The sequence below is a fragment of the Phocoena sinus genome, chromosome 13, assembly GCF_008692025.1.
Source record: "Phocoena sinus isolate mPhoSin1 chromosome 13, mPhoSin1.pri, whole genome shotgun sequence".
NCBI classification, from domain to species: domain Eukaryota; kingdom Metazoa; phylum Chordata; class Mammalia; order Artiodactyla; family Phocoenidae; genus Phocoena; species Phocoena sinus.
The window spans coordinates 79,001,987-79,062,934 of NC_045775.1; the positions used below are offsets into that span (position 1 = coordinate 79,001,987).

The 60,948-nt window shown below is 36.5% G+C and overlaps 1 protein-coding gene across 3 annotated transcripts; it reads right to left on the reverse strand.

The window, feature by feature from the left end:
• Positions 1–6,225: 6,225 nt before the first annotated feature.
• Positions 6,226–60,204, reverse strand: ZC3H6 (zinc finger CCCH-type containing 6). Of its 3 annotated transcripts, none has more exons than XM_032653327.1 (12): positions 59,776–60,204; positions 41,117–41,297; positions 32,596–32,718; positions 26,461–26,713; positions 23,855–23,988; positions 18,803–18,919; positions 18,067–18,178; positions 15,737–15,846; positions 14,480–14,733; positions 12,121–12,632; positions 11,565–11,798; positions 6,226–8,716 (listed from the first exon to the last, which is right to left on the reverse strand). In XM_032653327.1, exons 1-12 carry the CDS (start codon positions 59,805–59,807, stop codon positions 7,245–7,247), a joined length of 3,534 nt encoding a protein of 1,177 aa, XP_032509218.1. In that variant the 5' UTR covers positions 59,808–60,204; the 3' UTR covers positions 6,226–7,244. The 3 variants fall into 3 exon arrangements, with proteins under 3 accessions (XP_032509218.1, XP_032509217.1, XP_032509219.1); XM_032653326.1 differs by having other exon boundaries at positions 11,556–11,798; positions 59,776–60,190; XM_032653328.1 differs by lacking the exon at positions 59,776–60,204 and adding an exon at positions 39,987–40,087 and having other exon boundaries at positions 11,556–11,798; positions 41,117–41,177.
• Between the last annotated feature and the right edge of the window lie 744 nt (positions 60,205–60,948).

Consider the following 60,948-nt stretch of genomic DNA (forward strand, 5'->3'; position numbering starts at 1 on the left):
TGATTTAAAAAGCAGTCTATCTTACCTATCTCTGTAACTCAAAACATAATAGCAAATGCTAAGTGCTCAAACAATCTTTCTTAAATAAGTGATGAGTCCCCATTTTGTCCTTGAGGAAAGTGATACTCACTGAAGTCCTAACTCGCCCCACGTTGCACTGCTCAGGAGAGACTGCACCAGGACCAGATCACGCTAGCTCTCAAGGAAGAAGTTTCTGATAATCTGAGTTGCTCCGTAATTAAATCCAGTAGTCTACTAGGTTCCCTTATTTGAGACAGGGTGCCCTTGGCCATTGAACATACTAGAACAGAAGTCAGAAAACACCTTTTAATGATACTTCCTGACCTTTGAGGGAAGCGTGACTAGCCACTTCTTTGTTGCTCCTGATCTTGGAGGGAAGAATGACCAGTTGCTCTCTGAGAGCCTTTCCTGCAATGAGATCCTATTTTGACCCTGAAGAGCTCTTGTTCTACACCAAGCATTACATTTGCTAGCAACCTCTCAGATTCAGATCTTTTAACAGAAAATTGATTTAAGCTAATGTAAGAGATACTCCCTTACGCAGGATAGGGCCTTAAATGCAGTTCATCTCTGTGGTTAAGTGAAGCACACTCTCTGTGCACTAAGGATAACCTGAAGGACAGTTTACTGCTGTCCCCTTCTTTCAGGAAGACCTGGAGGTGTTCCATTTACAAACTCTCATACGAGTACGTGGCTCCCCAGTGCTCTATCTTTAACTACTGAAGATTTATTAAAGCAAAGCAATGCACTGCCAGACAGATATTATTAGAAACATTTTTATTTAAAGTCAGACAATAGAAAGATGTCACAGAAGAAAACTACAGAAACTTGCAACAACAGAATGCAACTTGGAAAAGTTTTTAGTAAATGAGAAGGGGAAAAAAAAGATATTCCTGATGTTACCAAGGGATCTGTTAGTCCTCATGTAGAATAATTTATCAGTTCAGCAAAGTACACCCTTTGCTGGTATCTTTTGAACAGACAGTAGGTTAATAATTTAGTTAATCTACTAAATTGGCATCTATTAAAACCCTCCAAAGTGAAACAGTCAAGGCAGCATTTCCCCACCATTTGAGATACAATGTGGGGAACTGAAATAATTAAGAGTAGGAAGTTAAAAAAAAAACCCACTACTTCATACTGCATAGGTTTAATCTGGATTTCAGCCTACCTTACAGATGGTGCTTGTAAATCTGATAGAAAGTGGGCGACCAGGAATCTGGACACAACACCACCTCCTACCAAACACACAAACACATGACATCCTAGGACACAAGTGCCATCAATGCCCTTACCATGTGCAAGCATAGCAGCCCTAGACTAAAAACAAAATGGCCTAGAACCCTGGATTTATACTGAGCCCTTTCTGAATCCTTGGTGGAGGAGCACTGGGTTTACGGTAAGAAACATAAATTTTTTAAAAACTTTGGCAAGTAAGTCTAGAAATGACTATTTCTTGATTGTCACTTTTAAAGGAAATTTCATTCTCCTTCAGGAAAAGATATTCTCCTATCTTATGTGACTTCTCTCTCAAACATTTGGAGGGCAAATTCCTATAAAATAGAGGTGGACTAAAACCTCTTACCTGCAATACTAGTTAATTATTTTTCACTTTCTCTATTTAAAAAGCATATAAAATGTAGAGTCTATCACGGACAACAAACCCCAAGATCTTGCTTGTAATGGAAGTTTGGGAACAACATGACTAATTTTCAAAAATTGGGTCTGTGTGTATTTAATTCCTTTACAATAACCTATATATCACATCAGTGACAAAATAATATTATCTAACACAAATTTCGCCATTCCTCTCAACCTTAATGCCCTCACAGAGGCATTAAAATCAGTAGAGCAGTGAGACAAGGAGCGTGGAGCCGGATAATTCACAGGGGTGATTTTTTTCTAAAATGCCATAACAAGCTATATATTAACTTTTTTTCTCATAAATTCTAAGTTTAAAAAACAAGAGATCCAATGATAAACCAAGCTACAAGATATTGTTCCAAGAACTCATAGTTGTTGGAGAAAACGGATTTCCTTTATGCTCACAACCGTAGCACATGACTGTTCTGTTCTAAAGGGTAATGAAGGGTGTTTAAGGACAAGACACAAGACCCAGATTCAGAGTCCAATTCATGACTTGAAAGGGTAAGTTAATGGTCTTAGGATAAAATACGATTGGAAATTCACTAGGTTAGGCATATCTTCATAATTTTGGTTGAATTTTGAGGAGAATAGGAAGGGGGAAATTAGAGAAATATATTTTAACATAAAAACATAAGACTCTAGCATGGAGTTCTTTCAGATTACAGAAAGAACCCTTCATAGATCTATGGGGATAAATTACTGATATATTCAAACTTCCACAACGAAGTAGTAAAATTATCTTGTAAGTCTGGAGGACTCATAGAATTACGAACTATTGTAGAAACATATAACTCCTAAGTAAAGCTGCCATAACCCTACTTTCACATTGTTTGGGTGGGAGGTGGGGAGGGGAGACAAAAAAAGAGAAGGTTGGTGCCCTGTGTCTACTGAAGGAGGTATAATTTATGATTGTACTCTTTCTAATACGATCATGGAATGGCTCTGCCGCATCTACTCTAACAGATGACAGCACCTGTAAAATCTAAACTTGGATGGACGTTGGGAACAAAGCACCCACGGTGTGCGTAGAACTAGGCTTGCTGCAATGGGAAAACAGAGAAGCAAGGAGACACATATGGGTTCTGCCTCCAAAAGCATAAAATACAGTTTAAAATGTGCTTTTTATTTCTTATTTTAAAATGAGAAATTCTAAACGTTATGTTGACAGTAACTTAAAGTCCTTTCTTAGGTATGTGTCCTTTCCAAGAAAGGCAGGTTAATTTGGATTTTGTTACAACTGGCAGACACTGCTAATAAATAACATACTCGAAAACATAACGCCAGCAGTAACAGCGATTGGTAGCTACTGGCGCCGGTTCTGCAAATCACATAAGCTACTTCGGGAAGAGACATTCCATAAACACCAAGTCCTGACACATAAGTGAGAAAAACAGCTTTAAACACTCAGACCCTGTTTGGTTACATTTTGTCAAAGCTTAAATTTCCTAAACTCAGCCTTATTTAAACTAATTAAGTTTACTAATGACCAGTAAATTTTGAACATAACATTATCAAGTGCTACCAAACCATTTCTGAAAAGATAATTACGACTCTTCATTCTAGAGATTCACAGAAAGCCCAATATTGAAGGTTGCAGGCACTCTATCAGTGGTCTGCTTGACTGCAGACCACCTCGCCGAGGTACAGCCTTGAGCACAGACAACCCCTCTGAGGTGTAGCCCTCAGCCCAGAAGGGTGAGCTCAGGGAGAACATCTCCACCGTAAGACTCTGTCCTGTGCAAATGGAAATACACCGACAAGCCCTCACATCTAGATCCCTAGGAACTTCCGAACGTCAAGATGCCATTAACCAAAGGAAAATGTACCTTTATCAATATCAAGCAAATGGTCACTAAGAAAGACCTCAATGTCACATGCTTGCAGAAATATATATTAAGAGGTGGGAGTAAATATCCCTAGTGTTTCTAAAAGCCAACAGTCCTTATATTGACTGAGTTGTCCACTTCGCCCACGACACATGTGCTATGATTCAAGCAAATACGTCATACGACACTGACTATCAGAGGATTTTCACCCTCCATCAATATCCAACTTGCATAAAATGGGCAGAGCGGTCAGATCTTGAATAGACACTACAAGTCCACAGAGCTCTAAAATAGGAAAGTCCTGTGTTTTACTGATACACAAAATGTTTAAGGAAATTGCCAACTTGATGGGTTAATATTCTCTGAAACAACTTCTCAGGCAATTCTACTGTGTCTCAAATGTGTATCATCTGAAACTTCATAGAACTGGTGCACCACACAAACCATATCATGTTATTTCGGAATCTGTACAACTTAATGCAAACCCAGTGGGAACGTAATGATTATGTTTGTGAAAGTCATAAAGCAACTTTATATTTACAAATACTTAAAAATGATAATTACTTCGCTCCTTACATCAAATCTGTAAACAGTCAAAATTATACCCATTTCACAGAAAACGAACTAGACATTAAGATAAAACACCTACAAATCAATTCAGAACAAGAATATGAATTCATTGTCATAAACCTCTAGCCCTCACAAGTTCTCCTTTCCTCCCTCTCTCTCTCCTAATTAATTCAGCAAGTAGCTTATACGAACACTCATACAGGATTTTTTTTTACTAATCAACTATTCTTCTACTCTTAAAGTAAGTACGACTAGCAAGGAAAATTACTAAACTCCTACGGCAAGTTAAAAGACAAACAAACCTAAGCAAACATCATTTCATAATTAGGCTACTTTGGTTGCAGCCTAATTCTGGGGTTTAGTGCATACGGCTGGGTAACACAGAGGGTCTGTACGGCAACAGACCTAACTGCTGAGGCAGAGCTTGAAATCACTCCAACATTTGGTTCATTTTCAAGATTCAGAATGAGGTCCTAACTAGGGAAGCTCCAGAGATAGGAGCTGGGAGCAAACTAAACAAGACATGGGAAAGTAGCTGCTCAATCTAAATTATGATCATCTGGATATCCCAATTCAACACCCTGATATATCCCACTCTATTCAACATCAAAGGGAACAGGTATAAAACTCTCACAAACCAGTATGAATAGTTAAGTTACATCTCAACCAATGAGTCTAGCAGACTCTTTAAAGACACAGTTATTTCTGTTATCTGTAAATGTTTGGCTTCCAAGAATAGGGACATAATGTACTTTTCAGTGTAACAGTGTAAATCAAATTAGATGGATTCTAAAAACACCAATTCACCTTACAAGGAGCTTATTAATTAGAGAGAACGGCTACTTATTAAATTTTGGTAAGAAAATGGGAAAAGAAAAAGAAAGAAAAAGAAAAAAAAGAAAAAGGATATTAAGATAATCCAGGTTGATAGGATATAATAGAATATTCCCTAAAGTTATCTCAATTAAAAAGCATTACAAATAAAAAATCATTATTTTAAACATAAATAAAACATTTTCACAAAAAATATATTGTTAAATTTGAAGGTAAGTTCAAACTTTCTTGTAAAATAGCCTCTAGGCCACTAGCCGATGTAACGGGCTCAAGAATACTAAGTAAATGAACTTACTTAGTAAGTAAGTATTAATGGTTTTTAAACCTTACTTTTAAATTAATCTTTTAATATCTCTTTTAGTAAAAAGGATCTTCTGTTAAGAATCTGGAAAAAAATTTGGATTCCATTTTGATCTTTAACATCCAAATTATCTTTTTTTGTGTGATATTTTAAATGTAAACAGCATCACTTACAATAATTATAAAATCATGAATTAAAGATTTGCTAAAATTTTCAATTTAATTACTAAAATTCAGCAATTTTACTGATTTTATCCTGATAAAGGAATATTATTCTTAGGAATATAAATGTGTCTATATTTTTTTTTCTGTCAGTTTTATCCATTTTATTGACTTTTCAATTAACAATAAAGTTCGTTTGGATAGTAAGTCAGAAAATTCTTTCTATCATGGCTTTAAACTGCATTTTTTAACCCCAAAACATTATCCAGAACCACTTTAGGCTACAATGTAACCAAAGTATAAATAGTAGGAACTCACATTCCCTTGAACAACTGTCCTTCCACTTAGAACACAATGAACTTCTTAGGTAGGCAGGCAGGATTCTTGTTCACTTAACTGCAACCCCATTTAAGCACGGAATCAGGGCAAAAAAAGTAAAAAGTGAAGAAGGGAATAGAAAGGATATACATTAGTATTAAACCATATGCTATCTGAGTGTTAGGTTCCCACATAAATATTTTAAAAATCACTTCTCAAGGACTGATTTCCTCTACTTCCATGATCTTTTATAATGAAATACTCCTTTTCAAGTTACCTTTTAGAGTTGTTACTAGCAAATACTGTCACATACCTCTAGTTCAAGATATTAATATATACACTTAGCCTGAAAACTAAGTGTACTACTTAGTTTTAGTTATAAATAATATATGTATAAAACAGGTAGGGTTGCCATTATTTATATACTGCAATAAATATACAAGAATGAGTACAAATTATTTTTCATAAAAATACAACCTCTAATCAATTCAGGAGGTTTCCGAACTATGACGACATTGAATACATTAAAACACCAGGCAGTCTCCTCTGTTACAGAATGCCAGTCAGGTGAGATCTGAAAGAGGTTCTTTATTGGTAGCCATATACAGTTGACTATACCATCTCTGTGTTTTCTCGCTATTTAAGAAAAAATATAGAACCTGGACATTTAAAACATTATCAATGAAATAATCACCACAGACTCACTGGATCTTTTAAAAGTTTGTTAAAAATTGCCAAAGTCATGATGAATACAATTATTGCAGCTACATCATTTGAAAAAGTAATATAAATTATGCTGCTAAAGACAAAAAACATCGAAACGCATAAACATCATAATGTAACACAGCAGTAACTCATAACTATTAATATGAAAAATTAAAAAGTTATGTTAGAGAACTCGGGAATTTTTCATTTTAGCAAAACATTCTATTTATATATCTCCAACTTCTATGATACAGTATACCATAAAATACTTTTAAAAGGTACAACATTCAAATGCTTCATTTACACAAATAATATTGCCAGTACTAATAAAAGTGGTGCCCTTAAACATGAACTGCTCTGCTAATTATGATTTTAAAAATGTTTTACATCATTTTACATTTTAGCTAGCAGTCAGCGTTACATATTAATCGGTTCTGTGTTGACAAAGAGGATCCTAGTCAAAATACTGTTTCTGAAAAGTAATGTACATTATATTGCTTGAAACTAATAACCATATAAAAGTGGTAATCGTTTATCTAAACACTGATTATGAAAGACAACTGGCATATATTCAGGCAGAGTGTTGAATTCATGATGGTTTATTTACAATAAAAGTACTTTTACTGAAGCTAACGTGATATATAGGTTTCTATGTCAATTACTACAGTCTCTTAAAATTATAAAAATATTATATAAAATACCACAGGCTTTAGAGGATATAACTTCATGTGGTTCTGATACTAGCAGCTGAAAAGTGTTTATAATTTAAAAATAAATAAACTATAGAGGTAAACCAGTTACAAAACAGCAGGGGACTGCAATAGTCACAAGAGTGACAAGAACTGCTTAATTACACAATAGCTAACAAAACGGTGAAGCAGTTGGATCAAAAGTTTTAAAAACCTCTTTCAGAGATTTGTCATCTGTTGCTCTACGAGGGTCATCATCTGGGGTGGGGCTCACCTGACCCGGCTGCTTTGACTGTCTTGGATCGCTGTACTGGGGTCTAATTAAGCCTGTTAATGCCTGAATCGGAAGACTGTGCACTGCTGGGACCTGAACGGTACCGGAACTCCCAAGAATATCTGCCTCTGGGTCAGCTGGCCCATCAACAGGGACGTCCACGTTTGGAGCGATTTTCTGTGGTAGGACTGCTTCTCCAGTAGGAGGCTCGTTTTTATCACTACTTTTTAAACCACCACTTTTTTTCTGGCTCTCTGCATTTTCTGTTGCTGGCTCTGATGTAGATGATGAACTATGCTCCCTAGGGTCATACAAACTAATAGCACTAAGGACTGAACCTGGAGTTCCCAGGGGAAGGCCAGCTGAAGATGAGAGTTTAGGGGCATATGGAGGCAAAGCCCCAGGACCAGAATTGCTAGATACTGCCCCTAAGGGCTGTGATGAACCAGAGTTTGATCTGGCTACATGAGGGGCACCCTTTGATGTATGTGAATCCTTCATACCTGCTTGATGAGACTCTGTACTATGCAGTCTGTGAAGTCTAGGATCAAAATTTTTTTGCAGCCTAGGGTCTCCTAATTTACTTCCTGAACTATGTACATCTCCAAATTGTTCTAGGTAGCCTTCTCTGTTTGCTGTGTTAATTTTGGCCTTGGCTGCTAGTTTTGCATCAGTGGGCACTGTGCTTTGACGAAGATCACTTTTTGTATTCCACAACCTACTGAGCCTCTGATCAGCTATAAGAGGGGGCAGAGGTAAATTGATTGAAGATACTGGGTCAGGTTTAGGTAAAGGGACTGGAAGTAAGTCTTCTGGAGCCCACACGATGTGTTTTGCAAAGTTGGGTTTGGTTAGGGTAATATCCATTTTAATGTGACTAAACTGTCTCAGTTGTGACCTTGGATCCTGCAGCATTATACCAGGGGAAGAATCCAAAGGTATTAAGAAAGCTTTTTCTCTCAGTTCTCTTTCAGTATCTTCATCGTCATCGTCTCCTCTTTTGTGTTTGACATTAGGGCCAGCATTTCCATGATGTAAATCAAACTTTGCTCCACCAACAGAAGAACCTACGTGACCACTTCCATTCCCTCTTAATTTCCTGGGATCCCATGCAAGTCTAAGATCCAGTGGGGTAGACTCAGAAGATTTTCTAACGTCTTGCCTTGAGATAGTCCTAAGTCTAGGGTCAACCACTTGGCTTCCTTTATTTTTCTCTTTAGCAAGTCTTGGATCAGTAGGAGTGCTGAGTTCTGTGGAAGGTTGTTGTTGACTCCTTAAAGTTTCTGTTTGTTTCTGCAATGTTTTCAGTATTGACTTGACACTGCTTCCTTCTTCCTCTTCACTACTGGAATACCAGTTAACAGTATCATCTAAATGCAGACAAAAACTATGGTAAAGAATGAAGCATTCATATTTGGCCTTAATTAAGATGAAAAAAACACATATACTATTTCTGAATAAGTGTAGTCTAACTTCAAGAAAACGCATCATAGAAATGATAGAGTTTCAACACTGGAACAAGATAAGATGTGGTTTAACAATGAACAATTCAGTCACTATACTTTATAAAGAAAGAAGTATGATATTAGAACATGTGTAATGTCCTTCTAGTCAGAGAACAGTCTGAACCTTTCATTCCAACTGGTCAAAGGGAGCTCAGAAATGTGTGGTAAGGCAGAGCTGGGAGAGAAGGGAAAACACTCTTGAAAAGGAATACCAAAATGTTTTGGCTGTCTTTAATTCATAGCTCTGGATTTAACTTCCTAGCTTAATCCCTTAAACTTCATAGCTCTGGATTTATCAGGATAACAAGGGAGAGCTATAAAAAAAAAATACCTGGAAAGAAAACAAAACACTAACAATGATGGTTAAGGAAGCAAAGGGAACCGAGCAAGTGTGAGCTCAGGTGGGGACTTTTCCCTCATACTATAGTTTTAGATGTTTGACCTGTGTGAATATATTAATTATTCAAACATTAAATTAAAAACAACAAAGAAAACTAACAGCCTAAAATTTATATACTTTAACTTTACGAGAACATTTTGGGCCTTACTCTTAAAGCCTATGTAACCCTAGTGTATTGGGCACAATGTTAAGACACTTAACCATCAGAGGTCTTCTCTCTAGTAGAGAAGGGAATAAAAACTGATGCTTCAGGAGGGCAGTCTCCTTCCTCTCCATTAAAACACCATATACATATATGTGTATATGTATATATATACCTATATATATATACACATACACTAACATATGTACACACACATACTCATACATATCCTAGAATATCTTGGATCAATAGAACAGCATATATAGTCTCACTTTTACCTCATCTCACTGCTCACTAATGTGTTTCCACAACATCGAACGTTAGTGTTACACACTTAGTTTGAACAGAAGAGTGCTGACAAAACAAGCACTTGGGAAAGCAATTATACTCCAATAAAGATGTTAAAAAAAAAAATACATAGAACAGATCCTTCCCTCACAGCCCTCAGAAGGAATCCACCCTGCCGACACCTAGATCTCAGACTCCTGGCCCCCACAACTGTGAGACAATAAATATCTGTTGTTTAAGCCAAAACCAAAACCAAAACAACAACAACAAATAAAACAAGCACTCGTATTTAGGGTGGGGATATGGCTTAAAATAGTATATCAATATTATAGCACAATGGCAAAAAGTTTTACTCATATCTCAGTGTCTGAAAAAGCTACTTCTAGACACCGGATCTCTTTTTTTTTTTTTTCCTTTGACTTCCAGGAAGTCTAGAGCTAGACTTGTGATTCACTTTCAGCTGTTGTAGTTATTTTAAATATTTCTGTATAGGAGCTTCACTCCTCATAGAATTTGGTACTTGATCCAGATAGGTAAGACAATCCAAATCTGATCCAAATAGGTAAGATGCTATTTTATTTTCACTTTCATATCAATGTATTTTATAAGCAGTCTTAAATTCTTTTTGGAATAAGAATGAATATAGAGCAGAAAGAAAGTAGAACAGTAGAGAAAGGTCAATGGAAAGCAGATATTAGACAGAAAATGATAGTTAAGAGGTTTCTATGAGCATTTTATCAAAGGACAAATAAAATTTATAAAGGCGATAAAATTTCTAAATGAACAAAAACACAAAAAACCTAGCTGTTTCAGTTTTCTGTACTCTGAGAAAACAAGCCTCATAAAACATTACCAATTTTATAGTATTATAGTATAAAATTTTATATCATGTAGAAAAGTTTAAATTTTCTTATTTATGAAAACATAAAGCTTTGTTACTTTAAAGAAAGATTACCATTAAAATGGCTGCATATTAAAATTAGCACCTAAAAGAGTACACATAAATTTTACAGGAATTAACTTATTAGAAATTCCTCATTTCCCTGTCATGCTAAATAAATGAAGAGTTAATAACACCTTTTTTGAAAACATAACAATGTTTATATAATAGCTTGTAGCTACCTAGTGTTATCTAGTTTTACATAGTTATTCATAAATTTCATGGGGTTTTGTTTTTTGGCTGCACCTCGAGGTATGCAAAACTTCCCAGACCAGGGATCAAACCCATCTCCCCTGCAGTGGAAGTGCAGTCTCTTAACCACTGGACTGCCAGGGAAGCCCTAAATTTCATGTTTAAGAGTGGCCAAACACATCAATTTTGTAATTCATAAGAAGAACTGGGTGATTTAAAGTTCTCTGCCCTTAACTGAGTTAACTAATTGCTGTACACTTATCGATATCAAAAATACTAAGGGAAACTTAGTGTCCCCACGTAGTCTTTTACATTAAAAATAATATTCCTTAATAACATAGCAGAACCTGAAGTATACAGCCTCTGCCCATGAAAATCTAATAATCAAATAACTTTGAGCTTGAGTTACAGGTTAAAATTCCTGAACTGGAAAGTATCTGGTTCCTGTTCTATTTCTTTTCTTTAAAAAAGAAAAAAGAAAAAAGGCATAATAGCAAGTCTGCTTGCCCAGGCCTCACACTCCAGCTTCAGTCTCTTTATTGCTTCAAATCAAACCCTTTGCAATTAACTACTAATGCATCAATGGCACTGGAAACTACAATCAATCCCAAGAAGATAGGAGCTATGAGATAAATTGGAAATAGAATAGATAGTTCACAGGAACTCCTTTTTCAAATTTTAACTTATTCAAGACCATTTCAGGAACTGAGTGATCCAAATAGGTAAGATGCTATCATACCACCTGACACACCTTCTTCCTTGCTTGGTGCCCTCTGAGGTTGGGTGCTGCCTGGTTCTTCATCTTCTTGGTATTTCTGAGTAAGTCTAACAAAAAGAGCTCTCTGCACTGCAGGGAGGAGACCTGGTGCAGGCAGGGGGCCATGGCCTGTCACATTACTGCTGCTGTCAGACCCACTCCCGCGGGTAGGTGAGTCTTGAACGACAGGAGGCTGATGCTGGGCAAATTCACCATGCCACGTCCCATCTACATACATAACACGGAAAGAGACACTGATTTAGCATAAAACTCCACTAGACAAGTACCACTGTTGAGTTGTAAGAAATTGAGTTACAATAATATCACATTTGATTATCAAATTATTATGTGATTGTAAGCACTTTTCAAGGTTATCTAAAGGTCTACTGTTACAAATGTTTGGTTAAATTTAAATCATATTTTAATGTTTCAATTTCATCACATTTTACGTTGCTTTATTTAAAACATGCATTCTTTCCATGCTGTTAAAGAAAAATAGGACTCCAGATATTTTAAATTAGAAATGAGTTATTTCAAAAGGTAAGCTTACCACCAGAGTTATTGGGTGGCTGAAAATTATGTACAGCATGCTGTGAATAGTAATTATCATAAAACTCAGCTGGGTTTTGTAAGGACTCATAATTGGTATTGAGCTGCATTTCACCAGGACTTTGCAGGTGTGATGAACCTGGAGAACAGTGATTCTCTCTAGGTACTTTCATCATGTGTTCTGGAAAGCCAGGGCAATGGTAAGCGCCACTCATATTTGGTGGTGTCAAAGGTGTATCCGGTTGAACAAGTACTCCCGCTTGACTGTGAGGGCCTACAATCCCAGGTGGACCAGGCGGCAAAGGTGGGCTCTGCGGCATTGGTAGACCAGGAGGTCCTGCGCACGGATGATGTCCAGGGGAGCCTGGGTGCATCACAGGACTATTGTGTCCCTGAGACATATTAGGTCCGGGACCTGGACTTGACCCAGAACTATACATATGTTGAGTATGTGGGCTGCTTTCCTGAAATTGTGGTCCTGGTGGTGAGGCACTGTTATAAAATGCTGGTGGCCTGTAGACAAAAGAATAATATTTCTTAGTTCAAAGAACAGAGGCAAACAAGAATGTTACATTTCTAAATAGATATTGGTTGCATGTTTTACAGTATCAGAAGAGAAAACTATATTTTTAAGAAGCAATTTATTCCATAGTATCTATAAGTAGAAACACCAACATAGGTGTCTTGCCTTCATTTTAGCACACAAGTTTTCTAAATTGCTGCTATCATCTGTTCTAAAACTTAATAGTGATGTCTTGAAAAATATAGAAAAATACAAAGATAAATATGAGTCATCTCTAATCCTATCACCCAGAGATAAAATTTTTGATTGGCTCTCTTCTAATCCTTTTTCTAGGCGCACACAGACCTTTTTTATAACAAAATTAGAATTATGGTGCATAAACGTACTGCTTGTATTATAATTTCTAATTGGTTATTGCTTGACATGAGAAGGTTTTAGTCTTTGAATGTTGCTCTTCTTTCTGGGCATCTTACTAATTTAATTACAGTTGGGCCTCCATATATATCGGCAGGTTCTGCATCCACAGATTCAACCAACCGCAGATCGAAAATATTCAGAAGAAAAAAACTGCAAAAAGTTCTGAAAGCAAAACTTGATTGGCTGTACTCCAGCAACTATTTACATAGTATCTACATTGTAGTTACAACTATTTATATAACATTTGCATTGTATTAGGTATTACAGATAATCCAGAGATTATTTAAAGTATACGGGGGCATGTATGAAGGTTATACACAAATACTTCACCATTTTAATATAAAGGACTTGAGCATCTGTGGATTTTGGTATCCATGGAGTTCCTGGAACCAATCCTCCTCAGACACCCAGGAACAACTGTACAACTTCTAATAGTTTTGTCAGTGATTCCTTTGGGTTCACTAAGGGAAAATGCCCAAATAATGAGTCTGCCCCACCATTTCTAATCATATCTATTATATCTTTCTCTTTTTGCATTGACTAGGATCTAATCTATAATATTTAGCCAAGCAGCGGACAGACTTGTCTTCTTCTTGACTTTAATAGAAATACTTTTTTTTTTTTTTTTTGCGGTAAGCAGGCCTCTCACTGTTGTGGCCTCTCCTGTTGCGGAGCACAGGCTCCGGATGCGCAGGCTCAGTGGCCATGGCTCACAGGCCCAGCCGCTCCGCGGCATGTGGGATCTTCCCGGACCGGGGCACGAACCCGTGTCCCCTGCATCGGCAGGTGGACTCTCAACCACTGCGCCACCAGGGGAGCCCAACAGAAATAGTTTTAATGGCTCATATTAACTGTGATATTTGCTACAGATTTCTTATTCCTCAATTGCTGAGATCTCACTGCTTCCCCGAGTCTTCAGGATTAAAAGAATAATCAACAATGGGACTTAGAGCCCAGGTGCACAGACCCTGGTGGATGAGAAGCAGGACCAGAAAATGCAAACTTGGATGCAGCCTTATCCAGAGGTTTTCCTCTAATAGCCCAAGGAACGACTTCTCTAAAAGAATGAATATGCTGGAGACATATTACCCACTATTTGAAGATGTTATCAGTGACAGTGCTGCCTCATAACAAGGTGGTAGGAATGCCAGTTCCATCCACCTGGCAGTGCCCTTCAGGATTAGTGTGTGGAGAGGTTTCTGAAGCTGTGTTAAGGATTCTGTACAGAAAAGCACTGATGGCATGGCAGGCAGCAGAGGGTGGGGCAAAAAGGAAGTGGGAAGCAGCAGTTGGGGTGCATGCCAGACATCTGCTACCTCTACCTAAGTTTAATTATATGATTGACATGGAATACAAGTTAGTTTCTTAATAAGAATTTTTAGGGGGAAAATGCAGCCATTTTTTGAAAAATTTAACTTACTTCTTCCCAATTTTATGTGCTAAATCCACAGTAGGTTTTACAACTATTTCAAAGAGAGATGGAATTTTCTTGAAATCATCAGAGAGATCTGTCTGAAAATCATCTTCGGGATCAGAAAAGGGAAAATGCTCTGGTGGGGTTGGCAGAAGCCCAACTCCTGGAGGCGGTTTGGGAAGAGGAGTTATGCCACGCTTTCTAAGTTCTTCTAACTCTCTTTCATCTTCATTTGTAGCTTCTTCTTCAGTATTCAACACCTAAAAATAATTGGCAAGGATTACTATTTCAAAACAAGCTTTCTTCCTCACACTTAAAACTGTGAAGACTTGAGTAAACTAGTTTTGTTAATAGAAAAATACAATATTAAAGTTGAAATAGATCAGAGATAGCTAACTACTTTTTTATAAAGAATATGAGGTTCAAAGAGGTAAAGGATATTTCTTAAAGTAAATTAGCTTTTTTAGAGGTCAAATTTTGTGGTTACCAAGGTAGTGGGAGGAAGAACTGCATGAAGGTGCTAAAAAGGTACAAACTTCGAGCTATAAGATAAATAAGTACTAGGGATGTAAAGTACAACATGGTAAATGTAATTAACAGTGCTGTATATTATATATAAAAGCTGTTAAGAGAGTAAATCCCAAGAGTTTTCATCACAAGGAAAAAAATCTTTTCTACTTCTTTAATTTTGTATCTATGTGAGATGATAGATGTTCACTAAACTTACTGTGATCATCATTTCAAGATGTATGTAAGTCAAATCATTATGTTGTATACCTTGAATTTATACAGTGCTGTATGCCAATTATATCTCAGTAAAATTGGAAAATAAATAAACTGCATTTGAACAGAAGCTCAACTAAGAGAAATAAAATTTATGAGGGACTGGTTGAAAAAATTAGGTTTTTAAATGCCAGAACAATGATAAGAACAAAAGATTCTGTTTTTTTAAGGTTAAGGCAATTGTATTACTTACTATCATTAATAAGTAAAGGATACTATAACAGGTGTCACTATTGAGCATTTACTATTTACTAGGAGTGGTATGAAGTGTTTCATATACATCACATAATTTAATCTTTTAAGAACAAAAGATTCTTAATTCTTAGTCCAATATTCCTGCTTTTCTAACACATTACATTAATAGAATAAAACATAAACTAACAAGTCCTTGATCTCTCAGCAGAGTTTTATAAACTATGACTTATAAAACATGATTCAAGTCAAATGAATCCATAATCAAGATGCAAAAATATTACTCACTTTGTCCAAAAGTTTCTTTGTTTCTTTAGTCAGATCATCATGTGAAAATTTACAGTTGTCTCCTTGGTAACATTTTGCTCCACTATGATAGAACTTGCATGGAAATTCATGTAAATAAAAATATTAAGGAATAGACCACGTAAAATCAAACTCTCATATTTTTATACCCAAAAACATAACTGCTGAATCAATGACTTTATTACTATATATTGTACTAAATTTTCTATAATCACACAATTTATTTAATTTTTAATTTTAAGATTAAATATTTTAAATACATGGTAAAACATTCAAAAAATTTTAAGTCTCCTCTACTCTATTAAAACTGGAAAATGTTTTTTAAAAGCTTAACTTTTTTGTTTTAAAAAAACTTGACTGTACAAACTATATTACCTGTTATTTTTTCTGTCAGTGATAGATGTTTATATCTTCTATCATAACAGAGTTAGTAATGTGGGTAATTAACACAGACTTCTTTAGAAAGAGCTTTGGGTCAAGATTTTACAAATCATCTCCCAAATTACCATAATATAAATTATGCCAAAAATTCTGTGCAAAACCTAGATGCCTTCACCACTGATCAAAAGAGTCATGTTAAAGTTTCAATAGTTTGTTGAGAGTACCATGATACTGAAATGTTAAGTATAAATGTTAAGCTTGGATAATTAGCTAATTCCATTAATATTCTTTTTTCTCAATAACCATTTTTTTAATTGAAGTATAGTTAATTTACAATGTTGTGTAAGCTTCAGGTATACAGCAAAGTGATTCAGTTACACATATATGTATCTTCTTTTTCAAGAAAACAATTTTTTAAAGTAAAAATATTTATGATGGCTATAGCAAATATTATAGTGTAATTTAATTATGTAAACTCTGTTACTTTACTCAATAAAATAAAATATAGAACAAATAAATTTTGTAGCAAGAGCTCATATCTATGAAAAAAATAAAGGGGTCTGATATGTCAAATATCCCCAAAATGAAAACTACAGGCTAAAATCTTACTTAAAATTCTAGAGACAAACTTCTAAAGAAAATATTAAATCTAGAAGTATAGTGAAAAATATACCATTTTCAGGTAGTGTATGTTCTGGAAATTTCTGGATAGTTTTAGGAAATTTATTATTGTAATCATCACATTGATAAGGTCAAGAGAGAAAAATCATGTGATCATCTTAGCAGATACAAAAGGCAACTGATAAAATTCAAGATCTTTTTTTGATATTAAAACCTGTTAGTAAAATAAGGATACACATACTTAACTTGAGTTTTAAAAAAAATCAATCTTAAAACTATAGCCAAAGCAAAAGGGCATTATCTTTGAAACATGTATTATGCTGCCACAATCACTATTATTTAACATTTTTCTGGAAGTATAGACAATACAGTTGAAATTGTCATGCCACAGATGGCATGACTATGGAGAAAAACATAAGAATAGATGGAAAGCTTTAAGAAACAGTTCAGTAAGGTATCTGGTTTCTAAAGAAGTACGTCAAATCTGAAAAAAAATTTTCCTTGATTGAATAAGACAAATTTATCATAACATTTTGATAAAGAAAAAAGCAGTATTTGCCCTAGTAAATATCAAATATAATATTACAGAGGGGAATGGTCAAAGAGCACACAATGTGTAACAGTAGTATAGAAGCAGAATTATGCACAGAGGAAAATTTAGAATATGGTTAAGGTGATCTTTTAAATCTGTGAAGAGGGGACAATGAGCTAACCATTTGGAAAAAAATAAGGTCCTTACTGAAGGACAGTATACATATATATATATATATATATATATATATATATTTTTTTTTTTTTTTTAAGGACCATATATAGTGAAATGCCATAGGGGTAGAGGTAGGAATACAACTGAAATGTATAGATTTCCAAAGGGAGAAGTAGGGAAGAATATATAGTGCTTATCATTAGGTGGTAAGATTTGATAAGACTTTGATTTAATAATTTCCAACAATGACAATTTATTACTTATGAACCTAAGTAAATAATCATTTAGTCACAGAATAAATATGTTGCGAACTACTCCTTCAGGAAGCACAGTCTCTTGAAATACTTATAAGCTGAGTATACTAAATATGAAGTATATTTATTTCATAGATTTTTTTCCAAAGGGAAGTTATTTCGTTTCCCTAAAGAAAAAAATTCAGTTTGCCCTTTTGAAGTGCAAAGGCTGATTAGACCTGGTTTATATAACGTGCTATTTTAAATTTAAAACCAAACTAGGCTTTCTGGGTTGTACTTATGATTTTTAAAGTCTCAGTGATGCTTGAAAACTACAGTATTTTGGTTAACATGTTTTTAATAAAGGATATTATGCATATAAATGCAGTTCTCTCCTTTGGTACAATATCCTTGTAAATAAAATTTGCAGATCTCTTTTCTCTTCTCCAACTCTGCATCATGATCAAATTTACATTGATCTCCCTGTTCACAAAAAAAGAAAAGAAGAAAGAGGAAAAAGAAGTAACCACTGAATTGAATTTTCTCCATGGTGTTTCACGGTAGAACTATGGTCATATCTCCAGTCTTTAAATAATGAGCTAATAATAATTCAAACAGTCCTTAGAATTCTTGCCCAAGGCAGTGGATGTGGCTCTTTGCAGAGAGCCAGCACAGTCAGCATGACCTCAGAGGATACTGCCTGGCTCCACCAGCACTCACCATTTCTAGCTGAGCTACTCTGGGGACTTATTTAACCTCCTGGCTTGGCCATGTTAAAAATGAGGATAATAACAGTGACTACAATTCACTGTGTCACTGTAAAGATTAAAACATTTAATATTAGTAATCTACTTTGAACAGTACTTGCCATACAGACAGCATCATGTGTTTGTTAAATAAAATCTCATTTCAACAAGTTATATTACTGCCCCAGAATATAATTAAATGAGTTCTGATATACAGTATTCAATGCAAGATACCTTTTGAAGAACCAGTTTTATTACAACTATATGAGAAATGAAAAAACTAACCACCCCCTAAAATGACTTTACATTTTAAAGATTATTTCGGAAGTTAAAATGATTTATGATACCCCTATAAATTTACCTTAATACATCTCCCTTCCAGAAAGTATTTACAGATCTGTTTTCCTTTATGTTCCACTGTGTGCTGATTAATAAATTCCTGAGTCATAACCTTCCACTTCTTCCCTGGTTTACTATACTGCAAGAAAAAAAATTATTTAAATAACACATATGAAGTAGTAAAAAGGTATTAAAATTTATAGTCAAATGAATCTAGAAAGCAGCATACATTGATTATTAAAAGTAGTGAAGACTGGACATTCTGATGCTATTCATTTACTTGGAGAGAGATATGCTTCTAGAAGAGTGCTTATTGCTATACTAGTAGTTGCAAAGAACCCTATTTCTAATTTAATGAGGACATACAACTACGTTTTTCAAAATAAAATTATGAAAATCTTGAAAATTAACAATAATACTTTGGCAAAGGTACAATAGAATATTTACTCTCATGTACTGTTGATGGAAGACGTAAAATATCCATACTGTTTGACACAAAATTTGTACTTTTCAGGATTATTCTGAAGGAATTATCAGGAAGGCACACAAAGAGTTATTCACAAAAATAACTACTGCAGAATCACTTACAAGTAAAACCAAGAAACAAAACAAAATCTAGAAATACTGTACCCATCCAAAACTAGGAGACAAGTCAAACACATTATGATACATTTAGGTGGTAGAATATCATACTGTCATTAAAAAATCATGGGATGGAAAGACAATTTGGGGATATAAGAAAATGTTCACAATACCTTACCAAGTGAAAATGTGACCCCAGTTTATAATAATAAAGACAAAGAAAAAGACTAAAAGAATATACCCCTACCTTTAACAGTGTATGTCTCTAGATATACCGCTAAAAAATTATAGATTGCTTGCATGTGTGGTTATTTTGTACTTTCTATAGGAAAAAAATGGAGGATGTATTATCTTTAACTTTTAAATTAAGAAAATTAAGAAAAATTAGTATGTGGTAGAAAATCTCACAGCCCTACCTGTTTTTCTTAGTTCTTCTCCTCAGTCTCCTATTCAACTTTTGCTACAAGTATAAGAGGGTGGAGTAGCAAGAGAGTATGACGCTTAGCCAACCAAGCTAAGGACTTCCACTCATGAGTGCTATAAAATATCACTGTTTTTCAGGCTCTTAGCATGCACAGTGCCTTGAACATCGAGGAGCTTAATAACTATTGATATTTGCTCTTCTGATTTGATACCAGTTTTCCCTTTTCCCTCAATTTGTTAGAAGATGGAGAACAAAGCACAATCTACTGAAAACAGGAAACTGCCTCACAGCAAACACTTAAGGAAATAGATGGCTAAACTTAAATCTGATCCTCAGCACTCCCAACTGATGAAATATATATTTTACTAGAAGAATTCTGAAAAAAAGTATAAGAATACCAGGAAAATAGATAATCTTTGAGGTTCTTTTAAAAATATATATACCCAAATTGCCCAAGGAAAACGCAAAGAAACTGCTTATACTCTACTCTGATAGGATCATTTAAAATGTCTTAAATCTATGTAAATTTTACTTACAAACATTTTCTATTTCTAGGCTCACTTAGAACAGGTAGATATAAATGACCAGTTCACATATGCCTTCTGTACAAGGAATTGTGGCTGTAATAAAATAGGCAGCCAAAGAGAGTGCATTGTGCAAAGTCAATGAGCCAACTTGAGGAATATAACTCTGAAATTAAAAATATTAGGTAATCACCCTCCCCCCGAAAAAAACGCTGAAAAATGTACCAAGTTGTACCTATGTTTCATTAATAACTCACTCTTTCTGTCTATGTTACTTTCTAAAGATACACCTCGTTGTCTTAACGGAGGATCACGGGGGTTGTTTTTTTCCAGTTTAGTTCTGTTTAAACAAGTAGCAAGTATTGCAGTACCCATAACTATGGGAAAACTGACTATAATCAAGGTATTCTAGAAAATCTAAAGCAACTTGAACAAAATTTCAGGATAAAATAAAGTGCCTGGAAGATCTTTTAAGCTTGAGCCTACAGAAGAACCACAAATGTCCTCTACCCTTTTTTAAAATTTTTAATTTAATTTTTATTTTATATAGGAGTATAACTGATTCACAATGTTGCGTTGTCCTCTATCCTTAAGATCTTTTATGAACTATAAGAGCTGGAAGAACGACAGAAGCAATCTAGTTCATCACCCTTACTGGACAAATATGAAAACTGAAGATTAGTGAAGTTAGTGACTTGCCAAAGGTTACGTTTCATGTTAGGAGAATCAAGATAGAACTCTTTGCACTATATCACACTGTTTCAAAGAAAACACAATTCAAGAAAGAGGGAGAAGGAATTCCCTGGTGGTCCAGGGTTAGGACTCTGCGCTTCTACCACAGGGGGGCATGGGTTTGATCCCTGGTCAGGGAACTAGGATCCCACAAGCTGTGCGGTGTGGCCAGAAAAAAAAAAAAAGAAAGAAAGAAAGAGAAGGAAAAGACAGAGAAAGGGAGGGAAAAACCAAACTACCCACTTGGTGATTTTAAAATTTATTTACTCTAGAGGATGTATTATATTGGTATAGGGAACAAGAGCATAAAAGATTTTTTAAATATACTAAAAGGAGGAGGAAATTAAAAGATCTACTGGGAAAAGAATATGTATTTATAAAAAAAATTTAATAGCTACTATAAAGACTAAAAAGTTTTAGGAGTTTTATGGCCAAAAGACTGAATAAGGCTTTAAAATCCATCAAAAGTTTGCATGTTCTGTGACTCTACTTGAGTTTTCAAGAAAATTAGTGTGGACATGCAGGTATTCCTAAATTTATCTGGCCTTTGGAGGATCTTATACTCCTTGAAAAGGCAAGGGTAAAAATGGATCTATGTTGGCCACTCCAAGTATGTTCACTCTACCCTGGATGGGCCTCCGCCAAAGCACTCCTGAACATGAGCTGCTTCCTTGGACTCTGACACGCTCCTGCTTGTTTCTGGAACCGTAAGAAGAAATCTCTCATGAGAGCCAATAGACTGACATAGTGTTAATAACATATTTTAATCTTGATAAAGAAAGAAACCATATTCTAAATCTGATAAATGTAAAAGAAAGAATTTATTCTGATTTTCTACTACATGATAAAGAAATCTTTTAGTTGCAGCCCAGATCTGCAAACATCTAAAATGTTAGTGCTTGAAGAGGCCATTAGAATTAATACTGTACTCTAATTTTACAGTTTGAGCAAACTGAAGCTCAGAGATAGGCAGTAACATGATCAACGCCACGCTTTCTTGGAAGCTAATATTTTTTCACATATAGGGTATAAGTACTGAATATAGAAGAAGACTTACTTAGAAAACATTCACATTAATTTCATCTAGTGAAAGCAGCACATCCTAGACATCTACACGTGTCTAGAAAGATGGACAGGCAGGTTATAGTCACCCAGAAATTCTAAGTTTGTTTCCATGGAGCGGTGAGTTAAGAGTAAATGTTAGTAGGTGTGTAGGAAAAAGAGTTCATGGTCAAGTAAATTTTGAAAATGATGGGTTGAACAAAGTAGAACAGACTTCTTTATGCCTAACCTGCTCAGAGTGTTTAATACATTAATGTTGACTGAGAATCCCCAAGAGTAGCGTAGCATGTGCTGGGTTTCACAAATTCATTTGGGCCCAAACTTCTTTTTTCTGTTAACAACTCCCTAAGTAGTACATTAATGAGTACATATTAAGAAATCTTTGCCCATTATCTTTAAACCCAGAAATGAGAAAACTGAGCATTTTCCAATTACAATATGTTACTATCCCTTTTCTTTTTAATTTTAAAAAAAATTTTGCCTGCATTGGGTCTTTGCTGCTGTGCACAGGCTTTCTCTAGTTGTGGTGAGCGGGGGCTACTCTTCGTTGTGGTGCGCGGGCTTCTCATCACAGTGGCTTCTCTTGTTGTGGAGCACAGGCTCTAGGCGCATGGGCTTCAGTAATTGTGGCACGTGGGCTCAGTAGTTGTGGCATACAGGCTTAGTTGCTCCGCGGCATGTGGGATCTTCCCAGACCAGGGCTCGAACCCGTGCCCCTGCATTGGCAGGCAGATTCTTAGCTACTGCACCACCAGGGAAGCCCCTACTATCCCCCTTTTCTATCAATCAAGGTTGCAGCTACTGATAACCCACCCTTGCTCTGTACAATTCAATCAAATCTTACTGGAACAGTGGCAGAATACAGGAATTGGACCACTCTAATCCAGAAAGTCGCTACAAGGTTGAAATGTACTGTTCAGAGTTCAGTTCAGTTCAACATATATTTATTCAATATCTACTATACACATAATTCATAAATTCATCTTTCCAACCATCTATACTTCCTTTTTTCTCTTGTAATGATTTCAACTGTAAAAAGTAAGTGAATTTACCACTATCTCCCTTCTTCGTCCTGCTACGTATTGAGCTATTAGCATTTTATTGCCATTTGCATCTAGGGACCATGACTCCTAGGAAAGGAAAGTACAACAGAGAACTAATAGAACAAACAATTTTGCTTTCAGACATATCAATTTTATTTTGAGGTGCTTTCCAACTTACCGATTTTACTTCGAGGGCACCAAAACGTGCATCTGTGTACTACTATCAAAACTAATTAAAACAATACTTTTCTGGAGTTCATCTATACTCATTCATTCAATCTGAACTGGAAATTTTTCATTTACTAGGAAAGTAGCATTAAAATCACAATGCTGGGCTTCCCTGGTGGCGCAGTGGTTAAGAATCTACCTGCCAGTGCAGGGGACATGGGTTCAAGCCCTGGTCTGGGAAGATCCCACATGCCGCAGAGCAACTAAGCCTGTGCGCCACAACTACTGAGCCCACGTGCCACAACTACTGAGCCCACGCACCTAGAGCCCGTGCTCCTCAACAAGAGAAGCCACCTCAGTGAGAAGCCTGCTCACCGCAACTAGAGAAAGCCCACGCGTGGCAACGAAGACCCAGTGCAGCCAAAAGTAAATAAATTAAATAAATAAATTTAAAAAAAAATCACAATGCTTTCTTTTGCAGCCAAATAAGTTACAAAATGGAAAAGCTCCTCTCCTCATTATATATAAATTCTCAGTACCTCTTGAAAGTCATCCGTTCCTGAAAACACATTAGGCCCTTTATTGGCCCTTCCTCCACGGTCTTTGCGTTTGATTTTCTTCGGCAAGCCGCGTCCACGAGCAACATTAAAACTTTTAACCCTCTGTTCAATACCTAAAAAAGTTAAAATGTACTTCAGATAGTTAAAAAAACAGCACACTAGACAATCTACTAGTTTACAGGGAATAGCATATTTTAAATAGTCTATAATGTACAGTGTATTCTTTTTTTCCCTTTAGATTCAGTGAAAACAATTAATTCAGTCTTTACATTTTACTTCGTGGGTACTGCTCCTTATTGTTTTGTTTCTTAAGGGATGTTAACAACATAAGGAAGGCAAGAAACAAGGATATATACATGGCTGGAGAGGTCAAATCTAGTTTTATTCTTCTCAATTTTCCTTAGAATAAGCAATTAACAATGTTTTCTGTTTTTAAGAGAATTAAATATTACATTCATCTCTCAGGAAGACTTTGTAGGTATTCGTGATTAATTTGTGGCAAATTGAGTTTCTACTGATAATGTTGAACAGACATCACATATATCTCCAAGCAAAATTTATACGTGTCTTTTACTTTTGAAAAACTTGATATTTAAAAGTCTCTAAAGAGATACTCAAATGACTAAAATTATATATTAGGGTAGTAAGTTACAATACAAAGTGATTTCTCATTATACCAAAGTCATATTGAACTAATAAGTTTTCTAATGATATTAAACCTACAAAATAGCCAATAGATATATAGAAAAATGTTTCACTTCATTAAAGAAATCAAAGAAATTAACAATTTAAAGATCACATAACTATTTTCACCTCATAGAATAATGTTGGTAAGGATTTGGAGAAACTGGCATTTGCACACACTGGCAGGGGTGTTACAAATGGCTACATCACCTTTTTTGGATATCAACTTAGTATATGGATCAAAAATCTTCAAATGTAGCTATGTCTTTTGACTCAATTCTATATTTCAGCATTTACTCTCAAAAAAAAAATGTTTGCCAAGATATGTATAAATATGCAGGGTTAATCACAGAATTTTAAAAAATGGGTGCAACTTAAATCCCAAATAATTACTAACAAACAAACCTAACAGTTTAGTAGACAAATTATGGCATATCTATTTAATTGAATAGAATGTAGACATTAAAATCTACTCATTAACATAAGAATGACTGAGGTACAATTCACAGTTAAGGAAGAAAAACAACTTATAACAGTGTATAGTTTTTTGTTAAAAAATAATTGTCAAAAAATTCTAGACAAATGTATACCGGGGAATTCCCTGGCAGCCCAGTGGTTAGGACTCTGTGATTCTACTGCAGGGGGCCTGGGTTTGATCCCTGGTTGGGGAACTAAGATCCCACAAGCTGTGGCACAGCCGGAAAAAAAAAAAAAAAAAAAGTATACCAAAAATATTAATAGTAATTGTCTCCAGGAGTAGGGATTCAAACCGCTTTTGTTTCATCTTTGATCTTTGCTGGGTTATCTTTTCTACACATAGAAAAAGTTTTCTACATTTGACCATATATTATTTTCATAATTCTGGGGGAAAAAATGAAAGTCAAAATAAAATGCAATACTCAATTCTTTAACAGAACAAACAGAAAGAGTTTGAAAGGAAGAACCCCAGGTGGGAAGGGATGAACAAGGTCTCTACATTCCCCTTATTCCCCAAGTGGAATGATCCCTGACACCACTACGTCTGGACTCCAGGAACAAACTTACTAATTACAATAGCATACGCATAGACAAATTCCTGTCTCTTTAGTTCAACAAAGCCTAGACCCACATTTTTCAAAGGAATTTTGCTTGGAAATCAAGAAAAAATAAAGCCATAAAAATAACCAAATTTACTCGTAACTGATTCCTTTTTTCAATGATAATTAAATGATAGTCACGTAGGGCTTGGTGCTCACTACTTCACCTCAGCCTCATCTCGCTCCAGTTTTCTTGAAGCAGACATATTGACTGGACAGTTCTTAAGGCTGATTTGACCCTGATGTGACTCATAATTTCTATGGCAATCTTGTACTGGTCTCTCCAGGGACGATGTACCTCAATATAGCAGATGAATAGATTATCACTCCAGAAATTTCTTTAGATTATGTTCTTATTTCTGATCCTGAAGAATGTCTATAGTCCTGAGTACATTTACATAGCAAAGATGATCACTACATTTTAAAGCCTAATAAAAGAATAGCTTCCCAGGATTCTGTCCTTACAGGTCTAAAACAGAAAGTAACCCAGAGTAACAGAGACAGCTGAAAAAGGTAGGTTCTTTCTTTCAGTATACTGATACCATATAGAAGGGAGGGGAAAAACTTAACAGGAAAGTTGTTTTACATTTTTATACACTTTAAAAATATTAAGAAATCTTTTAGATTCAAATTTTAAAATACCATGCAGATTGAAATATTTGTAGATTTTTGTCCTCAAGGTCTACAAATAAAAAAAAAAAACGAATTCAGCAAGCACAGGAATAAGCTGATCATGAGAAAGGGCAAAGAAATTTAAGATTTTACTTCATATTTACCTGTTTTAATAAGGTTCTCATATTAAAAAACAGACAATTTCCAACTTACCTTGCTGAAGCCCTTTCAATCTTTGTTTTTTCCCTGGTTCTTTAGGAAAGGATGATCCTAAAGCAGTATTTGAGGTTTCTTTAGCTTGCCTGTATTGTTTCAGCCGACTGGCAAAATCTTCCTCTGTTTCCTGACTGTAGGTACCAAAGTTGTCATCACTGTAGGTACTGTGCTCATCATATTCTTTACTTTTAAATTTTCTGTTATGTTGACTCTTCTTTGATGCCATGTAGCTTCCTGATATATGTCCATGCTAAGTGAAAACGCACAACCATTATCAAGAGTTTTCAGTTATATACAGGGATTGATAGTAACACAGGACATCTTTTTCCCCCCAGAAAGTTGGGAGAAAGAAGGGGAAAAGACAGTTATTAGTTCTGCCTCTTGGTTAGAACTTACCTATGGCACTATTTAAAACTAAGTTCAATAAGCTAAATGCTACTCTGATGTTATTAAACATTATAATGTGCATAGAACTTTGCTGGAGAGTGTGTCTTGTTCACTTTTTGTTTTCCATGTCCATGTCTTACGTTTCTCATGCTCCATGCCTCGATATTTATACACGTAAGAGTACTTTAAAATCCATACTGTCATACAGAAATTCCGTCTCCAAAAAACTGAAGAGGTCTTTTTGAAAACAGAAAAATAAAATAGTGAAATAGCTTGGAGCAAGGGTAGAAAATATATAGAGTCTCCTAAGATTCAAAAATTCCCACATGACACGTTTAAGCATATTATATTTAATTTAAAAACTATATGTAAAGTCAAATTTGTAAAAAGAAAATATTTACATTTGAGGTCTAATAGAAAAAACAGAGATTTCCCTAATAGTAAAAAACATCTAATGAATAAATTGGAAACTATTTATTGCACTTATACATTATTAATTTCATTGCTTTTTACTAAAGCATGTAAAAACAAAAAATACACTGTAGTCCTAGAAGTTCATTTAATGATAGTATTCAAGTATATCTCTATTTACTGAAATATTTTTATTACTTCTATCATATCTATTGTCAATTTTTTTATAAGAAAGCAAGAAAAAAATTGCACACAGGGCTTCCCTGGTGGCGCAGTGGTTGAGAGTCCGCCTGCCGATGCAGGGACATGGGTTCGTGCCCCGCGGAGCAGCTGGGCCCGTGAGCCATGGCCGCTGAGCCTGCGCGTCCGGAGCCTGTGCTCCGCAACGGGAGAGGCCACAGCAGTGAGAGGCCCGCGTACCACAAAACAAAAACAAACAAAAAAAAAATTGCACATAATTACAGCTTGAGGATCTAGAAAAAGTCAGACCATGACTCATTTTCAGTTTAGTACATTTTAAATGTGATATAAAAATACTGCCCTGGCAGAATACCAACACGAGACTGTTTTTAATAAAATGCAGAGAACATACAGAGTGAAGTAAGTCAGAAAGAGAAAAACAAATATCGTATATTAACTCATATATGTGGAACCCAGAAAAATGGTACAGATGAACCGGTTTGCAGGGCAGAAATAGAGACACAGATGTAGAGAACAAACATATGGACACCATGGGGGTAATGCGGGGCGGGGCGCGGGGGGCGGGTGGTGGTGGTGGTGGTATGAACTGGGAGATTGGGATTGACATATATACACTAATATGTATAAAACAGATAACTAATGAGAACCTGCTCTATAAAAAATAACAATAAAATAAAATTCAAAAAAAAGTAAAATTCAGAGAAATATTAAGTCCTTTTCAGCAATTATAAAATAGAGAAAAAGTATATAACTAAAGCAATCAAGAAAATCAATTAGCTCATCAGTTTTAAATTCTGCAGACATTATATTAGATTTCCAAATTTTTTTAAGCAACATTTTTAAAGTTTATAAACTGTTCTCAGTCTAGCACTTCAGAAATTCAGAAGGGGATTTACAATTATAGCCAAAAGGCTGTTTCTTACATTTAAAAAAAAAGCCACTATGAAAATAAAACAAAAAATAATTGCTTTGATTAAGCTGAAGATTAATTAGTTGAGTGGTACTTACATTTCCTTTTATAAAAAATGTGATTACATTCATTCTTCAAAAATATATTTCAACGCCTAATAAGCAAGGATTACTCTCTGTTAATGGGCGAGTACGAATTTTTCTCTAGAGATTAGATCCTTTTCACAAAAGCTTTAAGTCTTAATATTAATCCAATTCTCTGATTTTTCACAGCCTTTACAAAAGTAATCTCCATAATTCCTACTTTTTCAAGCAGAATTATCCCTAAACTTTCAATCCATCCCTCCCTTGTTTTCCCAACTGCAAATAATCCTAATAGCCCTCTAATTATGCAAACCTCAGGGCTTCTTCTGCAGTGACAGACTCTAATGTGGCTTGCTGCAGTGCTTAGTGTTTGCATCAGGGCACCACCCATGCGGTGCAAGCTCTCCAGGAAGCGCTAAATGAATGAGGGGTTCCAGAGCAGCCCCAGTTCTCTAGGAGAGCATCTCCTCGTGCTTCACATGTTCACCATTTGGAATGAACAAAATGTACTCACCAGCAAGGATCTAGCAAGTATTTTTAAAAGCCCTCCTAAAGATAAAAGAAATGAAAAAGACTATAAATTTTACTGAAGGATATAGTTTCTCCAATCACTTTGCTTATTGATTATTAGGCTATCTACCTGCTAGAATGTCTGTGGGGGCAGATTTGGTTTCTCTTACACAGGCTGTCACTCTAAGCATGAAATAAGAGAACAGGAGACCCTGAACAAGGATGAGGAAAAAGGAGATATATTAAGTACTAATTTAATAGCTAATTTAATAGCTAGATGCTAATACTATATTCTATTGTTGGCCTATAACTGTAGAAGTGTCATACAGTAGATACTTGTTATCTAATTAAATGAGATTTTTAGGATATACTTTCTAACCTCAGTGAGTCAACACTAAATCATATGTGAAGGAAATGATCCTGAACTTTCTCTTCTAATGGCAGACTAGGTAATTTAATTCAGATCAGTCCTCCTCCTAAAAAAATGCAGCAAAGATAGACAAGATGTTTTTTTCGGATCACTGTAGACATCAGAGAGCTAACAAATTAGTGAAGGATTACTGAACCGTTACCCATGGAGTAGATGAAAATCCCCAGAAGTGAGCAGTACTTGGAGCTGTTTTTGCTCTGAAAGCATCAGCCCAGCATGAAAAATCATCTGAAAAGGTTCAACAGCACTTTTGACTATCCTTTCAATCTTTGGGAACAAAAGGAGTCCAGAGTCTGGAAAAAGCGGAAGCCTTAGCGACACCCACCCACCAGAACTCAGAGAGTCTGGGGTTTTTCAGATACATGCATGCTGACCTGAATACTCCTCAGTGCTCCTGAGAGCATCAGGATTTTTCTAGCACAAAATAATATTCAGATTGAAGATTCTGTTCATACAGTGCAACATATTTAAGGAAGACATAAAGTAGATAATGTTGTTTTAAATTTTTTTCTGTTTAAAACACATCAAATAATGTTTGCACTTGAGGTAGGTGGCACAAAATTCATATACTGAAGCCCTAACCCCCAGTACCTCAAAATATGACAGTGTTTAGAGAAAGGGCCTTTAAAGAGGTGATTAAGTTAAAATGAGGATGTTAGGGTGGGCCCTGATCCAATTTGACTGCTGCCCTTATAAGAGGAAATTTGGACACACAGAGACACCAGGAGTCCACGTGCACAGAGGAATGACCATGTGAGGACAAAGCAGCACGAAGGTGACCACCTACAAGCCAAGGAGAAAGACCTAAACAGATCCTTCCCTTGTGGCCCTCAGAGGAAACCAAACCTGCCAGCACCTCGATCTTGGACTCAGATCTAGCCTCCAGACTGTGAGAAGATAAATTTCTGCTGTTTAAGCCACCAGTCTGTGGTATGTTGTTATGGCAGCCCTAACAGACAAATACATGACGTATTCTTTATTTTCAAAGGTTTAAAATTTGTAGCATATGTCTTATAAAATATTTTTTTTAATATCAGAAAGCAAAGAATGAAATTGAAAGTTTAATTTTTCTCTTTAAAAAGCAGTAACCCAAAAAAAAAAAAAAAAAAGCAGTAACCCAAAACCACAGTGAGATATCATTTCACACCAATTAGGAAGGCTGTTATCCAAAACAAAACAGAAAATAACAAGCTTGACAAGGATGTGGAGAAATCAGAAAAATCTCATGCATTGTTGGTGGAAATGTAAAATGGTGCAGCCTTTGTGGGAAACAGTTGGTAGTTCCTCAGAAAGTTAAATGTAGAAATAACATATCATCAAGCAATTCCACTCCTAGGTCTATACTCCAAAGAATTGAGAGCAGAGTCTCAAAGAGATACCTATACACCCATGTTCATAGCAGCATTATTCACAATGCGCAAAAGGTGGAAGCAATCCAAGTATCTATCGACAAAATGTGGTATATACATATAATTGAATATTATACAGCTTTGAAAAGGAAGGAAATTCTGATACGTACTACAACACAGATGAACCTTGAAAAAATTATGGTAAGTGAAATAAGCCAGACACAAAAGGACAAATACAGCATGATTCCACCTATATGAAGCACCTAGAGCAGGCAAATTCATAGAGATGGAAAGTAGAATAGTGGTTACCAGGAGTGGAGGGAGGGGGAAATTAGGTATTATTGCTTGATAAGTACATGGCTTCTGTTTAGGAAGATGAAAAAGTTCTGGAAATGGACAGAGTGATGGTTGCACAACAACATAAATAAACTTAATGTCACTGAACTGTATATTTTAAAATGGTGAAAATAGTGAATTTTTCCAAAGACATACAAATGGCCAACAGACACATGAAAAGATGCTCAACATCACTAATCATCAGGGAAATGCAAATCAAAACCACAAGGATAGGGCTCCCCTGGTAGCACAATGGTTAAGAACCCGCCTGCCAATGCAGGGGACACGGGTTTGAGCCCTGGACCAGGAAGATCCCACATGCCGCAGAGCAACTAAGCCCATGTGCCACAACTACTGAGCCTGCGCTGTACAGTCCGCAAGCCACAACTACTGAGCCTGCGTGCCACAACTACTGAAGCCCGTGTGCCTAGAACCTGTGCTCCACAACAAGAGAAGCCACCGTGCACCGCAATGAAGAGTAGCCCCCGCTCCCTGCAACTAGAGAAAGCCAGCGCACAGCAACAAAGACCCGATGCAACCAAGAATAAGTAATTAATTTAAAAAAACCACAAAAACCCACAAGGACATATCACCTCACACCTGGCAGAATGGCTATCATCAAAAAGACAAGAAATAACAAGTGTTGGTGAAAATGTGGAGAAAAGGGAACACTTGTACGCTGTTGGTGGGAATGTAAATTGGTGCAGCCGCTGTGGAAAACAGTACAGAGGTTTCTCAAAATATTAAGAACAGAACTACCAAATATCCAGCAATTCCACTTTGGGGTATTTTCCCAGAGAAAATAAAAACACTAATTCAAAAAGATATATGCACCCCTACGTTCACTGCTGCATTGTTTATAATAGCCAAGATATGGAAGCAACCTAAGTGTCCATTAACAGATGAATGGATAAAGAAGATGCAGTATATATATACACACATATATATATGCACGCAGTATATATACAATGGAATATTACTCAGCCATAAAAAAGAATGAAATCTTGCCATTTGTGACAATAAGGACGGACTTAGAGGGCATTATGCTAAGTGAAATAAGGCAGATAGAGAAAGATAAATATCACTATTATTTCTCTTATATGTGGAATCTAAAAACCAAAACAAATGAGCAAACATAACAAAACAGGAACAGATTCACAGATAGAACAAACAAGTGGTTACCAGAGGGGAATGGGGATGAAATAGGTGAGGGAGATTAAGAGGTACAAACTTCCAGTTGCAAAATAAATGAGTCACAGGGATGAAATATACAGCATGGGGAGAACAGTTAACAATAATGTAATATCTTTGTATGGCGACAGATGGTAACCAAACTTATTGTGGTGATCATTTTATGTATAGAAATATTGAATCCTATGTTGTGCACCTGGAACTAACACCGTGTTGTAGGTCAATTATACTCCAATTTAAAAGAAAAAGAGAGAGAAAAAGAAATAGTTAAAATGGTAAATTTTATGTTCTGTATATTTTATGACAATAAAAATAAAGGCATACCTGAGGAAATGGAATGTCATAATCCCTGTAGAAACCACTTCTTTTTCTGTGGGAACTTTCTGTATGTTCGACCTCTGAATCAAGGCTGTAGTCTGAACTATCATCACTGGATGGAGAATTATGCTAAAAGAAGGAAAAACCAAAAATGTTACATTTACAAAAGGAAGAAAATTTAACTAGTAACTAGATAAGCTTGTTTCAGCCAGAGGTGCCAACCAACAGATTATATTATCCTAGTAGGTTCTGAAGTATTAACCGGAAAATTCTTGTTCCAAAGACCACCTCCACCCCAACTCTTCTGAAATTTTCTGAGGAATAGTACATCTTCCTCTTTTCTCGGGGATTTTAATGACAGCATTTTCCCCATCATCCCTTTGGCCCAAGGACTTCAAATAGAAAATACTGCACCTCTATGCTCTAAAGTCATCTTAAATTTAATCTTTATTTTTTTTTTTTTTTTTTTTTTTTTTTTATGCGTTACGCGGGCCTCTCACTGTTGTGGCCTCTCCCGTTGCGGAGGACAGGCTCCGGACGCGCAGGCTCAGCGGCCATGGCTCACGGGCCCAGCCGCTCCGCGGCATGTGGGATCTTCCCAGACCGGGGCACGAACCCGTGTCCCCTGCATCGGCAGGCGGACTCTCAACCACTGCGCCACCAGGGAAGCCCTTAATCTTTATTTTTAAATTCTTTGGCTGCGTTGGGTGTTCACTGCTGCATGTGGGCTTTTAGTTGCTGTGAGCAGGGGCTACTCTTCGTTGCAGTGCACGGCTCCTCACTGCGGTGGCTTCTCTTGTTGTGGAGCATGGGCTCTAGGCACGTGGGCTTCAGTAGCTGTGGCATGTGGGCTCAGTAGTTGTGGCTCGTGGGCTCTAGAGCGCAGGCTCAGTAGTTGTGGCGCACGGGCTTAGTAGCTCCGTGGCATGTGGGACCTTCCTGGACCAGGGCTCGAACTAGCGTCCCCTGCATTGGTAGGCGGATTCTTAACCACTGCACCACCAGGGAAGCCCCTAAGTTAATCTTAAAGGAAATAAAATTGGTTCCTCATCACCAAAAAGAGTCCTAGAACATGAATAGAGTATGAAGTAATTTATTTTTACCTAAAACAGCTTTAGAGTTCTTAATCTATTGCATAAGTACCCTAAATCTAAAAGATATCAAAACATTCCAAATTATAAATATAACATAAATCCAACCCACAAAATTGAACAAAGATGAAATGCAAACCACGAGTAATTGACAGTGATTGACAAATATCAAGAATAAGCTTTTTCAAGTATGAATGCAATTTCAAAAAAAAAAATCACGAAATATCCTCCATCTAGCCAAAATAATTACCTTCCCAGGTTGAGCACCCTCTTTAAAAAATTTTTTTGAAGTTCTTATCAACAAAGACACGGACTCTGTATTTTATCATGCTTGCATTCCCAGCATCTAAGACTAGAACAAACTCAGTAAAAATGTGCTGAACTAAATTGACCTCTTGATAACTTTTACAGTAGAAGGATCTGTTTTCTTCTACTCCATTCTTAAATGCTGGTTTAAGAAGACAAACTGTTTTCCTCCACCTTGTTCTTAAATGTTCTGGGGTTTAGTTTTGGGGTGCTGTTAATTCTGCTTTTGTTGATCTGATAGGTGATATGAAGATCTTTTTATAATTATGCTATGAAATGCTTCAAGCTTAACTACCTAATCTTTTTGGTTAGGACTTGAAATAAATATTGTCCATTTAAAAGCCAAGTTTGCTCTGTTACTAGCAGAAGTCAGCTCTGGCTCAAAAGAAAACCTTTACCTTGAAGAACACTAAAGGGGTAAGGCTTGCTTAAGAAGAAGTTCAAACAGAGGCATTGCTTCAGGAAGAGCCATCAGAGAAGAGAAGATTCTGTTTAAGGGAGAAGATTCTTCAGGCTAGCCCCCCAAAATGAGTCTAGAACACAGACGTTAAGAAGTCATTAGGGTAAAAGTATGAGATTAGATCACTCCCTAACACCATACACAAAAATAAGCTCAAAATGGATTAAAGACCTAAATGTAAGGCCAGAAACTATCAAACTCTTAGAAGAAAACATAGGAAGAACACTCTATGACATAAATCACAGCAAGATCCTTTCTGACCCACCTCCTAGAGTAATGGAAATAAAAACAAAAATAAACAAATGGGACCTAATGAAACTTCAAAGCTTTTGCACAGCAAAGGAAACCATAACCAAGACCAAAAGACAACCCTCAGAATGGGAGAAAACATTTGCAAATGAAGCAACTGACAAAGGATTAATCTCCAAAATTTACAAGCAGCTCATGCAGCTCAATAACAAAAAAACAAACAACCCCATCCAAAAATGGGCAGAAGACCTAAATAGACATTTCTCCAAAGAAGATATACAGAATGCCAACAAACACATGAAAGAATGCTCAACATCATTAATCATTAGAGAAATGCAAATCAAAACTACAATGAGATATCATCTCACACCAGTCAGAATGGCCATCATCAAAAAATCTAGAAACAATAAATGCTGGAGAGGGTGTGGAGAAAAGGGGACACTCTTGCACTGCTGGTGGGAATGTGAATTGGTTCAGCCACTGTGGAGAACAGTATGGAGGTTCCTTAAAAAACTACAAATAGAATTACCATATGACCCAGCAATCCCACTACTTGGCATATACCCTGAGAAAACCAAAATTCAAAAAGAGTCATGTACCAAAATGTTCATTGCAGCTCTATTTACAATAGCCAGGACATGGAAACAACCTAAGCGCCCATCATCGGATGAATGGATAAAGAAGATGTGGCACATATACACAATGGAATATTACTCAGCCTTAAAAAGAAATGAAATTGAGTTATTTGTAATGAGATGGATAGACCTAGAGTCTGTCATACAGAGTGAAGTAAGTCAGAAAGAAAAAGACAAATACCGTATGCTAACACATACATATGGAATTTAAGGGAAAAAAATGTCATGAAGAACCTAGGGGTAAGATAGGAATAAAGACGCAGACCTACTGGAGAACGGACTTGAGGATATGGGGAGGGGGAAGGGTGAGTTTTGACAGGGCGAGAGAGAGTCATGGACATATACACACTAACAAACGTAGTAAGGTAGATAGCTGGGGGGAAGCAGCCGCAAGGCACAGGGATATTAGCTCGGTGCTTTGTGACAGCCTGGAAGTGTGGGATGGGGAGAGTGGGAGGGAGGGAGACGCAAGAGGGAAGACATATGGGAACATATGTATATGTATAGCTGATTCACTTTGTTATAAAGCAGAAACTAACACACCATTGTAATGCAATTATACCCCAATAAAGATGTTTAAAAAAAAAAAAAATTAAAAAAAAAAAAAAAAAGAAGTCATTAGGAAGGCTATTATAAAAAAATATGTATGTGGCTCACCTACAGTAATAAGAAGTAATTATTAACCCCAAATTAGCAATTGGACTACATTAAAAATAGCTGGAAATAGTAGAGAGTAATTAAAAATTATTAAATTTTTAAGTGAAAAGGATAGCATACTTTTTTTATTTCAGAATTTTTGAGTTTCTTTTTTTTGGTTATTGTTTGGTATCTGTTTGGTGTTTGAAAGTGTTCCCTTAATTTTGTTATTTTACCTATAATACACTGGTGGATTATTTCTTTCAATACACTTGGTTGGTAAGTACTAAAGTTCAAGTCTAGGGACTTCCCTGGTGGTCCAGTGGGTAAGACTCCACGCTCCCAATGCAGGGGACCCTGGTTCGATCCCTGGTTGGGGAACTAGATCCCTCGTGACGCAACTAAGAGTCCGCATGCCACAACTAAAGATCCCGCATGCTGCAAAGAAGATCCTGCATGCCACAACTAAGACCCAGCCCAGCCAAATAAATAAATGTTTTAAAAATAAATAAAGTTCAAGTCTCAGTGATTATGCTTTCTATAGAACTCTTAACAAACATGACACCACAATGTGGTGAGTAAAGAGGGCAAAAGACATAGTCAAGAACTAATTAACAGGATAGCCATTTAGTGACCCCTTTAAATATTCAAACAGTAACAGAAAGAATTTAGGGACTTCAGTGACTTCCCCAAACCATGCCAGCCTTTTCACACCTTTTTGCTTTTGTATTCTCTGTGTCTCTTTGGTCAACGAGCTAATTCCTACCTGTCCTTCAAGATTTATCACAAAAAATCTCCATGTCCAATAGTAAGAGAATGATACTAAAGTATAATACAATACAGAGCAATCAATTAAAATGGTATTTTAGAAGATTTTATAGAAACAACTAAATGTTGTTGCTGTACTATTAAGTGAAAATGCAAAATATAAAATCAATTAAATGGCATTTCTCTAATAATAATTGTCCACAAATTCATTATTACTCCTACCCTCAAGAGGCGGAGATTAATTCCTCTCCCTTTGAGTGTGGACTAGACTTAGAAGCTTGCTTCTAGCAAACAGAATTTGTCAGAAGTGATTAGGTTATAAAAAAGACTGTAGCTTTCATCCTGGGTGCTCTCTCTTGCTCTCTTGCTCTGGAGGAAGCCAGCCAAAGCACGAGGTCAAAGAAGTGGTATGTAAAGGGGTCCACATGGTGAGGAACGGAGGCCTGCCAAGAGCCACGTGACCGAACTTGGAAGAGGATCCTGCCTTAGTCAGGAGATGACTGCAACCTCGCAGGAAGCGCTGAGCCAGAATACCAAGTTAAGCCGTGCCCACGTTCCTGACCCACAGAAACTAGGAGACAAACTTTTGTTGTTTTAAGCTTCTAAGTTTGGGGTAATGTGTTGCGCAGCAATAGTTAACTAATACAGGTTTTGGTATCTGGAAATGCGGTGCTGCCAGTACAAATATCTAAAAGGTAGAACTGGTTTTGGAACCGGGCAGTGGATAGAAACTGGAATGATTTTAAGAGGGCACTAGTGAAAGCCTAGATCACCCTGAATTATTGTTAGTAAAATTTTGGACTTTGGGGCAACTTAAAAGGAAAGTGAGAGAGATCTTATTAAAACTGGAAAAAGGGAGATCCTTGTTATGCAGTGGCAGAAATCTAGCAACACTGTTACATTCAGCAATATGGAAAGTAGAAAATGTGTCTAATGAACTAGGTGATCTAGTTAAGATTTTCAAGCAAAATGTTGAAAGTACCTATCTGTGAGGAAAGCGAGAGGAATTAAAGGAAGAACTGTTAAAAAGGAACCAGGACTTGACGGTCTTAAAAGTTCTTAGCCTCAAAATATCTAACTTTGTTTTTGCGTTTCCCTTTTTTCTTAATTAGTTTGGCCAACCCGTGCTGCAGGGGGCACAGGTTCGACCCCTGATGGGAGAACTAAGATCCTGCGTGCCGTGCGGCATGGCCAAAAAAAAAAAAACTACTGACTTTTCATTCTAATTTGTTAAATTCTACTTATAACTTTATTAAGCCCTTCCTTTTTGTTTCTGTCTTACTTTGCTGTTTTCTAGATTTTAATACTATAATAATTTTTCTTCTGATAATTTTTTAGCTATCTTCCATATGTCAAATTCTATTATTATTTTCATGAAATTCGGCAGATCTAGTCTGCATTCAAAGGTGTTTCTGTTTTTCGACTTTGTTATTTATGTCTAGTTTTATTGCATTGTGGTTTGAGATTGCTCTTTGTACTATTTCTACTCCATCAAATTAATTGGAGTTTTCTTTGTTGCCTATGACATGGTCTGTTTTTATGAATATTCCAAGTATACCTGAGAGGAAGATATATTCTCAGGATTCAGAGCTTACTATATATTTATAATATTTATAATACTATATATTATAATATTATAATATTTCTTTAATATCCTTACCACCTTTTCATCCATTTGATTAATCTCCTCGGGTTAAGAGAGGTATACTGGTGTATCTCCTGTTATTACTGTATTCCTGTCTATTTCTTCTCATAGTTCTTATGAAAACTGATGTTTAAGGGGATATTAAATAACAATAAATAAATACATCTTCACTGTGAATTATAACCTTAACATTATAAAATGCCCTTCTTTGTTTCTTTCAATGCCTTTTTGACCTAAATTTGACTTTTTCATATATCAACACTGTGATTTCTGCCTTTTCTTTCTTTGCATCTGCCTGGTATAGCTTCACCCACTTTTCATTTTTTTATTTTTTTAACATCTTTATTAGAGTATAATTGCTTTACAATGGTTTTACCCACTTTTTAAATCTTTCTCTTTTACACAGCTTAGAGTTGGATTTTGCATTGTTGGGAGGTATATCTTTTGGTATTAGAAAGATTATATTTTTGTTTCAGTTATTTCTTTCAAGTTGTCTTTTTCCAATAACCTTAGTCCCTATCCCTTCTTTGCATACTATTTGTTTACTAGTAGGACCAATATTGAAATTAGGCAGTAACCTCTTCTTCTACTTCCTCTCTTTCATTCCCAGGATAATAATTTGAAGTATATTAAAAAAGTCTCAGTTAATAACTAAAAAACTACCAAGAAGGTTATCCTGCTTACCATATATTCTTCTGCTTTCCCTGACGTTTTTTACAGCTGTAATGTTTCAATACATACTATACTGCCCCCCATGTCCATCATTTAGTCTTAGCTTTACAGACTAATACGTAGTGTATGTAGACCACTCTCACTTTTTCAACCAGTCATTTTGGTTATCTGAACGTGTGCTCTAGGAGATTCTATGAGAAGTCTTATGATAATATTTCCTGACTTCTATTATATACAGTTTTTCTGAGGACTTTATATTTGAAGTTCAGTATTTAGCTGGATATAAAATGCTTGGCTTGCATTTTATTCAAATACGTTACTCCATTATCTTCTGGCATAAAATGTTGATATCAAAAATTTTTCTATAAATCTGACTTTCCTTTCTTAATAAGTGGCTTGGTCTTTTTGCCTAAAGGACCAAAGGATTCCCTTTTCCCCCAGTTCTGCTGATGCTGTTTGATCATAGTCTGTATTATTTTCTTAATTTTTAAAAATCATTTTGAAATGTTAGGTTAAGTTTTTCATGTTTTGTGGGCATTCTTTCCTTTCTGGAAGAATATTATTCTCCCCATTTTCCTCTTTTTTTTTTAATAAGAATAACTTATATGGAATGTGGTCATGGTCCAATCTTGTTACTCACGTGTCAAAGGAGGACTGAGCCAGGAAAACTTTCCTAGCTTCACTCTCCAGGGTTATTTCTTCTGTCGTTAGCACATGAAGTATTAAAAAACATGGCTGTGTATCTTCTGAGATATGCCACCCCTGCTCCCTTCCCCCATTTTCTTTCCTTGGCCCTAGTATTCTTGTCCTCTCAACTTAGATTCTACTCCTAGCAGTTTTCTCCTCAGGGTGGGACTCTGTCCTAGAAGAGATTTAGTTGATGAGTATTCATCACGCACAGACCATTCTAGCACCATCCAATTTTACGTGGTCACCTTATACTCATGCGGGAATTGGGAGCTAGGAAAGCCCCCTCTCAGTTTCCATTGCTGTTTCTCAGTTTGGCCGACAGGCTTTCCATGTTCACTGGGGACTCCTGCATTGAGATGAATACCTGTTGGTAATTTGTTTTCTGGAAGTTCTTTTTACCTTCCCTCTCTTCATTTCACACAATTGCTGATCCTACTCTGGTCTTGTTGCTGTCTGTGGTTTGGCCTTATCCTTTTTTATTTTTGAGGTTTGTGAAGATAACCTGTTACTTCATTTTTTGGTAGATGTTGCCAATGAATTTTTGGTTTTGCTATTCTAATTGCTCTGCTTTTATGGGGGAAATTCAGGGAGTTTCAAAAACTACCCCACCACTGCTGCCAACTTTTCTCTGATTTCTCTGTCAGTATAGGTTTCCCTTCTTCTCAACCGCAATCCACATTATTCTGTATCCAGCACCCAATTGCTCTCTTGATAGCATTTGTTTTTCAATTGTTTACTGTCTCTCTCCTTCCCTTTTCAATGTAATCTCTATAACAGCAGAGACCATTTCATTCATTACTATAACCCCCAGCATACAGCACAGAGATTTCCACACAAGCACGCAATAATACTTACAAATGAATAAATAAATGAATGGATGGACAATGCCAGTGCTGTTAATCTACATCTGTAGAGAATGAAACTTTCTTTCCTTAAGCTTTCAGTATTCTTGCATACACTCTTCCATCAATTTAAAAGATTTATTCTAATTTGCATTAAAAGTTACTTTGATTATTTAATTTTTTTATTGGAGTAGAGTTGCTTTACACTGTTGTGTTAGTTTCTGCTATACAGCAAAGTGAATCAGCTATACGTATACATATATCCCCTGTTTTTTGGATTTCCTTCCCATTTAGGTCACCACAGAGAACCTAGTAGAGTTCCCCTGTGCTATACAGTAAGGTTCTCATGAGTATTTTTTAAATCTTTAAAACATTTCATATAATCTTTATGTTCATAAAATTTCTTAAGCACATAAAAAGATCTAATCCATATATTTTATAAGAAAATAGGCAATGATTTATACTTTGTAATTTTCAGTGTTTTATATTTCATAAAAATTTACCAAAAGAATAAAAAGTAGATTCTAACTAACCTTATGTTTCTCACGTTTTCTCCTTTTGGACTTTTTCTTCTCTTTTTCTTTCTTGTGTTTTTTCCTTGATTTTCTGTAGGCTTTCTCATTTTTCTGCTTTTCATCCTCTTTTGCTTCCTGTTCTTGTGTTTCTTCAAATCCTGCATCATCTATTTCACCATCTTCTAATTCACCATCTTCTCTGTAAAAGACAATGAAAATTTTAATTTTCAAATGTCAATTCTAAAGAGAATCTTACAGAAACAGTTCCAAAAGAAAAAAAAAGCATGAGCCAAAATTTAAGTTATACTCACTTAGATCAGGGCTTGGCCAATTTTCTATAAAGGGCTAGATAGTAAACATTTTAAATTTGCAGGCCACATATGGTTTCTGTTGCAAAATCTCTCTTTTATTACAACACCCTTCAAGAACGTAAGAAGCAATTTCAGCAGCCATAGTTTGCCAACCTCTGATATAGAGTAAGAGCATTGACTCTCACTCAGTAAACGAATGAATGCATGAATGCAATAGTATCCCAAGGTAATACAGCAATAGTTACCATCTATAATACTAAGCTACCATAAAAATGAAAGAAAGAAAGAAAAAGAGGGAGAGAGGGAGGGAGGGAGGGAGGGAGGAAGAAAGGGAGGAAGAAAGAAATTAAAACACTTTAGGAAGCAAACATTCTAACTACAGGAAGGAATTTAACTTAGTGACCTGTAGACAGCTATAAATAGCTTTAAAATAAAAGCAATGTAATGTATTAATTCTCACCATAAGAGTAAACTTCAATAAGAAGACAAATTTCAATAGGTAGATAAGTAATCTACCTACTGAAACCTGAACCACAAAAGCAGAATAATAAATTCCTCAACTTGAATCTGTAAAAAATATTCAGAGTAAAACCCAAAATCTACAAATCTTTATATTAATTATGACATTTTTATAGTTATAGAAGCCCCATCGTTCACTAACAGTATTTTAAATGCAAATTAACCAACTGATCTACATGGGAAGATAAATACATAAAATAATTTTAACATTTTATCCTGTTTCCATACAGTTTGAAAAAATGCAAACAACTACAAATATTACATGGTGATACAGAAAGATAAATGTCTTTTGTGACTGGAAGCAAATGAGAAGCACACAAACTATGGTGTGTGCATTTTAAAGACACTTTTAAATTACTAGAAATGTGTGATTTCTAAAATGCAAAACTGATCATGTAGCACTCTCCTGCTAAAAATCTTCAATGATGTGATGTCTCAAATTTGCTTCAAACAATCCACTGAGGATGAAGGAAGTGGTCTCAACAAGATTGGCCATGAGTTGGTAATTGCTGAAACTGTGGGATGTGTATATGAGGATTCATTCTACCATTCTATCAATATGTGTTTGAAGTTTTCCATAATAAAAAAGACAGTATCAGTGATTCCCTTCTGACCTGAGGATGATGTCAACACTCCTTGACTCCAAAAGGCCCTTTATAATTGAGTCCCTGATTAACCAGCTAATTTCAATTCCTCAAGTCCCCAAGCCTTAAACATTGCCTTAAAAACTCTCACTGCCCTGCTCCTCTCAACATCCACCCTCTCACCTCCTTCACCTGACTAAGTCCAATTCAATCTTTAGGACCCGGTTTAGATGTCCTTTCCTGCAAGATGCCTCCACTGACTACTCAGGATTAGGTGAGCTGCTCCATCTGAAGCACTCCCCTAATAATTCTCATTTTTTTATCTCTGCACTCTACACGTCATGTCTGAATGACTTGCTTATTGGTTGGTGAAAGCGGGGTATGGGACTGTGTCTTTCACAGCTGTATCTCCTAACCCCTAGCACGGTGCCCTGCTTTTTACTGAATGACTGAGTGTAAAATATCCATAACCCCTGCCATTACAGAACAGGCACACAATATCACCCTGTATTGACTGTGAAAGTCAATGTTGTTTTTCTCCAGTTTCCATCATAAAATCAGAGGTATATGTCTATTTAGGTGGACTTGAAAATTTCACGTGAGGCAGGTTCAGCATACTGGCTGTTTTAATTTTAAAAGTTTTGAGCTTTCATAACACTATAATACCTATGGCCCAAGAAAAATGAGTGCATATATTCACCCAAGGACAAGTATAAGAAAGTTTTTTAACAGCTTTAGTCATGATGGTAAAAAACTGTAAACAACCCAAATCTCCATGAACAGGTGAATGGATAAATAGCATTTCATTTACATAATGGAATACTATAAAGCCAAAAAAATTAACGACTGTACTGCTACACATAATACGATGAATGTTATAGACATAAGCAAAAGAAGCCAGACACAAGGGACTACTGTCTGACTCTATTTATATGCACTTCAAGAACAGGCAAAACTCATCTATGGTGATGTGAGTTAGAACAGCGATTACCTCTTGGAGGGTTACAGCTGACAAAAAAGGAGTACTAAGAAGCCTCCTAGGTTGTTAAAATATTTTCTATAGATGGGTATGGTGATTACTACATATACACGTGTGTAAAAATTCATCAATTCTTAAAAATTCACTTAAGAATTGTGCATTTTACTGTCTACGTGTAAAATCTAAATGCAAACAACAACAAAATCTACAGGCGTTCATCCTTTCTTTTACCATCATTCTCCTCCAGTTTGAGCTCCTTAAATCATACCTTAAAACCACTAATCCATACTTAGCATTTTTGACTAGAGCTACTTAAATAAAGTGCTCAAGCTGAATACTTAAATTCTTCACCTGTGACATACGGGAATTTCTATTTGTTATTAAACATAAAACACTGAAAGTTTAAAATTTTTTCTTTCTTTTCCTTTAGCCTCTTTATCATTTCAACATTCATACAATAACACATTTAAATTTGTAAATTTATGTTTGGTTACATAAAGGAGAGTAAAAGGAAATGAAGAACAATGATCCACACTTCTATGAGCTGCTTCCAATGCTTTAAAAAATCACCTTTGGGCACAGATGGAAAGCATGTGTGGCATAATGGAAAAAGGAGACTTAGTAGGAGGAAAACTGGATTCTAATTCTAGCTCTGTCACCAAAATAAAATAAAGCTTTCTTGACTGAGCACCTACCAATGTATCAGATACTAATCCAGCTCTGTGAAAAATCAAAAATAGAAGAGATAATAGAAGCAATTAAGAGTGCTTGCCATTGTCTAGATTTTGAATTAACACTATTATGAAAGCTGTTGTGGTTACTAAACCCAAGATAATTTGTTTTAATAAATAAAAAGTAAAAGTTCCTAAGTCAACCATATATGGGTGACTTTTTATTAATGTAAAAATAGGGGGCTTCCCTGGTGGCACAGTGGTTGAGGACCTGCCTGCCAGTGCAGGGGACACGGGCTTGAGCCCTGGTCTGGGAGGATCCCACATGCCGTGGAGCAACTAGGCCCGTGAGGCACAACTACTGAGCCTGCGCGTCTGGAGCCTGTGCTCCACAACAAGAGAGGCCGCGATAGTGAGAGGCCCGCGCACCGCGATGAAGAGTGGCCCCTGCTTGCCCCAACTAGAGAAAGCCCTCGCACAGAAACGAAGACCCAACACAGCCAAAAATAAATAAATAAATTTTTAAAAATAATGGAATGATTATGTCCTTTTTAGAAGGAGTCATATTCATGTCACAGACATGTACATAACCGTCCAGTTAATAAACAAAATTATCTTTAAAAGAATTTCTCTCAGGCATATCCATAAAGACAGTTAGACTAGAGGAAGAAAGGGGAATGATTGTCAATAGGTACAGAGTTTTTTTTAGGAGTGATGAAAGTGTTCTAAAATTAGATAGTGGTAGCAGCTGCATAACTCTGGAACATCCTAAAAATCTGTGAATTGTATACTTTAAAAGGTGAATTCTATCTCAATAAAGCTGTCATTTTAAAAAATAATAAAATAAAATTTTAAAAGATTTTATCTCTAGATTTAAATATCTAGACTGGAGACAACTAGAGAAAATCATAATACACTGTAGTATAAATTAAAGACTCTGAAACTGGTCAATGCCCTCACTGTTCTTATTCTGAGGTAACTAGTCACTAAATCCTTACAAATTGATACACCTCAATAGAGAATTCTACTTTTCTCCATTTTGATATTGTTGGCTATTAAAATAAATTAACCTGAACCATTCAGTCTTACCTCCACAGGTAGTGTCTGCTTTTTCTTTATGCTTGCCTAAAGGCTCCTGTTACAAGCTATAGATCAGAAACTGAGTCTTCTGGAAGAAACACAAAAGCCTCAATAAGACTATACAAGTGCTCCTGATGGATGATATTACAAAGATATTACTCATGAACACAAGCTTCCTGGGATAAGCTGATAATGATCACTTCAAAAAAGACATTTTTCAGAGTAGACAAGTTTATAGAAGTAGACTGCTTATCCTAAAACCATGAGAACACAAATTTTCTAGATGCTTGAAAATGATTGCTTGTAGCACTTTTCATGCTTTGTTCTAATTCATCCTGTCATTTCTCCCTTACCATGGATGATAAATGTAGGGGAACTGCTCTGTACCAGTGCCCTGGCAACCCTACATGTCTCCACATAGGCCACACAGGCAAGGCTCAACCACAGGCTGACCTAAACCTTAGCAGATGCCCTGTGCTCTCCCCGAAGTATGGAAAGATAGGTGCTGCTGCAAGGCTATTACTCACCCACCTCCTTATTTCGTGGGAGGCTGCTATAAGGCAATTTCTCATCCACCTTTCCTGCTTCCGGTGAGGACTTAGATTTTCCACCTTGCCCACTCCTAAGTGTACAGCTGCAGGCTGAAAAAAACTGCATAGCTGCAGTATGGAAACTGTTCCTCAGCAACAAGAGTGCCCTACCACTCACATTACCTATGATCCTCTGGCCTCTTTGATTTCAGTGTTATCCTGTAGGACAAGGGACATGAGAAGCTGACCCTATGCTGATATTGAATTTGTCGTCTATGTATGAAATAAACTCTCTGAATCTTACTCGCTGAACCTGTAAGCAGGTGTCACAAAAAACTTGCTTGGGTCTAGGATTTGCCCATGCCTGCTGCGATTGTTTCCCTCAATCTGTACAGCTTATGTGTGATCCTCTTGATTAAGCCTTAACCTAACTCCCTACCTTATACCTCCAAAACTAGGTATTTCCCCTCAAGGAAAACACTGGCTGGCCATATTGGGGTCATGGAAGAGCCACCTAACTTGAGTTTTTGTGCTTTTATGTTTATCCCAAACTGGACCTTGAACATTTACATCCTAGATGGTTTATCAGCATTCGTTTCAGAGAAAGTTTGTCTTTACAAATTACCAGTGGTAAAATCTGGATACCTACCAGCCTTCAAATCACTTTTTATCCTTATCCTTTACCCAATACATTCTTATACCCTCTGGAATGTACTGGTTTGCAGAAACTCAGTTTATCCCTTTAAAATGACTATCTACAGCCACGGCAATTTTCACTTAGTTCGTTTTACTCCCCACGCCTGTCTTAGAACTTAGTCAAAGTCTCAACCCAAATACAAATTCCTTCAGGAATGGGATTTTGTACAAATATATGGGCAAAATTATATATTTTAACTAGCCTAATAGCCTTCATAGTCCTATGACAATCTTTGCAAATTTTGTTTAATTCTATGTATGTTATCTGTACCCCAGAGATAACAGAATTCCTTTGTTACTTTTGTTACAAGTAATTGCTCTTTTGTTTTTAAAACTATATGTGGCCCTTCTAATCTTTATTTCCTGAATCAACAACATGGTTTCGCATATTTACTTCATCAAAACCTAACTTGCATATATAAATAAAAAGTATATATAACAATGTAATAATTAGACATTTTTAGATATTTCCTTCCTATCTCCTTCAGGAGACCATGCTTCTCTGGGAGTGTCTGAAGGGACACTGATCTCCCTAGAGAAAAAAACAAAAAACAAAAAACTGTTACTCCCTTAAAGCTAGAATCCTTAGGGCTCTATCTTCAACTAAGGGGGTCATATAACTTGAAAAATATATCAAAAATGTGTTGTTAACATTGACTGAAAGAATAAACAATACTGTAAAGCCCTAAAAGTACAACAGACTAAAGTCATTGATCCAAGTGGTTGTAGATCACAGCATAGCCCTGGACTTCTTCCTGGCAAGCCAAGAAAAATATACAATATGGCTGATACTTCCTGCTTCTTATGGAATAATTCCATAAGGAAAGTTGACCGATCTATACTCAAACTAAAAGACAACTTGGCTATCAAATGTGGACTCAGCAGGAGCCTTAACATCTGACCTCCTGGTCAAGTGAGGAATCTTTGGTCATCATTCTCAAGTGCCTTCCAGTTTCTCCTTTTAACAGTCATGGCTACTCTTACTTTTCTTTCAATGCCTGGTCTCCAGAGTCAGATATGCTACTGCACAGCTGTTATTTCATGAGATGGTACAAAAATTTATTTTTATAACAGAAGGAAAACAAAGGGTCTCAGTTAAGCCAAGGCCTTTTTAATCAGAGTTCCTACAAGATCGTAGCGTACATGTTAACTTGCTGTTTATGTGAGTAGGACAAGGGGAGACTGTTAAAGCTCTGCCAAGTTCCCAACATGCGCATACAAAAAAAGTGCTGTGTGTCCTTGAGCCTAACAGACACTTTCATATCCCTCCTCAGACATCGTCATAAAGCAATGCCTGTGCTTTTGTGACAGAAGCAGAAAAAAATCAAAAGGAAGAATTTCTATTTCCCAAATGAACCAATCAGAACGTAATACCTCGAATTCCTCCCAATATGTAATAAACATTTTATATTCCTCTTTATCCCTTCCACTTTCAGCATGGAGAGACCCACTGAACTTGTTTCTTAGCCAGCAAGGAGATTAACAGATTAATTTTGCCTTTTTTTTTAAGGTTCTGATAGAGTTCTATTATTCCTTGGAAGCTATTTATAGAGACTTTTATTGAACAAACTGTAAAATATGTAACTAAATCACAGTTAAAATTCTAAAGCTTAAAACAATGCTAAGATTAGTTTACATAGCGGCATGCCAGAAATCCCTGACTAATTTCTAGATGTAAGATGCAAATTTGACCCTGAGCTTTAGGAAACAGGATAAGGTATAAGACAACAGTGCTTTTAGGACAAGAACAGATCAGTTGCTCAAGAGAAGCACAATTTTGTTTCTGGGAGTGAGAAGGGAGAGAAATTTCTCCTCTGAGTCCTTATAAATATTATCAGATACAATGGGCAGTACTTGATACAATGGACACTATCTTCAATAGTGGCCATACAACAGTTTATCACTTACAGCATACCCCAATTTGAACCAAGGGCATGATGCCAAAGTTCAATTGAGAAGAAGCAATTATATGAGGAAACAAAGTAATATTGTCCAAGTACACAACTGTCTGGTGTTCTGATTTAATCCAGGGATGAAAACCACAACATCTAGAGTAACATTTCTCAAAAACTATATGTTTATAAGAATCTTCTGCCCTCCCAGCAAAAAAAAAAAAAAGTGCCATTCATTCAACATATTTATTCACTACTGTCTAACTGGGGATACGATGGTAAACAAAAAAGACACGGCTTTCTTCTCTCATGAAGTTTTCAATCTAGTGATGGCGGAGACAGACATCAAAGAATCACACAAATAAATATAAAATAACCACCACATATGAAGGAGGTAAAAGTGCTACGAGTGTACACAATAGGGAAAAGTCATGTCAGGGAAGTCTGGAAGGCTTTCCCTGAGGAAGTCATGAATGAACTGAGATGATGAGTTAGCCTAGGAGAACAGGGGTAGGGAAGGGCCTCTGGCAGACAGAGAAAATAGGATGAGCAAAATTTCTTTGTATGAGAAGTGAGGCAGGAACGGAGACAAGGCCAGTGTCACTGGATCATAGAGGAAAGGGGAGAAGCTGGTTCATAATTATACTGGAGTGATGGGTAGCACTAGATCATGCAGGGCTTTGGGCATGTTTGGAGTTTATCCTAGAGAAATGAAAAAACACTGGACGTGTTTTTTCCAGGAAAGGAGGCATTGTAATTAGATCTCCATTTTGAAATACAAATTTTGGCATTGTAATCAGATCTCCATTTTGAAATACAAATTTAATTGAGAGTGAAAAACAGATCTAGAGGAGAGACAAAACAGATACAGCAAAAGCAGGATGCCACTGCAACAATCCAAAAGAAGAACGGAACAGATATGGAGATGCTGATACTAGACGCACTCCACTCGAATACAATCACTCTGTTACTGACAGGAATGTTTTTTCTCCAACAGTGTTGAGGAAAAAAAAAAAAAAAAAAAAAAAATTAGCTGAAAGCTACTAATATCGAGAAATGAATAGACTATTATCTTTCAGGCAATCCTCTGTGAATATTACAAACATTCCCATGATTTATACCTTTAAAATGTCACCTCATTATTGCTGAAGTGACCATTCCTTTGAATTGGGTCAAGATTTCCCTTAAAAATAGTAAGGATATGAATGCATAATATGTTAATCTTCTCTATCATAGCAGCACGTAATCCCAATCATTTAAGCCTCAAATTATTCAAAGAAGGCATTATAATTACCTGATGCAGTAATGAATGTATCAGTAGCATAATAAAGAAACATCTAAATTCAAGCAATGTAACTTCCTGGTGAACTTCCCAGTATAAATTTGGTGCAGAGTACACCATGAAGTTATTAAATTAAAAACCTTTTGAACAAAGAAAAGGAGTCCTTAGAAGGAGATTTATGCTTTTATTTAAACACATTTTCAGGAAATAACAAAGATTAAAAACAAATGATCTGTACATTCAACTAAAGCACTTGGAAATGGGTAAACTGAAAAGAAGAGTGAAAATAATACATATGAGGACATAAATCAACAAAATAGAGAAAAACAATAGAGAATACAAATAAAACTAAAGGTTATCTTTTAAAGAAGCATTACAAGTCCCCATTCACTACAGTACCAGGTTGTCTTAGTCCTGCAAGCATTCAAATCTAGATATGAACAAACAGAAAGTGTAAATGATTCAATTTTAGCTGTAGTAAGTTAACTCTGTTTCCCCATAAAGGCCAAAATATTGCCTGGAACCTTTCAAAAGCTTGGGGCCATCAGAGGATTATGGATATATGACTTCAGCAAATAATTTAAAAATATTCCTCAGGGCTTCCCTGGTGGCGCAGTGGTTGAGAGTCCGCCTGCCGATGCAGGGGTATACGGGTTCGTGCCTCGGTCCGGGAAGATCCCACGTGCTGCGGAGCGGCTGGGCCCGTGAGCCATGGCCGCTGAGCCTGCGCGTCCGGAGCCTGTGCTCCGCAACTGCAGAGGCCACAACAGTGAGAGGCCCGCGTACCGCAAAAAAAAAAAAAAAAAAAATTCCTCAGCAATTTTTCGTCTATACTTTTTGTCATCTAATTATTTCACTATTTGTCTATCTTCAATTCCGGCTAATGTGTTCATGATAAACTAATACTAATTCTGAAGTAAAATAACATCTCAATCCAAATCTGTAGTCAAAAAATAAAATTATTTTTATATCATCATATAATACGATTGTCAACAATTACTGAGCACTTACTAGGCTGCCAGGCATGTTGGGTCAGTTCATTTTACCCTCATGTTAACTCTATGAAATACAGGTGACCCTTGAACAACATGTGGGTTGGGGTGCCGACCCTCCACGTGTAATTTATAGTTGGCCCTCTATATCTGAGTTCCTCAAAACCATGGTTCCGTATCTGCAGATTCAACCAACCCAGGTTCGTGTAGTACGTAGTCTTTCCTATTGCAAAAAAAAATCCAAGTGGAAGTGGACCCAGGCAGTTCAAACCAGTGTTGTTCAAGGGTCAACTGTAACTATTATTATCCCCATTAAACTGGTGAAGAAAGGAGACAAAAAGCTTAAGTAACTCTGCTAGTAGATGACAGAGCTAGAACCCAGCCTAGGCCGTCTGATTCCCAGGCCCATCTTTCTTAACCCTGTTGCTATAATAGTCACAACATGTGTTTAGTCTTAGGAAGAAAGTGCAACTAGCTAAACCCCTTAATAGTAGCTGATATAGAGATTAAGAATCATACCAAATGGTGGCTAGCACATGAGGGTGTTTACTGTAAAAAATTTTTCAACATTTTTGTATGTTTAAAGTAATAAAATTTAGGGAAAAAGAAACTTCATCAACACATGATTTGGGTGGTATTTTAAGAGATGATACAGAGAAACTTGCGGTCTGGAAGTTGCGTTTCTGACACGTAAAGTAAATGTGCTATACTCCAATAAAAATTAATTAAAAAAAGAGTAAATGTGAGTTACTTCAATTCCACAGGAGTTATTTTAATATTTGTCAGGAAACAGAGCTACCAGGCTAGACCAGTTGGATTGATGATATAGGGTTTTCTTTTTAATGAACAGTCTGTTTTTAAGTGCTCAAAGGAAAACTTTTTTATTGAACAGATCAAAAAAAGGGGTAAAAAGACTCGATCAAATCACGAGAGCTGGAAAATGGGTCTCCCTATTTCATTTCAGGGTTCCAAGCAAGCTGATAAAAAGGGGTGCAGTTCAGGTAACCGCCTACCAAATGAAATGATCTACATCAAAGTCAGAGAGGGGAAGAAAAGAGAGGAATGTTGCAAGAAACAAAAATTGCTATGTTATTACTAAGGCTTGCCATTCAATTAAAACAAGACGGGGCTAAGCATCAACGTCCAGCAAAGAATGTGTAATACTTAATAAGGTAGTTGGCTTTGACCCAAACCAAAATCAAACAGGCAAAAAACCTCTCTTATTTAATGAGGACCCAGGGCTCTGGCAAAGTGAGGTCACCTGAACCTGGAAATTAAAGTAGGAGTGTTAAACAAGTAACCAACAACAGACTTCTTAAAAGGACTATATAATGCTTTAAACTTGTGATATGTTAAAACTGAACACTTAAAAGTAATCATAGTAGGGCAGAAGAAGAAAGGTTCTAGAGCCAGAAGGATGTGGCTTCAAATTCTGTTTCTAGGTATATGACGTCGAACAAAGGATCTCAACCTCTAATATTCCGTTTCCTCAACTACAAAATGTAATGAATCAATTTACCAGCACAGAGTTAAGGAGTGAGATAAAGTCAGCTAATTACTTAGCACTGTACCTAGTAGACAGCCCTCAACAAATTTCCTTTCTTCTTGTGATCTACTTGAAATACATGCATTTGAATAAAATGGGTATGCTAGACTACAGGTACTTCCACAGAAACTGGGAAAGGTTATAAATCCAAGGAGCATGGATTGTAACGGGAAATTTCTCTTATTTTCCTTCAGAGAATAACAATGAAAAACTATCTGAAACAAGTAGAAGCAAAAAGGAATCTGGGGTAGACTAACTTTGGAGTCTGTTCCTGAGGGTATTTCTACTTATCATTAAGCAACACCTAGCAACGACAGTCTGTGTGAAAGCTTCCATATTTCCAAAGTCTCCTGAATGCAGCAAGACACAAGATGGAGTATAATACCTAGTATTCAGAGGGATTATGATGACAATACATATTCATGATGATCCTAAGTAACTAAGAAAAAGCTAAATCAGTAACTGTCTATTTAGTAAGACAGGAAGGCATGCCATGTATTTTTTTTGAGTTCCTTCAAAAAAATTCACAAATTTGGTTTCTGATAAAAATCTTTGTTAATGCTTAATTCCCTGCCCCCATCCAATGCCAGCTAGAATAGGTACTGCTGTGTATTAATTTATGAAATTATATATTTTTTAACGCATCCTTAAACTTGTATGTTTAACATCATGAAGGAAAACCATACCATTCCTCAAACATCCTTTATGTCATGAGCAGAGACTATAACATAATTAAAACTGAATTAGCTTGCCATAGTTTTTTTTTGAGACTACATTTAAAAAATTCCTTTTTCTGGCCATGCCATGTGGCTTGCACGATCTTGGTTCCCTGACAAAGGAATGAACCCAGACCACGGTAGTGAAAGCCCAGAATCCTAACCACTAGGCCTCTCCCTAAAATTCTTTTTTATATTTCATTCACTATCTTTGCTATCTCACTAAGCTAAAATTCATTTACTTTCATTCCCTTTCAATTTATCCTTTTGATTTAGGTCCTCTGACGTTGACCAGAGAAGCTAGAAATCCAACTGAAACGAATCTCAGCAAATAAAATACCCTTAGAATTTGAAAGCCAGCAAACAATCTTCTAGGCATCATGATATCAAAACAAAAGTTGAAGAAGTCTTGTTGAAGGAATCTATAACGAGCTGGGTAAAACTGCCTGTGACCCAATAATATCCAAAAAGGATACTTGGTATATAAGTGTCCAATATCCCAAATTAACTGATAACCAGATTAACTATAATATGAGGAACTGGGGCTCCAGGATTTGCGGAGTGTGGTGGGAGTATTATTTATTTTTTAAATCCAAAATAGGCTTTGCCTGAAGTATCCAACTAAAGTACCTTACTTCGTTCTACCTTGGCCTGCTTCAAGTCAGCTCTGGTATCCTTGAATGTGACATGATCAGGGATTGTGTGATCATTAGTTTAGTGTAACAAGGTCATATATTAAAAGGCTGTATCAAGTGAATTTACTGTTAGTATCTGAATATTCATTTTCCAAGTTAAGAAGATATTTTAGGTGCAATTTAGAACTAGAATCTCCTTGTGTGCTTTATATATTGACATTTTATGAATTAGATGAAGTATAATCGTACATTATTAATGCAAGAGAAAAATGTCACAATTGATGATTATGAAAGCTATTTTACGTACAAAAGAAATTTTCAAATAGTCAAATAGAAAAATAGAGTAATAATATTGCAAGAGTGAGTTAGCTGATGACTTTAGAAAGAATATTATATCCTTTTTGAACTGACAAATAATTATAAAAATTTAAATTAAAAATGTAAAGTAGAATAATAGAAATTCTATATCATAATTCTAACTTTGTTCAATTATTGGCATACTAATATCGACATCATTCAACAAAATAACTTCTAAAGACTATGTTTAGTTTTTAATTATTTAATTCCATAAATCTTTCAAGAAAAAAAATCCCATTTGGGAATTCACATCTTTTATGGATAAATGAAAAACAGAATGTTAACTTTGCTACCTCAAAATTTCATGAGGAGAAAAAACTCCAGTTATGTGCAACATAATCAATCTTGTTTGCCCCAGAGAGTTAAAAAATATATAAAAAAGAAAATGTTAGAGGAAAAGAAATGCCCTCAACTATCTTGAATTCCACTGATCTCAGTTGAAAATGACCCTCCATTCGCGACCATGTGCATTACAGTAGTCACAGGAGCACCTAACAAGAGGCAGTGCTGAAAACTGTTACTGTACTGTAATGTCCTGTTTTAAAAATTAGATCACTAAAATTTCTAATAATAAATTATAATAATTTGAGGGACAATATTTCAGATTTATTCACATATTTCAAAAGTTTATGGCTTCAGCCCTAGCTTTAGTCAAATACTGGTTTTCACACTTGGACATTTGGCATTCGGGGAAAAAAAAGGTGTGTGTGTATATATATATATATATATAATATATATAAAGTCAAATATGTAGGTATTTCTGACTTAGATGCGTTATTCTATTTCATTTTCATTTGCTTGCACAAAACATAATTTTAAAAGACTCCTATGTACTCCAAGGGTGTAGAAAAGAAATCAACCCACAACCTCCTTTATAGGCCAAAGAGTAGAGGTTATAAAGAACTTAACCCCACACACAAGTACCAGCAATCTAACATTTTATTGTCAGCTGCAAGTATTCAAGGAAAATCCAAGCAAAGAGGTAACGGTTCTTCTGACCTCTTATGAATTTTCAATGAATTCCCTTAATAGTTTGAAACTTGTGTTTTCTATAGTTAAAAATTTGTAGATTTAAGTTAATTTAATTGATTTCATAATCCCTTTTAAAATAATGTGAAAAAAGTAATATTCTTTATAAATTCAATTTTTAATGTTTTAAGATTTAGAAAAACCCTTTGTCATATAAGATGAATTTATAATGAACTACGATGAAATTGCCTGTGATCAATACCTCAAAAAAAAAAAAAACCAAAAAAAAAAATTTTAAGTGTCCCAAATCCAACCCAGCATCTGATATCAGATTTCCTATCTTTATGACAAAATGGAGGCAACATAAAGAGTACTGCAACCAAATGCCATAAGACACGGATTGTGCTTCTCAGCTGCTTAGCCACCTTGGTCAAGTTATTTACCCTCTAAATCTGTTTCCAAAACTATAAAATGAAGACATTAATATCTGTTCTTTCTATATGGACCAAATGAATTCAAGTACATTAATTATAAACAGCAACATATGTATAATATTGAGTATCATGAATTCTAAATCTAGGTTATTTTTCTACCACTTTTATAAACAGATTGTTATTTTTGTGGTTTTACATTATAATTTTAATGACAATTAACTTAGGACACCTTAAAAACTCGTTTTACATGACTAAATTGGCATTCTGATATATATATATACATTCTCATGTGATGAAGATGTCTATTCTACCATAAAAGTGTGGGCTCTGGAGTCATTATTTGAGTTCCCACTGATTTACTCTGTGAATTTGGGAAATTTACCAATCTCTTGTTTACTGGAGTCAATGCCTTCCCTCACTAGGCAATTAGTTAATTTATTCTTCCAGTTTCATTGAGATATAATTGACATACAGCACTGTGTAAGTTTAAGGGGTACAGCATAATGATTTGACTGGTTGTTTGTAAAACCAGACATTGTGTAGGACATCAAAGTGAACTCTGATGTAAGAAAAGGCATATGCAACTTTTTAAATGAAAATTATTGACTTCTTAAAGTAGGAAGGGAGATTGGAAGTAATCTAGTTCAACTACCTTATTTTCACAAATAAGAAAAATAATCATGAAAAAGAAGAGAGCATTAACCAAGCTAGAGGAAAAACTAGGATCAGAACCAAGGTTTCATTCAGAAAACGGAGCTCTCTTAAATATACCACATTTCAATCCCAAACAATTCAAGAAGTAAAGGCTAGAACTTACTGGATTACCTCCCCATGCAAACTTAATGAAGAGTTAAAAATAACACTGCAGGTAGGAGTTTGCATTCTGGATTCTTACCTAGGCTCTGTCTGTGGAATCTCAGAGAAGTTACTGAACATTGCAATACTATATTACCTCATGGGATTAATGTGCGAATCAAAGGAAAGCCCTGTTACAAATGGAAAGTGTAATCATCTTCTTTACCCTCACCTCTTCATACTCTCCCGTGTAAGGTTTCAATCGCTATGTGGGGGAGGGAAAAGAAGGGGAGGGAAAGGAAGGGGAAATATAAACTACTACAATTCTGACTAGCTGGAGTTTTGGTGATCTCGGTTTACATGAGGAAGGAAAGCGGGGAGAGGAGGGAAAGAAGGTGGGAAGGTTATTCATCATGGGCAAAGAATAACTTCCTCCCAAAGGAAAGTATTACCCATACCTCCTATCAGTTAGACTCTGAGAATCACAAGCTCTCATACTGATCATGTTAAAATTACCCTTTTCCCCAGTGTAGGCCCTGAAAACTTTTTACCTTTAGCATATTTCAAAAAATATGTAACAATTACTTGGGCATATATTTATCTTTCCTTCTCAACTGTACTTGTGTCCAGAGCAGGGCCTCATAGTATTTAGCCTTTAAGAGTTATCTGTGAGTTGTTTTAATTAGGTCAACATCCAGCTGAAATATAAAGCTAGGTGGCTGGAGCTGTGCCTAAGAGAACTGGCTGAAAGGGAAGAACTGAATGCAAAGAGAGACAAGAACTTTATCTCCCTTTGACTTGCTCCAACTCCTTCTCCACCTCTATTAATTAATTCTAAAGATCTATGCATAAGTCCTCTTCTAACAGTCTACATAGTCACAAGTTCATTTATAAGTACTTTTATATTAATAACACTTTATAAAAATACAATGTTTTCACTCCAGGCATGAAAATATTTAAAGGAAAGTACAAATGGGTATTTTTTTTTTAAGTTAACTCATTTGGCAAACAAATCTTATGCAAAATGTTCACCATATAAAACATGTACAAGAAAACAATTTTTTAAAAGAAAAAATTGTGCATTCTGTGAATTTCCATTTACATGTAGAATCTCATTCTCATGTAAACCATCATAGTAATATTTTAATTTGTATAATTATAGCAGTTGTAAATAAAAATCATAGATTTAACTTTTTTCCTGTATCTTTTTTCCAATATCTTAATTTTCAAAAATGACAAAAAAAGAATATCCTTGAGACAATGCCAAGCTCCAAATACCAGAATTCATATATCTTCTCCATTTAACTCATGGAAAGTTTTATCACAGTATAAAATAACTATAATATGAAAGCACAGAATACTTTGGGATTCCACAGATTAGTCCATTTTTTCCCAAATTTCTTAAAAATTACCCAGGGAGCCCATTAAATATACAGATTACCACAATCCTCCCCTAAAGATTTTTTTCTTCCCCCTAGAGATTTTGATTCAGTTGCTCTGGACAGGACAAAAATCTTTATTCCGCAAAGTGATTCTGATGATTAGCTAATATTGATCTAGTATAGTGGTTCTCAATTTGATACATGTTAGAATTACCTGAGGAGCTTTAAAAAATCTTAAAGCTCAGACCAATGGAAACAATTTCAACATTTTTTAAAAACCTCCCCAGAGAAGGTTGAGAACCACTGATCCTGTAGAAGTCGAAAATTTCTTATACAACCCTCTAAACAATTAAGAAACTAAGCCTGCTCAAGTTCACAAAGCTAAGTGGTAGCAAAGCTGGAGCCAGAACCACTTCTCCTGAATCCTAGTTCACTTTGTTTTTAGATATAGTTGTTTTGTTTTTCATGTAGGTTGACTTAAAAAAGTGTGAAAAAGATAAACCTTCTTGCCTCAGAATAATACTGCCACTTAACAAATGGATAAATTAAAACAGAGCTAATCTTTTTGCTTCAGAAATCACCAGAAAATATTGTTTTCTTACTCCTAATATAAAACAAAAAAAGACTAAATACACTACTGCTTAATCCCTACTTCCTATCGCCAAGCTGGTTATATATCTTACAAAGAATTATTTAAATTTTTAATTTCTAATGCAGTATTTTAAAATTTCAAATTCTTTTTAAAGTCCAGCATCACAGTTCCTTACTAGAAAATTCGATATCTGAATTTGGCAACATGGTTGCTTCCTTATGTAGAATACATAATTCTACATATTGAAGTTTCTCTGTGAACTAACAGAGAACAGATTTCCTTCTTTCACACAAAAGAATGAATTTTAGGCTGCATTAGCAAAACCCCATCATTGGGGTTTTGTCCACAGATACTCAGAGTGGGAAACTTCGCAGGTTATTAGTTAACCCATTCCAAGAATTTTCTCATTTTGATAACAGGATAATGTAAAATAATCATGAAAAATGTGTCAAGTGCAAGCTTACGTACCCATAATTTTTTTTAAGAGCATTTTTGACTTACTAAAAATTACGACACGTTTAATTAACTTGCCTTCTGGCCGTCTACATTTATTATTACGGTACCAAGGTTGTTAAAATAACATTTTTATCCCTCTCAAAGTTGCCAGATATTTCGATATTTCAAATTTCAGTAATGTTTGTGATTTCTGCTTTTGGATTTCAAAAAAAAAAAGTGTTTGCTATACTTTACCAAAGCAGGTCACATTACTCCACAGGTAAAACTTCAGCAATTTGTATACAGCCTAGAGTACAATGTATACTTCTGATTAATGCTATTCACAAGGGAGTAGCTGCCGGGTTCTGGATCTTTTAAATATTCTAAATAAGAAATCAGATGCAATGGATTTTGTTCCAGCAATTTTAATGAATGAAAGCCCACCCTCTCTTTTTTAACGATTAAGGTGGATATCAATATGAATTCAAAACCTAACCGAAACTTAAGGATGCTACTTGCGCTATTTAAAAGAGTAAATACCCGCAAACCGTTAAACGGAACGAAGAATGGGCCTCTTAAGCCATAGTAAAGATAAAAAATCAGAATCTCAGTTAAATGTTCAAATGATACATCACAGCATTTAGAAAATCGGGCTAGACTGGACAATCCATGGAGTTTTTACTTTAGGAGAGATCTGTGCTACACTCAGGTTTGCAAAGTCTAACTATTTTGTGTTAACATTTGAAACTTGCCATTTCAAATTGCGAGGGGTAAGCCTGTACAGATACACGGCCTTTAGGAGCTGCTTAAAATTTTCCTAGAAAAAGACCAAAAAAACCACACGTTTATTTTTAGGAGTGTACTAGGGTAGTAGTCAAATAAATCACCAGTTATTGACAATTCTTGGCGGGTCCTCGTCGGACGGGGACGCCGGGCCCCGCACCGGGAACCGCTTCCTCCGAGCGCGGGCTGGACCGCAGCCCCGAGCCGGCGCGCGGGAACCGCCCGGCGCCGCCGAGCCCGCCCGGGGGCGGGGGGCTCGCACGTGCGGCCGGGGGCGGGGCCGGCCGGGAAGGACCCCGCGCGGGGAGGCGGGCGCGGCCGGGCCGGCCTCCCCGCGGCCGCGGGCCCGGGCTCTCCATCCGGGCGCACGTCATGGGACGGATGGAGCCACACAGAGACGTCTAAGTCATGCAGGAGGCGCGCGGCCCCGGCCCGCTCCCGCCGCCCCAGACCCCTCCTCTCAGCCGACAGAAAGACAGACAAGAAGGGTTCCCGACCTGTCGTGCCCTGCATGTTCAGAGTCTGTCATGTTTGGTCAAGAACGGGGCGGGGCTGGAGGGCAGGTCTGCGAGGCCGGCGGCGGCGGGGCGCGGGGAGGATCCCTGCGCCGCCTGCGGGTACCTGCTCCCGGCCGCCGCCGGGAGGTGACGAAGTGGTAAAAACTCACGGTTACTAGTGAGCGACACAGACACAGACTTTCCAGTCTATTAACAACCACGCCAGAGAGGTGGGGCTCTAACTGCAAACACTGGGCCACGGCCCCGCGCTGCCGGCGCTGCCGCGTTAGTCTCTATTCGCCGCCGGTGGCTGAGGCTTGGGAGCGGGCGGGCGGCGCGCAGCGACGCGGGGATTTGGACAGTGGCCGTAACGGTGATTTCTCCTCACCAACATGGCGGCACCCGCGACAGGCGACTCGGTAAAATGGCGCCTGCCGCAACACCTAGCCCGGGACTAAAGGGCAGGAGAGATTCCTCCGCGTGCCGCGGCCCTTGCCCAGCCCGCCGGGGCCGAGCGCGCCGCCCATTGGAGGAGACGCCCCGTCAATCACCTCCGGGGGCGAGCTCTCACGCTTCCCCTGCGAAGCGGCGGAGGAGGCAGTCTCTGATGGCGATGCCGGGCGGCGCTTGTAGTTCAGGGAGGGGGTGGCGTCCCGCGGGACCTGCAGTCCTTCCGCGCCTCCAGGGCCGGTCCGCGCCGGTCCGAGGTTTTCCCTGCGAGACGCCGCCTCCCAGTGATGGGGAGTTTCAGACGTGCCCTAACAAACGGGCCCTTAAAGCCGTGAGCGGTTGTGAGCCCGGGTGGGGTAATAACTCGCGGCTGCTGAGTCGTCATTTATTCTTTTTTTTGAGTCATTAAAAAACAAAAAACAAAAACCCTTGGTTGCTTAAATAATGGGGAAATGTACTATCTCGTTCAAGGTTGTAGCGAATGTCTCTTTTTGTAATGTTTAATACTCAGAATCACGTTGTGAGGAAAACTTTGCATGTAACTTTTTCTGATATTTAATACTAAATTTACCTACCCGGTTATTAGTTAATAATGACAGAAAAATCGTTAAAAGAATCATAGGTTTTGAATTATTTCATAAAAACGTTGATACGCAAAATACATACGAATATTTTATAAATAAAAACAACTAGCTATTACATTTCTTTGCACTTACGAACGTG

Bases quoted from the DNA above. Each gene is read 5' to 3' on its own strand.
- ZC3H6 (XM_032653326.1), bottom strand. From the start codon at position 59,807: ATGACAGACTCTGAACATGCAGGGCACGACAG. The intron at 32,719-41,116 runs GTTAGTTAGAAT...TCCTTCTTTTAG, and splicing joins GAAAACGTGAGAAACATAAG to CATAATTCTCCATCCAGTGA. The intron at 18,920-23,854 runs GTACTGAGAATT...TTTTTCTTGCAG, and splicing joins GAACGGATGACTTTCAAGAG to TATAGTAAACCAGGGAAGAA.